At 34.2% G+C, this 60,862-nt stretch overlaps 5 protein-coding genes across 7 annotated transcripts in view; 1 reads left to right on the top strand and 4 right to left on the bottom strand.

The window, feature by feature from the left end:
• Positions 1-8,613: 8,613 nt before the first annotated feature.
• LOC111415896 (inosine-uridine preferring nucleoside hydrolase-like) lies at positions 8,614-10,662 on the bottom strand. The gene is made up of 2 exons (XM_023047781.2): positions 9,405-10,662; positions 8,614-9,355 (listed from the first exon to the last, which is right to left on the bottom strand). The coding sequence occupies exons 1-2, from the start codon at positions 9,618-9,620 to the stop codon at positions 8,633-8,635; spliced, it is 939 nt and encodes a 312-aa protein (XP_022903549.2). The 5' UTR covers positions 9,621-10,662; the 3' UTR covers positions 8,614-8,632.
• On the top strand, positions 9,789-10,720 carry LOC111415895 (uncharacterized). 3 transcript variants are annotated; one of them, XM_023047780.2, is made up of 5 exons: positions 9,789-9,888; positions 9,944-10,036; positions 10,086-10,341; positions 10,402-10,561; positions 10,642-10,720. In XM_023047780.2, the coding sequence occupies exons 1-5, from the start codon at positions 9,850-9,852 to the stop codon at positions 10,703-10,705; spliced, it is 612 nt and encodes a 203-aa protein (XP_022903548.1). In that variant the 5' UTR covers positions 9,789-9,849; the 3' UTR covers positions 10,706-10,720. The 3 variants fall into 3 exon arrangements, with proteins under 3 accessions (XP_022903548.1, XP_071051428.1, XP_071051429.1); XM_071195328.1 differs by having other exon boundaries at positions 9,790-9,893; XM_071195327.1 differs by lacking the exon at positions 10,642-10,720 and having other exon boundaries at positions 10,402-10,607.
• A 10,397-nt stretch (positions 10,721-21,117) lies between these two features.
• Positions 21,118-34,603, bottom strand: LOC111415898 (splicing factor 1). Its single transcript, XM_023047783.2, has 9 exons — positions 34,482-34,603; positions 33,870-34,374; positions 33,678-33,818; positions 33,351-33,426; positions 26,692-26,844; positions 26,531-26,637; positions 26,310-26,476; positions 22,052-22,210; positions 21,118-21,997 (listed from the first exon to the last, which is right to left on the bottom strand). Exons 2-9 carry the CDS (start codon positions 34,351-34,353, stop codon positions 21,350-21,352), a joined length of 1,935 nt encoding a protein of 644 aa, XP_022903551.1. The 5' UTR covers positions 34,354-34,374; positions 34,482-34,603; the 3' UTR covers positions 21,118-21,349.
• Positions 34,604-39,723: 5,120 nt separating this feature from the next.
• Positions 39,724-41,282, bottom strand: LOC111415893 (uncharacterized). The gene is made up of 5 exons (XM_023047777.2): positions 40,514-41,282; positions 40,365-40,460; positions 40,186-40,308; positions 39,998-40,130; positions 39,724-39,943 (listed from the first exon to the last, which is right to left on the bottom strand). The coding sequence occupies exons 1-5, from the start codon at positions 40,544-40,546 to the stop codon at positions 39,759-39,761; spliced, it is 570 nt and encodes a 189-aa protein (XP_022903545.1). The 5' UTR covers positions 40,547-41,282; the 3' UTR covers positions 39,724-39,758.
• Positions 41,283-60,373: 19,091 nt separating this feature from the next.
• Positions 60,374-60,862, bottom strand: part of LOC111415897 (trypsin-like) — a 5,058-nt gene continuing 4,569 nt past the window's right edge. The window contains exon 2 of the mRNA XM_023047782.2: positions 60,374-60,862. This exon is cut by the window's right edge and continues 237 nt beyond it. Within this exon, the coding sequence (XP_022903550.2) occupies positions 60,402-60,862 (461 nt within the window). The 3' untranslated portion in view covers positions 60,374-60,401.

Below are 60,862 nucleotides of genomic sequence, written 5' to 3'. Positions count from 1 at the left end.
TCATCATGTCTTAGAAACTCTTCACTAAAACATTGAAAATTAACAAAATAAAAGTCAATTTCCTACTTTTTTTTTATATTTCATTCTGTTTCTGTTTTATCTCATGGTGTTCCTTCGACTTAAAACAACAATAGTCATCACTGTATAACATTTATTCATTAATGCAAGATATGCCTAAAACAACAAGTCACTAACCGTTGGGGCAACATCCCTCAGCCTGAGTACGTTCTTTGAGACTCATCATAGATGCGAATAGCGCATTTCAGAATTGTTGTTCCAACACAGATTGTTGTATACCACTTTCTCAAATAATTATGGTAAACTTGGTCACGGGTCACTTTCAATCTTGATTAACAAGCGTTCACTATCTAATTACACTTTCTCGTAATTAAAGCATAATTTGGAAATATATATAAAGGGACCCCGTGACAAAGGAAAACTCAGAGAGAAGCAGATACAAGAGTTTCAAGAGTCTTATTGCATATTACTTTGTAGACATAAACTAGTTAAATAGCATATTTGTATGTGTTTGAAAAGTATTCTATACAAAACCGCTAAACCAGGCCGCAAGTCAAGATAGGATACAACAAGATATTATATAAAGAGTATTCTGCAATTTCGTCATATCTAATCCTTCATTATCCGAGGTAAATGTGGCAGTTCTGGCCTAACTTTGCAACCCTCCTCCTTTATTACCCAAACATGGAACCGACATCGGTATTACCTGGGCTAAACAATGAGGTGTGACGCAGTAGATATAGTTTCGAGCTCAACTCAGCATACATAGAGCTTAGTGGTGGAATAGATATCCGGCAACTATCCGGTCATTTTTTAAAATCCAGCCGGATACCAGATAGTTATCCGGATATTAAAAACCTATTACTTAGTACTCCATTCATTGGAATTAGCATCTCTTATAGGTGTTGGACAACTTGGACACTGTAGATAATACCAACCCCAATAGCAATGCCCAACCCACCCAACCCCAATAGGACCTTTTTCATTGAATACAACTTTATTTATATCAGGTTTGTCTTTAACAACCTCATTGTAACAATCCCAATACAATATATAAAATCTCTTGTTAAGTTTTAAAAGTTCGTATAAAATAAACTTCTTGGAATATCAGTATGAAAATTTTTACAAATTTTGCAATTTTCGCCGATTAAGTTTTAAAAATTCGCATAAAATCCATTTCTTGGAATATGAGTATAAAAAGTGTTAATAAAAGTGTGCTCTTTTCAATGAACCAACACTTTTTGAAAAATAACTTTTAGTTTTTGAGAAAATAATATTTGAAGTTTTGATAAAATTTTCGATGTTGCAAGAAGAAGAAAACAAATTTTATTCTGAACGCAGTACATAAAAAAATAAGCATAACAATAACAATATATCATTGTTTCTGCAAATAAATAAAAAAAAAAATTAAAATTCAACACCCCGTATCTTTTAACCGTAGGCCTTGCGGACCCATGTTCATAGGAACTTTTTTTCTTATTTTAGTGTCCTCTATTGTGTGGCACTATGCAATGTACTTTTTTCTATGTCACCCTGTATAAATATAGAGGTGTCTCACGTAACTGGTTCGTTAGAACTTTTTAAGGTTCCACTATTCGTAGTGGTTTGAAATTTTGGTAGCACAGGTTGTTCGTTCTAAACTTTCGATCTAAAATATTTTCAAGATGGCCACCCTTTCCGGTCTAGCGGAAGTAGACCACAACTTCGTTATTTTAAATGGAATGCTATAGTTTTTATTACACCTTTCAATTATACGTCAAAAAATATGTTGACTTTGATAAAAGTTGTTGGTACCTAGCGTTTTTTGTTTTCGAGTTATTTTAATTTTAAGTGTTTTTTGACAAATTTCACCATGGTCTTTAAAAGCCCATATCTCAGCTAACGATCATTCAAAAAAGCTCTGCATTGGCACGACTGCTCTACAGATGCTACCAAATAGATTGTCATTTGTTGTATCAGAGAATCTTATACAGAGTGGTCAAAAATAAAAATCCAATGGTGTTAAATCTGGAGATCGTGGAGGCCATTGCCATGAATATAAAACAAATTTAAAATATCGGCGTTGGAATAATTTGCCATGATATACAATGACTTTCACTCGTGATCAAAAGTAAGTAACAACAACAATAACACAAATATGGACCAAAAACTGTCAAAATTCCATTGCCTTCTAATAAAAAAATCAAACGTTTTCCCGCATTCCGTGCATGCTTTGATTAATGTCCCAATATCAGGGAAACTACAATAAATAGGTATAGGAATGTTTATAGATAATTTGTAGAGAATTAAATTCCCTTTCTGATAGGGTAAAAAAATACGGGGTATTCCATTTAAAATTTTCGACTTTCTAGCCATTGAATATGGAGAAACGGTAATTCAATTTTTGACCACCCTGTATAAGATACTCTGATACAAGAAATGTCAATCTATTTGGCAACATCTGAAGAGTAATCGTGCCAATTTAGAGGTTTTTTTTAATGAACGTTAACTGAGATATAGACTTTTAAAGAGCATGGTGAAATTTGCCAAAAAAAGCTTAAAATTAAAATAACTTGAAAACAAAAAATGGTAGGTACCAACAACTTTTATCAAAGTCAACATATTTTTTTATGTATAATTGAAAGGTGTAATAAAAACTATAACATTTCATTTAAAATAACGAAGTTGTGGTCTACTTCCGGTAGACCGGAAGTGGTGGCCATCTTGAAAATATTTTAGATTGAAAGTTCAGAATGAACAACCCATGCTACCAAAATTTCAAAACCTCTACGAATAGTGGAACCTAAAAAAGTTCTAACGAACCAGTTACGTGAGACACCCTGTATATATATATATATATATATGCATAGGGCCACCGACCAGGGTCTTTCTGCCCGTGATTTTTGTAGGCGGCGGCTTGTTTCAGTCTTCTCTGACGGCCAGGAGTTTTTGGAAGAGAAGAGGTGGATTGTTGCGAGGGTGGAGTAATCGAGGCGATAATATAACCGTGTGTTGCAAGGCGTTGGTAGGAAAATTTAGGATGGATTTATCGGACAAAGATTGAAGGCGGGTATGGATAGGGGGGATATCGGTAAGTTGGTTTAGCAGATCATTGCTAGGGTTAAAGAGAGGATTACGGGGGTTCCTAATTCGGGTGATGGATCTCAGTGCAGATCTTTCCGCTACTTCCAGGTGGTACTTCGTTCTTCTTGGTGCCATATTCTATGATCGGCCTGCAAATGGTCTTGTAGATGCGCGAGGCACATGAGGTAGAGATTCCGCGACCTCTGAACGAGAGGGATTTAAAGTGTTTGGCGCGTGTCTTTACTTTCATCTTCACCTTGTTTGCAGGAGTGGAAAACTTAAACGTTCTGTCAAGTGTTATGCCAAGATACTTGCAGGTTGAGACGGAGATTGCCGTTGATTGGATTGTAATTGTGGGAGAGGGAGCGCGGGGTGAAACGAATGGGACAAAAAATTGTGTTTTTGTGGGATTGAGTAGGATGCGCCATTTTCGGTACCAATTTTCCGTTTCATTTATGAGCGTCTGCAGCTTACGGACCGAAGAAGTGATGTCCCTACTGTGCGAGACCAATGCTGTGTCGTCTTCATAAAGTAGTGCGTATGCAGTGAGGTTAAAGGCGTCTGGGTTGTCGTTGTAAAGATCGAGGCAGAATAGATGGTATAGAGAGAAGGCCTTGCTGAGCGGAGAAGCTGTGGGAGAAGTGATTTTTCAACTTCACAATGGAGGAGCGATTCGACAAGAATTGGGTTATCAGGATTAGAAGGTAGTATGGCGTTTTTAGCTTATTCAGTTTAAATAGCAATCCTTTGTGCCACACTGAGTCAAAGGCCTTTCGGACGTCCAGAAACACTGCTGCGGATTTTAGTTTTACAAAACGTGCCACCTGGAAGTTGGAAATCAGAATAGTTAGTCGCTGGGACGTTGATTTGCCGGATTGGAAGCTAAATTGGTAAGGCGGAATTTTCTTTGATACCGCAGCTAGGAGAATGTTCTTCAAGTGCGTCTCGAAGAGTTTTCCAATTACAGGGAGCAGGAAGATGGGGCGATAGTTTGCTGAGACTGTAGACTTCTCAGCAGTTTCCTTATGATGTTATCAGAACCGGGAGCGGTATCTTTTCCCTGTCCAAGAAGTATAATCGACAATTTTTTCGCATTTTGCAATTTTCGCCGATTAAGTTTTAAAAATTCGTATAAAATCCACTTCTTGGGATATGAGAATAAAAATTTTCCAAAGTGTTAATAAGAGTGTCCTCTTTCCAATGAACCAACCCGTTTTGAAAAATAACTTTTAGTTTTTGAGAAAACAATATTTGAAGTTTTGATAAAATTTTCGATGTTGCAATTTTCAAAATTCGCTATACAATTAATTTCTTGAAGGATCCTTGTGGAAATATCGCCAATTATTAATTAAGTATCCTCTTTTTAGAGGTGCTTCGTTAGTTAAATCAGCATCAAAAAAGTTCATTTTGTATCTTGCATTCAAATAAGTTGACATACAGTGGTACAAGAAAGTCTACATACACCCCAGAAAATCATAATAGTTCCGCTCCTGAAATGTAATTCAATGAAATTTTTAAACGAAGAATATTAGAAGTGTATATTATTATAATATTTTACATAAAAATGTATAACTTATTATTTATATTGAAAAACACAAAACATAATCATATTTGTAACTCAAAAAAGTCTACATACAGATATAACCCCACACTACTTTTTATTTGTAAACATCATAGTTGATGTAGTTTGCGTATAATTAGAGTAATTAGTAATCCTCCTAACAATGGAAGCTAAACGGAAAGGAATACCTCTTGGAGTGCGAAATATCATAATTCACAATCATAACAATGGTCGTTCATTAACTGAAGTCGCAAAAATAGTTAGTAAAAGTCGCTCTTCGGTCCAGACAGTAATTCGTAATTATAAGGAACGTCAGTCAATCGAAAACAAACCAAGAGGTGGCCGACCACGTAAACTGACACCTAGAGATAAGCGATTAATTTTAAAAACGATCAACGATCAGCCGACAACAACTGCGGTTGATATAACCAAATCACTCGCAGCATCAAGCTCTATAACCGTCAATTTAGAAACAGTTAGACAGGTGTTATGAAGTGAAGGTTATAACAGTAGAGTTCCAAGAAAAAAGGAGTTTATATCCGAAATAAATGCGAAAAAAAGAGTCGATTTTGCCAAATTACATGAGCAAAAGAATACTACTTTCTGGCGTACCGTTGTATTTTCGGACGAAAGCAAGTTCAATATTTTCGGCAACGAAGAAATGAAAAAGAAAAACTTAAAAGCCATAGTAAAGCATGGCGGAGGAAATGTAATGGTATGGGGTTGTATGTCGGGGGCTGGTGTAAGAAGTTTAGTATTTGTTGAAACAATTATGGATCGCTATATATATATCTAAACATATTGCGAACTAATTTAAAGGAATCGTCAATAAACTAAGCTTGGGAACGGAGTCGATATTATATAATGTCCCTAAACAAAACCCCATAGAGCACGTATCTATGAGCTTCTTGACCGCAAAATTCGGAAACTAGATATTAAAAATAAAAATGACTTAAAAGCTGCACTATTACGAGAATAGAAGAGTATTTCACCAGAAATTACAGCTAATTTAGTTGATTCTATGCCTCGACGATTAGCAGCAGTTCTTGCTGCCAAAGGAGGACCTACCAAACATTAATTAGTATGTAAATTTTGAGATGTTTTGATTGTGAATGTAACAGTAAACTACTTTTTTGAGTTATAAATGTGATTATGTTTTGTGTTTTTCAATATAAATACTACGTTATACATTTTTATGTAAAATATTGTAATAATATACACTTCTAATATCCTTCGTTTAAAAATTTCATCTGTTTTAATAATAACAAAAAAACAATGGCAATATTCCTCGACCTGAAAAAGGCATTTAACACCGTACCTCACAACAGATTATTTCAAAAATTACAACAGTTTGGTATCAGAGGAAGAGCTTTAATGTAATCAAAAACTATATGACAGGGCGAAAGCAGATGACAAAAATCAATAGTACCTATAGCTCACTGAAAAATTTAACAACTGGTTTGCCTCAGGGTACCGTCCTCTCTCCATTGCTATAGGCTATGCAGATGATACAGTGGTGCTGGTGGAGGAGGATGAGTGGGAAAGGGTATAGTATAAGGCGAACTTTGTTTTGCAGCGGGTGAAAGGTTGGTTGTCATGTAACTTGCTTACATTAAACATCGAAAACTCCTGCTGTATAACATTTTCGCCAAAAGCTGCAGCTAAGCCACCTGATAACTTACATCTAGAAATACATAACGATCGATGCAGTTTCTACAAAAATGGGGGCTGCTCTTGCGGTGAATCTGAAACAATTCCACATTCTGAAAAGGCTAAATACTTGGGTATAGTGATAGACCAGCATTTAAAATGGAATTATCATGCGGTATACATCTCCAAGAAGCTAAAGACTTGTGTATGTGTATGTAGTTTCACGTGGGGGTGAGTTACTCACAGCACTTAGGCCCCAGCGGACCCTTTGTACGTCCCCACAGCTTACTGTTCATTCAAGGGTCAGAAAATCAGCCCAATCTTTTCATGAACGTTAATATAGAACAGAAAGGTATGTTCCTTATATCCGAAATTTGGAGCCATGGTACTCCGAAAATAGATTCCCTTAAGTACACGAGGTTTGGACAGTCACAAACAGTATGACTTACCGTCTCGTCTTCCATTTCACACCCTCTACAGAGGGGTGTATTCGCCAGCTTCATGTAAAACATGTGCTTACGTAACCTGCAGTGTCCGGTCAGGAAGTGGGTGAGAAGCCTCAAATCACTTTTCGATTTTCCCAGAAACTGAGTAGATGTCTTCCGGTCAGGGTAGAGCAGTTTTCTTAGCAAAGGCACCTACTGCCGTCCCATCCCATCTATCGCAAAAAGCTCGGTGGGAGATGGAGTTTATCAGTTTTGATGCTGTATTAACAGCTAGTGGTACAAACGGTTCAGGGGAGATCGGTGACTTGTTAGCCGCCCGTTTCGCCAACCTGTCCGCATGATCATGTCCTTTAATTCCGATGTGTCCTTTTCGCCATTTTATCGTGACGTTGTTGTATACGTTTGCCTCTTCGAGTGATTGCCGACAGGACTTCACCAACGATGATGCAGTATGATGCCTGCCAACCCCCAGCATAGCCTGTCTGCTATCAGTACAGATTACAACGTTTCTGCCGACTGTTTTGGAGTCGATAATCGCATCGGCTGCTATATTTATAGCAATTAATTCGGCTTGAGCAGTCGTGCAATACGATCCTAACGAAGTGGAAAGGTGCAGCTGGAGATCGTGCGAGAAGATTCCCGCTCCGGAACCTCCAGCCTTCTTTGATCCATCAGTGTAGATGGTCAGCGTTTTGCCCGAGCTTGAGTTGCTCTGAGGTATCGTTTCAATGCCAAAGTGTGGCTTGCCTAAGAAAGTAGGTGTAATGTAGTCTGTGCGAGCTTTAAGGAGGGGTTGTTTACTAACAGCCTCACTCCAGAGCTTGCTCCGGACTATTCCCATTTTAACAACCCATTTTCATTTACTGGTCGCAACCGAAGCAATGCCATCACGGCCACCTCCCTGATAAAAATATCTAGGGGCAGCACGTTTAACATAGTCTCCATTGCAATCGTAGGTGTAGATCTCATAGCGCCTGTGATTAGCAGGCAGGCCAGTCGTTGCAATTGATGCAGCAATGTAGCTTTATGTGCATGTTTTAGTGCTGAGCACCAGACTATGGCTCCGTGAGCTATCATGGGTCTTATCACAGAAGTGTAGATCCACATTGTAACTTTCGGATTTTTAACTTTAGCCTTAAGCTAAAGACTTTACTGCCTAAATGTTATGCTATTCGTAACATATTCGATAACAAACTAAAAAAGTTGTTTTATGATACTATGGTACTGTCTCAGATTGATTATAGTATTGTTGTGTGGGTGGAGAAAATTTTGGAAAACACAAATAAATACGTAATAAAGGTATATACTGCACAATAAACTGCGGACCTTTTCCACAAATAGACTGTATAATGACACTGATAGTAGTAGCGTCCAAAAAAGATACATATTATTAAGCTTCATAGAATAGCGTTCATAAAACAAGGAATCTTTATACGGAAATCAATCATGAATATAATACAAGATCACATCTAACAGATTAAACAAACTGCCAAAAGTGAATACTACCGTATATAAAAATTATCATCTGTACCATGCATTGAAGCACTATAACCTCCTTTCAAGTACATTAAGAAAGATAAAACAAATTAAGACTTTTAAGACTGAAATTAAAAAAATCCGGCTTTTCGCAAAATCACTATCCGTTCCATCACTAATAGAGCTTGATTTTGTTACCTTGATAAAAATCAATCTCCTGCGCTGCATGAGACATCCTTAAGAGAATATCAAAACAAACTCTTGTTAGAATAATGCATAGGGGTGCAATAAGATACTTGAACCAAAACTCTTGGCATCATCAATTGGAGAAACACATTGGAATAACGGAAGATGCTGGAACAGGCCAAGATACAGTGCAACACTAAGATAAAAACAATATATTTAATTATAATATATTTCAAGTTAAAACTTTAGCAGATTCCTCCAAAATCGTTTTATACCGCTCCAAAAATAAACTTTCGATGAATTTAACCTTGAAGTCACCTTCAACAAGCACCGATCGAGTATTAGGATCATTTCCCAAGGTTATATTAACACTAGCTTCTTTCAAACTCGTTATTGCATCAGGATAAACGAAAGCAACCGCTAAAACGGGATCGTATTGGTACCAAATATGATCATCCGGAATTCCTTCAAGCTTAAAAGCTTCCGCTTTATTAATTAAATCGACGATTTCAGTGTTTATTTCTCCTAAAACATTTCTTCTCCACCCCAAAGTTGGTTGGACGCTTTCGCAACTTTCAAACATGAGTAAAATTAAAGGTATTTTTTCGGATTGCCTCAAAATGAAATGAACGGCTTCCGGGTCAACAAAAAAATTCCATTCTTGGTGATTAGAACCTAAATTATTTCCCCCCATAATCCAAATATCCTTAAAATTAACTTCGGGTTGTTGTAACAAAAAGGTCATTAAAAATGTTAACGACCCTAAACTTAAATAAGAAATTTCGTCGTAATTTTTATTCTTTTTTAAATAAGACGCTAAATTATAACCGGGAAGAACGCTTCGTGGTTTTGATTCAATTGGTGGTTTTATATCGCCAAAACCGTCTTCGCCAAACCATAAATCTATGGGGGTTTCATTAACAACTCCTGTTGCTACTCCAGAAAAAAGAGGGATCTAAAAAAATGATTCAGAAAAAAAATTTTAAAGATATTCAAATAATTACGTCATTTTCTGTTATGTGATTTGCATCCATAATTTTTTTCGTATTTTCGCAAGTTTGTGTTAAATTTGTGTTTCCATTCGAACAAATTATGGCTAAAATGTTTATCAAATTGAGCTTCCAAGCTGCGAAGAGCACCATTAAAGCCAAAGCATCATCGATTCCGGGATCTACTTCGATTAAAATCGAAGGAATTTCTAAATAACTTAATAAACTCATTATGAACTTAACTTAGAGTTGTTATAAATAAGTTTCAAGTTAAACTGTAATGTATCATAGATTATTTTTGTGTTATCTAGAATGTTGAGGTTTTAATTAAAAAAGATTATTGAGTAATCTTATCGTATAATTTTGACATCGTTTAAATTTAAATCCACCATCTATCAATAAATTAAAGAATTACAATTTGTCATTATTGTCACTAAAAATTTCAGCAAAAAAAAATTCAATGAGTATGCCCCATAAGAAATCGTTAAGAAGGGAATTGGTGGAGTATTTCTGCTATAAAAAAAAATAATATTTATTTTATGTTTAATTTTTAGCGTGATATCAAAGACAGTTACTTACAATATGTAATTAAAGATCGTTTTAGTACAACCTCATCTAAATCATCTAAAAACACTCAAACAGGATTGGTAAATAAAATTGTGTTGCTGAATATGTCCCAAAAACACTTTTTTTTAGGCCGAAATGATTGAAGCTTATAAAAAATTAAAGCACGAATTAACAAAGGAACGATTAAAAAATTTATCATTACCAACAAATCAGAATCAAAAATACAAGCGACCGATCACTCCAAAATATAGCGTAAATGAAGCTGCTTTAAATTACGATGCTACAAAAAGAATCATAGAAATGTCAAAACCAAAAAGGAAATACTTAATGAAAGAGGAGGAGATCGTTCCGGGTTCCGTAAAGCTGGGAGCTTTGGAGCATCAAAGTTAATTTTTTGTGTCGAAATTTTTTCTGGAAATTTTTAATATTTTTCGTTTTTGTTTAGCAACTGAAAAAGAGTACGAATTATCCGCTCCGCGTACATGGAAGTTTCCTTGGAACCATTCTACTGATAAGGATCAACCGTTTTCCACATCAAAAGCAGCAATGAGATACACTCCATCGCGTAGGATTTGCGAATTGGCGAAACCACCTGAAAGAAAGATGTACGATTGAAAAAGGGTTATGCTAAAATAAAATTTTATTCATTAATTATTCTTTTTGTGTTTCTATATTATATATACAGGCTGTACAAAAAGTATGGAATGGTTCTACTACCTAAACTTCAACTTGTAATAAAAAAGTTTTAAATAAAAGTTATTTGAAACTATTTTCCGCATATCTTGGCGTAGAAATAAAATAAAAATGATGAGTTACGACATGGTGTATTTTTTAAATAGAACACCTGTACAGGATGTCCCACGACGAACTGGGTCGATCGATATAGGAGAAACCATGAGTAGTATCTTTCTGAAAATTTGTAGGTGCACTTATGTCGATATGCCCAACTCACCTAAAATATTTTCAAGATTGTCGCACTTCCGGTTATACCGGAAGTAGACAACAACTTCGTTATTTTAAATGGAACCACCTATATATTATTACATATTTAGATTCTACGTCCGATTTTAATTAACTTTTACTTAAACATCTTATATAAAATTCTTACCCGTTTCTGAAATATTTACAAATTTATGTAAAAAAATAACCTATGCAGGCTTGTATGTTATGTGTATTTCTGCTAACACTGTTAAGTATTTGTTATATCTGATGAAAGGAATTTGAAGAAGAGACTATAGCTTAACTTTTGGTAGCTCATATGTTGTCCTACTACATACAGGGTGTTCAAAAAAAGCTGCCAAATATTTATATAAGAAAAAGCGAAAAACTCAAAAAAATTAAATGGAAACCATATATTTTTTTAATTGTATCTGAATCTACATTAAAAATAAAGGTAACTTTATGTAAGGTTCCTTATATCTAACTATCGCCGTTTCTTTGTAATTTTCGTTTTAAATAGTTTAAAATTATTCAAAACAATTTTGTGTCAAAGACGGCCATGACTACCGAGAAACAAATGAAGGTAACACAAATGTCATTATATCATTTATAAAATTCACTATGCCCGAACGAAATTCACCTTGAAACAAATAATTTATAACTTCAAGACACATGGTTCCGTAAAAGGAAAAGTTCTCAAAAAGAAGCCTATTGTAGATAATGAAAATGTGGAAATCGCTGTTTTAGGATATTTCAATGCATATCCGACAATATCTCTCAGACAAGTTTCAAAAGAATCTGGACTTTCCAAAAGCTCAATCCACAGAATTTTGAAAAAACATAAGTATCATCCGTATTCAATTTCCATAGTGCAACATTTAAGAGATACTGACTTCGCAAGAAGAGTGAATTTTTGTGAATTTATTTTAACTGAACACTATGGAAATAATCAATTTTTGGACAATATTATTTGGTCTGACGAGGCAAAATTTACCAAAAATGGTTTGTTTAATAGACATAATTCGCATTATTGGAGTGATTCTAATCCTCACAAATTTACGACGAGTAATTTTCAAGGAAGCTGGCAATTCAATGTCTACTGCGCTATAAGAAACGATAGAGTAGTAGCGTTGCATTTTTATGAGGAAAATCTAAATGGTAAATAATTAAGAAATAATTGGTATAACGAATAATTTACAATTAATTTTAATTGCTGCAATTAATTTTTTTCTAGGCGAAAGATATTTAAACATTTTACGAAATTTTGATACTAATTATTTAGAAAATTTACCTCTGGTTGAATTAACACAAATTTTTTACCAACACGATGGAGCGCCTCCGCACAACGGCTATTTAGTTAGCAATTTCCTCGAAAATATATTTAATGGCCAATGGATTGCTAATAATGGACCTTTCTTGTGGCCACCTAGATCACCTGATTTGTCGGTTTTAGATTACTTTATATGGGGTACTATCAAAAATCAAGTTTATAGCACGACATTGACCACTCAGGAAAATTGTATGGAAAGAGTGCGAAATGCGTTCAATAACTTAAATCCAGATTTTTTGAGAAAGGCTACCCATCAACAAGTCATCTTGCGATGCGAAAAATGTTTAGAAGTTCAAGGGAAAAATTTTGAACATTTATTAAAGTAGAGTTAGTTTTCTCATACTTAGTACGTTAAATACAAATTACTTAATACATAATTTGTCATACTTTCATTTGTTTCTCGGGAGATTGTTTAAAATGTTGAAGTTATGAATTATTTGTTTTAAGGTATTCGGGGATGGTTTCCGTTTTCGCGGATATCGAGCAGCAAATGTATCGCATGTTCTTGTTAAAACTTTGTTACATTCTCCATAGATAATAAATAGATTTAGATAATCTTCATTAGTATAATTTAAACGTGCGGGCATAGTGAATTTTATAAATGATATGACATTTGTGTTACCTTCATTTGTTTCTCGGTAGTCATGGCCGTCTTTGACACAAAATTGTTTTGAATAATCTTAAACTATTTAAAAGGAAAATTACAAAGAAACGGCGATAGTTAGATATAGGGAACCTTACATAAAGTTACCTTTATTTTTAATGTAGATTCAGATACAATTAAAAAAATATATGGTTTCCATTTAATTTTTTTGAGTTTTTCGCTTTTTCTTATATAAATATTTGGCAGCTTTTTTTGAACACCCTGTATGTAGTAGGACAACATATGAGCTACCAAAAGTTAAGCTATAGTCTCTTCTTCAAATTCCTTTCATCAGATATAACAAATACTTAACAGTGTTAGCAGAAATACACATAACATACAAGCCTGCATAGGTAATTTTTTTACATAAATTTGTAAATATTTCAGAAACGGGTAAGAATTTTATATAAGATGTTTAAGTAAAAGTTAATTAAAATCGGATGTAGAATCTAAATATGTAATAATATATAGGTGGTTCCATTTAAAATAACGAAGTTGTTGTCTACTTCCGGTATAACCGGAAGTGCGACAGTCTTGAAAATATTTTAGGTGAGTTGGGCATATCGACTTAAGTGCGCCTACAAATTTTCAGAAAGATACTACTCATAGTTTCTCCTATATCGATCGACGCAGTTCATCGTGGGACACCCTGTATATTTTAAGGTTTTTGGATTCCTTTTGACAAGGTGTTGCAAAATGCCATAAGGTTTTAATGCTTTAAACGAGATATTGTAACTTTTATTTAAAAAGATTTGATGTAGCGACGACCAAGTTATGGGATACACAACCTAAGCCTTGACGTCACAGGGATGGGCGGAGCTTATACCGATTCCAAACATCTTCGTTGCTAACTTTTTGTACACCTGTATAATGATTGGGTTTGAGTGTAATCCAGTAAATGAATTGATGCAAGGACCAACCTCAACTCATTGGATTTAGATGGTACTAAGTAGCAAAAGAAGACTACAAAAACAAGCAAAACGAGTGAACAGGTGACGAAAGTCGCAACCCAACACTCAACGGTGCCTAAATTATGCTAATATCCTGCTTGATCTACGCAGTAATGTTAGGCCAGAAAAGATAGAAACTATCTTCCAAATGGTATGTCAAATCAGCTTGATGGGCGCTAATCAATTAATCGTATTGAGCCGAAATGCACAAGAATGCTTTTGGAGACTATACCACCCGTGGAGTAAACATATACAGAGTGTCACAAATGTCTTTTATTCGTTTTTGTTATATGACGAGTTGAAGATTCCTCTAAAAATCCAAAGGATTATTTTTTCCTTGTTCAGGTAATAATGTCCGACGTAGTGCCACGATTATGATTCTGAGTCAGGCCGGGGTGACTCAATACTGATTCAATGCATAATACGTCATTATCGAGAGAAATACTGCCGTGACTCCCACCATTTTCAAGTGGTTTCGAGTGTTCGGGACAAGATTTGCTAGAATTGCAGGAGCCTCAGAAAAATGATTAAGAAGCTGAATATCAAGAAGCCAAACATCGTTTGGGGTTTTGTAGCATCAAGATGCAAAAGACTCACACTTTGAGATGCCTTCAGGGATGTCGTAAATTTATAAAACGCTTCTCATGGGTGGACCTCAAAGACATCCTCTTCACTGACGAGGTTATTCATGATTGAGCAAATATTCAACCGCCAAATCAAGAGAATTTTTGCACGAATAGTTTAGGAAGCGAATGATTCAGGTCATGGTCAAAGTCAACTATATCATTTATCTTCTAACCAGATCAAGACGAGGTATCAGGATACTGAAATTGCTAATGTTGGAGAGATTTCGTTTCTGGATTGGAAAATGGATCCTAGACTGTCTTGGACCAATCATATCGATTTCCTTGCTGGCAAGATCAGTCATTTCTCATATGCTATTCGGATTATTTCAGAATCAGCTGGCATTGAAGCAGGATTAAATGCCTATTCATTCCTTGCTAAGATATGGAGTTATCTTTTGGGGCCGTGGTGTTGGTATAGATAGAATCTTCATACTACAGAAGAGGTGTGTAAGAGCAATCTTTGGTCTAAAAAATACTGATAGCTGTAGAAGTTACATTAAACATTATAAAATACCTACCTTGTATGGAATTTATATTCTGGAATGTGCCGTATTGATTAGGAAGAATTACTTTTAATTTTTCAAAAAATATGAAATATCACATCCTCTAGACACACGCGGGAAGGTGAACTGCTATCTGGTGCCACCAAAAACGCACCTTACTAAGATTCAGAAGACGGCTCTGTACCAGAGTATCAAGATTACAATTCGGAGGGTACAAGCATCCTGCCAGTTCCAAGATTCCGGAGAAGACTGAGAGCTATTGTCACGGAAAATCCGATGTATATCATTGACATGTTTTTCCAATTTAATATTTATATTTTATTACAATGTAATTATTGTTAAATTGACGCAATCTACGCTTTTTTTTGTAAAATGGAGTAATAAAGTATTTACACAGGCGCAGAAAAATCAGATTTGGCGGGATACTCCCAGTATCCTTTCTGGTTATTCTGTGGCGCTACTCTAATATAGGACGGCGATCGGGCAACATCGATTTCAGTTATTCTGTTTAATATTAAAGATGTTTATTGTTGTTGAATTGAAATGTTTAATAAAATCGAAATCTTAACATACATGTCATCTCTGAGTAAGAGTCCTGCACTAGATCGGAGATCCACCCTCCATGGCCAGCCAACACGCTAAGAAGCACTAACATTAAGACCATATAGCTCCATATAATACCACTGTCGCATCGATCATTGAGCTCCCATAAAGAATTCCATTTGTTTCCGCCCCTTGCACAAACTCCCCATCATAATCAAAGACAACTCCTGCTGCCAACCGGTTAAAATTAACCATAATTCCATTCAACTCTCCTTTATCTTCCTCCTGATTCACTCATTGATACACTCCTGCACGATATGCTGTATGGTGTCCTCACTCACACATATCCCGTTCGTTTCCTTCAGCCGAAATCTTCTCAAGTATACATATAATGGACCATGTCCTGTCATCAGCTGAATGCCCTTACTGGACATGGTCACCCGACCTATCCATCCACGCCCCTCCTATACACACAGTCTCCACCTGACTTTATGTTTCGGATTGCGCAACTATAAAAATTTTAGGATTGCGCAGGAAGTGGCTAAATCACATCAAACCAGGAATTTGCAGTATTCCACTACATACTATTTGAACTTCTTTCTACTCGTTCTCTCATTACTGAAAATTGTGATCATTAGCAATTTGTGTCGTTGACTTTAGTTCCGAACCTTATTTACAGAATAGTAAAACTTAGTTTCGGAATCTGGTCTGTCCATCGGGTTGGTGAGCGTTCTCTAGCTAGACCTTCGTCGCTGTACGTTTCCCGATACTATCAACCTCTCCATATTGTTATCATCTCTTAGTGTAATGTGTCCAATAAACCTCAGGATATTCGTAACACAAATAGAAGATAGTGTATTCTGGATGTTCAATTCTCTAAGGGTCAATTCCTTTAATCTGCGAAACGCATCAATTCTTTTTCTGTCTGCTGCTTTAATTGTCCACGTTTCAGCCCCATATCAGAAGATGGAGAAGATCAGTGATTGAACTAGCCCCACTTTAGTACAATTAGGGATAGCGGTCTTTCCACATCATTGTAATTTTAGCCAGACCTATTCTTTCACATATATTGAACCTGTGTCAATATATGAGGTTAGGTACATGATCTGGTCTACGATTTGAAATCTGTGTAGTTACAGAACATCAGAATGATCGACGATCATAATTTTGATTTTTTCTGCATTAATATTAAGGCCACATTTATTACTCTCAGTCTCAACTCGGTTTAGACAATCCACCATTTCCTCTTCTAATGCAGCTATCAAAGTTGTATTATCTGCGTGTTTGGGATTCCTCCATTCCATGCGTCCAATGCCTTTCTAATTATTTATTTTCCTTAAATGTTGAAGAGATCTCGAGAAAGTGGTGAACACCTCTAATAGTTTTAAATGGCAGAGTGTCGGTTTTGTATCCTGTTGTTGTCGTAGAGGTTTTTTATGGGCATCATGAGGTGTTCAGGCATTCTCATTTTGCAAAGAACCTTCCACAGCATTTTCCAGTTGACGTAGTCAAAAGCCTTTTGGTATTCCAAACAACAGATGCCGTAATCTATTTGAACACATGTAATAAAAAGAGATATTCATTTTATTCATATTCAGCAGTTGGCAAATTCTACGTGCAGCAATCTCAGCTTCAACCTTTCTTGGCATGCTTTTTGCAAGTCCTTGTGATGGTTGCTAGCATTTTCTTCCAGGCTTGAAAAGCGGCTTGTCACCGTACCAATCAATGGTGAACCTCGCAACATTGCGTTGTCGTCCTGAAAATAACATGGGTCCACTCTATAAAACTGACATAACATAGAAACCAAATTATGACCACTGACTATCATCCAAACTTACAGTTGCCATAATGGATTCGAGCAGAAGGTTAGACTTAGTATCTAAGAGAGCTGATTTTATTTCTTTAGTCATTTTTTTATTTGAAGTTTAGCATTGAGTGTTCTTGATGCCCAACTGGTCAATGAGAGTCTTGAAGTGTTCCGCTGGTGGTGCTGAGATTGTTTAGGAAGCATTGTGGTTTCTACTGGAATGCTGCGTTATTGATAAAGTTGGTAATATTGCGGTGTTTCTATTATTTTTTGGTACTGCGAAATATATAATAATAATAATAATAATAAATGACTTTATTCGTTCACTTACACCTATATACATTATACAAATTATATTTTATGCATATAAAAAGATGAACGAAAAGGCGAAGTTCAGTATAATACTGATTTTCAACTTAACCTTAAGAGAGCTAGAAAAAAAAACAGATACGTAATATAATAACGAAAATAATACCAAAAAATAATAATAATACAACCAAAACATAATAATATAAAACAATAATTCAAAAGAAAAAGAAACAGCAAATAATACTGCCATCTGTAGTGAGAACCTTGCACACCCTCTAATGTTTAATCTCAGCGATGTCACGGCGACGGCTGCTATATTATCGTAAATCAAATTATGTACTAAATAAATGAACAAATAATTTATTTTTGAATGACCTTATTGTATTACAACTTCTGATATCTATCGGGAGACTGTTAATAACTGTTGTAATCTGATACGTAAACGAACTTTTAAAAAATTCAAGCGAGTGTAGAGGAGGAGTTAGTGTACCTTTAAAACGGACATTTATTGTGTGTACGTCTGATCGAAATACTATTTTTCTATATAGATACGGTGGCTTTTCAGTTTTTAGTATTGTAAAATATAAACACGCCGAATGCAGAGCTCGTCGCTGCGTCATATTTAACCAATTTACCTCCCGCAACTTATGACTTATATGTTGGCGACGCCGAACACCAAAAATCAGCCTCAAACAAGAATTTTGCACTCGTTGTATTCTTTGAGCTGTAAGCGCTGTAATAAAGGGAGAATACACGACATCGCAGAAGTTGAAATGGGAAAGAACCAAGGCATTACAAAGCATAGTTTTAATTTTTTTGTTTAAAAACTTTCTGTTGCTATATATTGACCGCAAATTAGCGTAAGCTCTCTGAGTACATTTATTTATATGATCAATAAATCTCAGCTTTTCGTCAATAATCAGGCCCAAAGTCTTTGCCGACGCTGCAAAGGGTACCCTCACGTCACCAACACAAACATCAAGGCTAGACTTAATTGAATCACGATATTTCTGAGTTGAGAATAAAACCAGTTCAGTTTTCATGGAGTTAATTTTAAGGCCATGCCTGCGAGAGATCTCAACAACATTCTGCAAGTCATCATTAATGTGTTGATTAGCTAACGCGCACTCTGTTGGCAAGAAACTATGATACAACTGAGTGTCGTCTGCATAAAAATGTATTTTGCAATATTTTAAGTGAGAATAAAATCTACTAGTGTAGATAGTGTATAGAAGCGGACCCAGGACAGAACCCTGCGGCACACCGGACCTTAAATCCATAGGACACGATAATACCTCATCTATAATAACGTGTTGTTGCCGATGCGTTATATAATTATATAGCAAAGTTACTGCAATATCATCCAGCCCAATAAACTGTAACACAGATCGCAACAGTTCATGATCAATTGTATCGAATGCCTTCGAAAAATCTAACAGACACAATACAGTAGCTCTGCCCCTATCCAACTCCCTCACAATATCGTCAACAATTGTCAACAAAGCAGTTGCACAACTGTACCCCGAGCGAAATCCAGACTGTACATCTGGTAAGATTTTATTTTTATCAATATAGCGTTGCAGCTGGCCAGCAATAACCTTTTCGGCAATCTTTGATAACACCGGAAGTACACTTATAGGTCTGAGATCAGCAAACACTAAGGGCCGACTAACTTTAGGCAACGGCTTTACCAGTGCTATCTTCCACGCTATTGGAAAAAGACCCTCCGTCAAACAATGATTTATTATATGTGTGATATAATCTGTAATGTAAGGACAACAAAGTTTAATTAGGTTTATATTCAATGTATCTATTCCTGCTGCACTTGTTTTTATAGAATTTATAATTTCGTATATGTCAGAGTTACTTATCCTTTGAAATGTAAAAGTGTTACTATTAATTCGATTACTACTATAATATCTGTACAAATCATCATCGAAAGGTAATAGAGATGAAACAGAATTGACATAATAAAAATTTAAATCATCAGGTCGTTGAAGATGCCCTGGTATTGAATTGCCCGCAATACCGCCCATACCTACCGACCGCAACGCCCTCCAAGGATTACCTTTTTCACACCGAACCCGATACTCCAAAAATGCCTTACGTTCACTGTCAATGGCTGCATTAACCGTATTTCTACATGATTTATAATACTCCCACGCATGCACTGATTTTTTTAATTTAAACTTTTTATATGCATCATCACGGATGCGCTGCATTAATCTAATAGTGTCCGTTAACCAAGGAACGGGTGATTTTGTAAACCTATAACGTTTTGAGGAAAGATGGAAATCTATTACAGATAGTAAACTGTTAGTAAGGTAGTTAATTTTATCATCTACGCTTACCATATCAAATATCGAGTAAAGGGGGAGCCTATACAAATCATTCAAAAACTCTTCACGATCAAAATATTTAAACGACCTCAATGTTCTATACTGAGGATAACGTGATGGCAAAACAGGCGCAATCTCACAAAACACCAGCTCATGATCTGATATACCACGTGCAACACCCTTTGCCCTTATCATCCCTAAATCAGATGTGCAGATCACATCTAATAATTTTTCAGTGGTATTTGTAATTCTTGTTGGCGAATCAATTATTTGAATCAAGCCCACTGAATCAAGCATTTCTAAGAAGCTCACACTGTCATTGCCACCATGAAGCACATCAATATTGACATCACCCACCAAAATAAACGTATCGTGCGTTGCAGCTACAGCAGCCAACGCATTTTCAAGTTCTGTAATAAAAGCTGAAGAATTAAAATTCGGCGGTTTATAGACAACGCCCAAGGCAATACGCATTTTATCAACAAGAAAAGAAATCCATAGCTGTTCAATAGTATTCGGAATACTAATTATTTTATACCTTAATTTGTTGTTTATATAAAAAGCAACACCTCCTCCCCTACCATCTCGATCCGCGCGCTCCAACGTAAAACCAGGAACAGCAACCGTCGCCGAGTCAACATCAGTTGTAAGCCAAGTTTCAGATAAACCGATAATATCATACTTAGTTTCATTAATGACGTCTAATAATCTAATGAACTTTGCTCTCAGTGACTGAGCATTCAAGTGTGCAATTTTCATACTCTACAAATGGGAATACGAGAAAAAAAAAAATATATATATATATTAATAATAGCAAAAATAATAGGAACGTATTATACCCACTATAACTTTTTAAAATAGTAGAATAAATATTATTTACTTTCAAAAAAAAAAGGTTTACTAATTTATAAGTTATATAAAAAAAAAAAAAAAAAAAAAAAACAAGTAAACAAAATAAAAGAAAAGTATAATGCAAGGTATAAAACTTTAATCCACTATAAGCAAAATTGAATTAATTCAAAATTGGTATATCTTGGTCCCAAGCTACCACTTATACCACTTGTACCATTTATTTTATTCAATGTCTTTGGCGTCTTTGACTTCTACTGATACCTAACTTCTGATATCAATTAAGTTCATTATTTTCTATTGGTGGTATCCAAAGGTATATAAAGAGGTTATATCTTTTATTTAATCATCAAATTCTACAAAAGTTTTTCAACATATCTTTGTTTATATCATTATTACAATAAAATAATTCACTTCTACTAAATCCCTACACAGAAATATTAATTAATTCACATTAACAAAGAAGAAATTTTAATTCATCTTATCCTTTTATTAATTTTTTAACATTTTCTTTGAATTCCCTCCAAATTAATATCTATTTTTAGTTTATGTAATTTATGTAGAAGTTGGAGGTGGCGGCGGGGGAGCCGTCAACAAACTGGTCATATCAATTCCGGGTGGTGGTGGCGGAGTACAATTATTAGGGGGCCATTGGAACGGTGTTTGCCACGGTGGTTGCATACTTCCCATACCAGGTGGTGGTGGTAAAGTGTTTGCACCAGCTCCTGGAGGAGGTGGTTGATTATTTGCCATCCAAGGCATCATTTGCGGGGGACTTGAAGCTCCCGGAGGTGGAGGTGGTGGCATTATCCCCGGTGGACCAGGTTGCCAAGGCATTCCACCTGCCCATGGCGGTGGGGGCATCCCCCCCATGCCTCCATTAGGCATATTCGGCATCATCGCATTCGCCATTGGTGGTGGCATCAAAGGACGAGGCGCGACTTGCGGATCAAACATGTTTATACCAGGTTTGCGTTGATTAGTATTATTGGGAGCCCCATTTCCTTTTAAAAATTCCGGTGGGGGACCTTCACCCAACTCCGCCATTAAAGACATGTATTCTTCATCGATTTTAGCTTTGTCACCCATCATTGCAGGACCGCCCAAACCAGGACGTTTTTGGCGACAATCTCGGGCGATGTGCCCTGCAGCCCCACAACTCGAACAGACTATGTTGTTGGTTACATTCGGTTTATCAGGGCACTACATTTCATAGGATTAATTTTAAATCAATTAATTTAACGGAATAATACATACCAGCCATGATTTATGATCGGTTGCGCCACAATTGTTACATCTCAAACCATCGTTTTCACGCAAAGTCCCGTTTAATTGAGCTAATTCGCGTAGTTGCATGCGACGCAAATCATTTTGATTCTCTGGGACTTCAACTCCTTGTCTTATAACTTCTTTGATCTAATAAAAATAAATAGAAAAAAAGTTATTCAAGAAATAATATAATGTTGTATTGCTAGTGTTTAACGATATGCTTAGTGTGTCCGTTGTGGCTGAAGATGCCAATTTGGAGTCAAAATAAATAATATTAAATATGCAGATGATACTATGGTGATGGCAGATACATTGTTATACGGCAGAGAATAGGGTACTTTGACAGAAGCCACAACTAAAAAACTGGAAGCCATGGAGATGTGGCTGTATGGGTGGATGCTCAAAACACCATGGATAGCTCATATGTCGTGAGAAGTCAATACCAATATTCTCTGATCCAATCCATAAAGCAAGGGAAAGTCAAAGGAAAAAGAGGAATCGGCAGAAAAAGAATCTCGTGACTGAGGACTCTTAGAACTTGGTTTAGGAAAACTTCAACAGAATTATTTCGAGCTGCTGTCACATTTGCCAATGTTCGGATCAGATAGGCACCTTCATGTTTTAAACATACAATTCTCATATGTATGTAGATGACACTCAGCTGTTTATTTCTTTTCCAATACTTGCTAATGCATCATATCATAACCATACCTGCTCAAATACATTTTATTATAAAAGATCCTTTTAGTAGAACGCTGCATTCCTGTATAATTCTTGCCCTGATGAGAGGAATGCCTCATTGCATTAGAACAAGTTGCAAAGATAGTCGGGCTGACTGTTAACCAAGAGAAGACAGAGCACATGGTTCCAATCATGATTCAATTGAGCAATGAAAGATTAATTGATCTTAATTGAACACCACCTGAGAAGCCCAGTGGGTGGATAGAATAACTCACTGGGTATAACATCTGTTCGTTCAACATTTTTGGTAGCTCTGGAAAATGTTCTGAAGATATATAAATTAAAGCAATGTTTTAAAAAAGTTAATTTTTTCGAACAGCTTGATCTAACAGTTTCTCTCACCTCAGACTAGACATTTTTGACAAGTTGGGTTCGAGTTTTTTGCTTTTTGTACATTTACAAAACATTATCACATTTCTTCCTATAACCATGGGTCCGAAGAAGAAAATGATGTCTATTGAATTAAAGCTTGAATCAAAACGCTTTCCGAACTGATAGAAACCAAAGGATACATCCCCCAGCAAGTCTTCAACTGTGACGAAACAGGGATTTTCTGGAAAAGGATGCCGAATAGGACTTACATAACGGCAGAGGAGAAGACGATGCCAGGTCACAAACCCATGAAGGATAGATTAACTCTAGCACTTTGCGACTGCAAAATTAAGCCTTTGCTACTATACCATTCGGAAAATCCCAGAGCCTTTAAGTCACATAAGCATATCCGAAGGCGTGGATCACCAGGAAATTCTTTGTGCAGTGGATAAACCTGGTGTTTGGCCCTTCTGTTAAAAAATATTTACAGGAAAACAACCTACCCATGCAAGCCCTTCTCGTCCTCGACAATGTCCCTGCTCACCCACCAAATCTCGAAGATGATTTACTCGAAGAGTTCAAGTTTATAAAGGTTCTCTACCTACCACCCAACACCACTGGTATCCTGTAGCCCATGGATCAGCAGGTGATTTCTAATTTTAAGAAGTTGTACAAGCACATTTTTCAGCGCTGCTTTGAGGTGACGGAGAACACAAACCTTACCCTTCGAGAGTTCTGGAAGGACCACTTTAACATTATGATATGCCGAAGAATTATTGATCAGGCCTAGCTAGGTGTTACAACGAGGACCTTAACCTCTGCATGGAAGAAGCTGTGGCCTAAGGCTGTAGCTAAAAGGGCCTTCGAAGGATTGGAACTCGAAGTGTCAGTGGTAGAGGAGATTGTTTCTCTGGGAAAATCCATGGGTCTGGAGGTGGATGACAGAGATGTGAACGAACTCGTCGAGGAACAGTCTCAGGTGCTGACAATCGAGGAGTTACACGATGGTTGAACGAAAAATTAGTTTTGAAGAGGAGCCAGAGATGGAGGAGGTTATCTCTACAAGAGATATAAAGGAGATCTTGGGAATGTGGGAGAAAGTTCGTGGATAAAAATCACCCCGAAAAAGTTGCAACTGGTCGTGCATCGGAGTTGTTCAACGAAACTTGCCTAACTCATTTCCGCAATATCCTGAAAGGGAGGAAGAAACAAACCTCCTTGGACAGTTTTTTTAAACGATCTGCAGGTGAAAATGAGTAAAGCGTGACAAAAAAAGCGAAGACAAGTGTCGAAAATTAAACTCTTCTTATAAATACATTTCTTATTCAAAAACACTTAACAAAAACAACTGAGGTGGTGTTTTGGGAGCTGGAACGAATTAATGGCATTTCAATTACATATGTAATTTCAATGGGGAAAATTGCTTTGAGATACGAGCAAGGTTACGGAACGAATTATACTCGTATGTCGAGGTACCACTGTATATCGCCTCGGCTTACTTAGAAGATATATTCTTGAAAATGGGGTAGTTTCGTATCAAAATGTCATTGATGTAACGCTTCGCCCGCAAGCGACCTCTTCTTAATAAGAAAATATATCTCTGAAAAATGGGTAGTTTTGTATCAATATGGCATCGATGTAGCGCCTCGCCCGCAAGAGACCTCGGCGTAATTAGTGTATGTATCATTGAAAATGTGGTAGTTTTATATCAAAATTGCAGTGATGTTTCGTCTTGCCCGCAAGCGACCTCAGCTTAATAAACAAATATATCTTTTAAAAGTGTGTACTTTTGTATTGAAACGGCAATGATGTAGCGGCTCCGCTTAATTAGAAGATATATCCTTCAAAACAGGGTAGTTTTGTATCAACATGGCATTTATGTACCGCCTCGCCCGCAAGCGACCTCAGCTTACTTAGAAAATATATCCCAGAAAATGGGGTAGTTTTGTATCAAAATGGCATTGATGTAGCACCTCGGCTTAATTAGAAGATATATATGCTTGAAAATGGGGTAGTTTTGTATCAACATGATATGGATGTAGCGCCTCGCCCGTAAGCGACCTCGGCTTAATTAGGAAATATGTTTTTGAAAGTTGTGTAGCTTCTTATCAATATGACCTGGATATAGAGCTTCGCCTGCAAGCGACCTCGGCTTAATCAGGAAATATGTCCTTGAAAGTGATGTAGCTTCTTATCAATATGACCTTGATATAGGGCCTCGCCCGCATGTGAACTAGGCTTAATAAGAAAATATATCTTTTAAAAGTGTGTACTTTCGTATTGAAACGGCAATGATGTAGTGGCTCCGCTTAATTAGAGGATATATCCTTGAAAATGGGGTAGTTTTGTATCAACATGGCATTTATGTACCGCCTCGCCCGCAAGCGATCTCGGCTTACTTAGAAAATATATCCCAGAAAATGGGGTAGTTTTGTATCAATATGGCATCGATGTAGCGCCTCGCCTGCAAGCGAGCTCGGCGTAATTAGTGTATATATTTTTGAAAATGGGGTAGTTTTGTATCCACATGATATCGATGTAGCGCCTCGTCCGCAAGCGACCTCGGCTTAATTAGGAAATATGTTCTTGAAAGTTGTGTAGTTTCTTATCAATATGACCTGGATATAGAGCCTCGCCCGGAAGCGACCTCGACTTAATCAGGAAATATGTCCTTGAAAGTGGTGTAGCTTCTTATCAATATGACCTTGATATAGAGCCTCGCCCGCAAGCGAACTCGGCTTAATAAGAAAATATATCTTTTAAAAGTGTGTACTTTCGTATTGAAACGGCAATGATGTAGTGGCTCCGCTTAATTACAAGATATATCCTTGAAAATGGGGTAGTTTTGTATCAATATGGCATCGATGTATCGCCTCGCCCGCAAGCGACCTCGGCGTAATTAGTGTATATATTTTTGAAAATGGGTTAGTTTTGTATCAAAATGGCATTGATGTAGCGCCTCGCCCGCAAGCGACCTCGGATTAATAAGAAAATATATCTTTTAAAACTGTGTACTTTTGTATTGAACCGGCATTGATGTAGCGCCTCGGTTTAATTAGAAGATATATCCTTGAAAATGGGGTAGTTTTGTGTTAATATGGCATCGATGTAGCGGCTCGCCCGCAAGCGACCTCGGCTTAATTAAGAAATATTTTTGTTAGTTTTTGCAATGAATTTATTATTATTAACTTACTCTCTCAACGGCTTTTTTAACACACTCAGGATTCGTTGCTGTTATATAAGCATGTAGAGGTTCATCTTCACCAGGAAGAGGTTGCCCATCTTTCCTCCCAACCTTTCCTTCTTTAACGCTCCCTTTTCCGCGGATAATTATTTTAGCTCCCGTTTCTTTTTCCATTGCTACATACACATAATTAATACCTGAAATAAAGTAAAATTTCATTTGCTACATACTTTTTAAAGTGTTTCCTCTTGGCCCAATTAATAACCCTACAAAATTAATCTCGGGATGTTCTTCTTGTGGAATCATAACCTTATCGCTCACGCGGATAACAGGAGGTCTAAATTAATAAAATTGTTAAAAAGTAAAATTTTAAAATGTGATTTAAATTTACTTGTAATCAACGGGGGGTTTAAATTCGGGATTAATATTTTGCATTTTCAAAACTAAAGCGTGCCGATCTTCCTCTAATTTTCTCCGGGTGCGAAATTCGCGCGTATTTAAACGTTTACCATCGCTGCTGTAGATGGGCTCCGGAGATGGTGATCTGTAGGAAAAGAACGAATTTAGTTAACGCATTCTGAAAAGTCCCCGTCCCCATTTTTTTAAATGATATCTTTTTACCAAGAAAAGTCAATATTTAGGGACGCGAGACAAACTGTAACCTTAAATTTTAAACTTAAATAAACGATTAAATGGTGTATTAAAAAGAAATAATAAAAGTAATGTAATTTTTTTTTAAAGATTGAGTCTAAATATTTTTGGACGAACCCTAAGGAGAAAGAAATTCGATTAATTAAAAAAAAGAAAATTTGATTAATTAGAACGTATTTTGTAGAGATCTAAAAGATAAGATGTTTTTGTTAACGCTGTAACAAAAATTTTAATTATTAATGTAGCTGAAAGTAAACGTTCTATATTATTAAAAAGTGTATTATTATTATTTTTTTTTTGTTATGATCCTGCGTTTTCTTTTATATTTAATTTGTATAATTCTTTGTGTATTTTTCGTTCAAATCCTAAGCTATTTCAAAATAATTTTTTAATATTAAGCGACCACAAATGAATTTTTTCAATTACTATTATTATTATATCTTACAAGGGAAGTATCAAAATTGTTCCTTATTGATTTTGTTGCAATTTGGTACAACAATATGGGACAAAATAAGATTTACGTATGTTTTATATGTGCTAAAAAATAAAAGTTGTCTAGAAAGATTATTTAGCAGAGAATTGAAAAAGTATTTCAAGACATAGAGTACTATGAAGAAACAAGGTATCTATATAGATGCAGTTAAAAGGCTGTATCAAAATATAACAGCTGTTATAAAAGTGCAAACAATATCTGAAGACATATATATTATCAAAGGTCTTAAACAAAAATGCAAGTTCAAGTTAAATGTGTAAAATCAAGTTGTAACAAAATGACGGAAAAAATGTCAAAATATGGGGATCCAAATAGACTATGAAACTGTTTATCCTTCACTTTGCGGAAGACAAAAAGTTATATTGGCAGAAGACGAAATGGGCGCAGAATATATGCTTCGGAAATGGTGTTCTATGGAATCAACAAATAAATCGAACTAAAATCCGAATATATAAGACGGTAGTGGAAAGTTTAGGCACGTATGGAGCCGAACTATGGACCATGAAAAATAGATCCATAAAAAGCGAATCAAGAAAAAACGCCGTTGTTGGACTACTGGAGGAGATGATGCCAGAAAACAAGGATGGATCGAGTATGGAATATCGATATCGTAAAGGAAATGGGAATACAGATTAGCACACTGGAAGCTATATAAGTAAGGAGGCTACGATGGTTCGGACGTGTTCAATGGATGAAGAATGTCCAACCGCCAAATGGAAGAAGTCCAAGGCGGTCACGAGGACGAAAACTATGAAGAGAAGTTGCGAGATACGGCTATAGGCTACATATATATATTTTAATTTTTGTGTTATTCAAATACAGGGTCTTCCAACTAGAGATTTCATTTTAAATTAAGAGAAAAACAGTATTTGTGTGAAAAGCAGATATTTTTATTTTTGTCCAAAGTACGGCCTTGGTATTCTTTTAATAAAATTTTTCATCACGCTTTCACATAATTGTTGCCCAATTTCACGTTGCTGGAACGTTGGCATGTATCAATTATTGATGTCTCCAATTCGAGAAATTACACGTACAGAAAAATTTGTACGCAATATAGTAATCGTTCAGGAGCAGTGTGGCATGTTCCACCAACTTGTTGATAATACACGTCATCCACATCCATAGCATCAATTTCGGGATAAAAAAATCATTTATAGTAGTAACCTGTCTTAGGTTTTCAGAGCTTCAAGTCAGACAATTTAGCTTGTTGACATCATAACCAGGCAAATGAAAGTGAACCTCATCAGTTAGAATAATTTTGTTCAAAAATGATCCATTCTACTTGCGTTCAAGACACACTAATGGCTGCGGTATGATTCAACTCTTCACGTCCTTTTCATGAAGAGTGTGGTAATTGCCTGCACCTTTGAAGGTATAATAATTTCACCAAGATGCTGACATTGATTTAGAAGGATTAATCTAGTATGTCAACTCACCTCCATATCTTAAGTTTTTAATTCATTTAAGGTATCTGGGATATAAGTATATATTACAATAAATAATATTACAAATCTGGAGTCAGAGTTAAAAACTTTTCAAAAATCAAGATGGCGGATACAATATAGAGATATAGGTTACGCAAAGCTTGATATGGGGGGTTTTTGAGGTCATTGATGGTTGATACAGGAAGCCTTCCAGCACACACTGTAAAAGTGGACAAAGTGGTTCAAGGAAGTGGGATGTCCAACACTGGGAACGTGTCCTGCCGATTTTTTAAGCATGCAGATGAAGCCGCTGCAGCTACAGGAGTTGATAAAACAACTTCCTCAAATTGTTCACAAAGACAATGACAAGAAAAAAAAAACACATTTACCTATAATACTACTAAACTGTTTGTGGAGCTATATGGCTGGTACAGGATGCCTCCCAGTCTACATAAAAGCTCTTTAGGACAGCGTTCAGAGGAGGCAAGGAATAAGTACATGAGGCGATTCAGAGCCCAACACATTAGAAAGTCCTCATATATAAAAGACTTAGTTCACATGCTTTTAATATCATCGGATCCTGTTATTACAGGCCTTAGATCGTTCCAGAAAGTCCCATTGAAGGAGCTGAGTTCTGAAGCAAGGGAGCTGATCACGGATTCAGTGGAAGAGGATATAGTTGATGAGCAGCATAGCGAAACGGAGAAGGATTCTCCAAGCGAATCAGAAGACGATTCGTATTTTGAATTTTTATAAAAATAGTTCTTCTTTTAACTAGAAACTAAATTAGTATTTATTTTATCTTTGCATATTATTTTATACTAATTTTTCCCTAAAAAATATGTGAAAACTCAGTTAATCTTCTGAAAACTAAAACACCTACTTTTTCTACCCTTCTAGCCCTTGTTAAGTCCATAAAATAATTTTGTCCAGCTAGAATCGGAATTCAGCCCAGTGTAAGGTGTAATGAAAGTGGCCCCTAATGTCGACTTTATATTGTCAGTTTAAAAATGTTGCAAAATATAAAATGAAACCTCTAGGAAAACTCTTAAGAATAATGATAATACCCAACCACATTGAACATGGATGATATAATGAAATCATTGCGTTAAATTGTACCAAAATCCACCGCTAAAAGTCGTATAGGGCTTATTTTACTGCATAAATCTTAATTTTCAACTAATTTACTAATTTCTTCAAAATATTATATGGCGTGAGTTATTAGTATCTAGTAGATTTTTTTAAATTGAACTCCCTGTATATTTTATCATATTATGAATAGAATTAAATTTGTTTATACAACCATATATGTTACTAACTCATAGCATTCATAGTTCCTGAGATATTCAATTTTTTTTCCAAAATATGTCCATTGCAGGATCTTTTTAAAAACTTTGGAAAAACGGCATTTTTTCTAATTTTACCTTGAAACTATGTCAAATAATAGTCAAAACCAGTAACTAAATGATAGTATCCAAAGATATTAGGTACGCTATACAGCGTGTTCATAAAGCTTAGTTACTTTTGATGTTTTTCAAATGGCTTTTTCATAGGTTTTTTTAAATGGAACATCCTGTATATTGTGTACTGGTTGAATTACCCGTCAAGTTAGCTTTAATTAATGATAAGTATGTCATATATCTTACTTTAGTACTTTTCCTGATATTTAGAATTTAAAGAGTAATGTGTAATAAAATATGCGTTATTGTACTTAATATTATATTCTGTCTATTTTTATCATTTTTTTGTTTTTCTTTTTATTATTTGGTTAATATTTTATAATGTAAAATAATTTTGCTGCCATATACCAAATTTTAATGCGACTTGGTTAAAATATAGAATTATTCTATATTCCATGTAATTTGCGACTTTAGAGAAAATAAGACGCACATGTTAAGAGATACCTCAAGGTCCTTTATATAGCGCATTAATGCTTGTAGAAGAGAAAATGGGCGGCATATTGAACAACTTCTAAATATTAATTAAATTAATACCTACTTGTTGAGCAACGTTCAGTAATTGTTTAATAATAATAATGTAATAGTTTGTTGCTGCAATTCCTCCAAATATAATTTAGTAATTAAAAAAGGGATTTATTGTTCTGCCATTTAATTGTATTTTAATATAATATTACTGATTTACAAATGACAGACAAATGAAAATGAAAAAACAAAAGAAAAGTGACAAAAAAAGGCATTCAGTCACTTTTTTAGGTACAATAATGACATATTACATATTTTTCTTTAAGTTTGAAATATCAGGAAAACTATTAAAGTTAGACATATAACATACTTATCATGAATTAAAGGGAACTTGATGACCAATTCAACTAGCACACAATATACAGGCTGTTCCATTTAAAAAACTTAAGAAAAAGCCATTTGAAAAACATCAAAAGTAACTAAGCTTTATAAACAGCCTGTATAGTGTATCTAATATCTTTGAATACTATCATCTACCTACAGGCTTTAACTATTATCTGACGTAGTTTCAAGACAAAATTGGAAAAAATGTCGTTTTTACATCGTTTTTAAAAAAATCCTGTAATGGGCATATTTTGGAAGAACAATTGTATATCTCAGGAACTATGAACGTTGTGAATTAGTAACAGATAGGTTTGTATAAACAAATTTAGTTGTATTCATAATATGATAAAATAAACAGGGTGTTCCATTAAAACAAATTGACGTATTCTTCGTTACGCTTAAATGGAACCTGTATAAGTGAAAATAATTTTACGTAATAGAAAGTGATGAGTCAAACAACTTTTGTATAAAATATTTTTTTGTTTTTCAAACGGTTTAGTAACTATCGACCGCCAGGATACTAATTAATAACTCACACTGTATACAGGGTGGTTCAGTTTATAATCGGGAAACTTTACTAGGATGTAGTACTTGCCAAAATAACACAAGTTTTTTATATAAACATAGGGTCACAACTCTTTTTTTTGAGCTATGAGCAATCAAAGTTGAGAAAAAAATTTACATTTTATCTTTTATTTCGGGTATGAGTAACCCATAGAATTTGAAATTTTGTATGTATGTACTACTGGTTAATATTTTATTTTCAACCATACCTTAAAGTTCCCCAGCGCCCTCTAAGGGGATGAAATTTACCACCCCCTTGATTTTTTTATAACAACTTTTTAACGCTATGGAATATTAACATAAAAAAATATGGGTTGTAAAGCTCATTCTTTACTGGTACTTTTTTGTCTCTTTAGTATTTTTCTTAAAGTTAATAGTTTGCGTGTAAAAAAATAAAATATCGTGCCATGTACTGCTAAATGCTGCTATGTTTTGCCAAAATTATTCCAAAAGTTGGCTCTGAGAACTTGTAAGTTTCATTTACAGCATTTAATCATCATAATTATTGCTGATTATTAATAATTTTTGACGCTTATTAAGCAAGAGTATCAATTTTTTAATATTGTTTAAAACAACGCAATTTGTTCAGACAGGCATTAATCTTATTTATGGTTTTTCTTATGAAAATCACAATTAATTGGTGTTATTTAGTTAGTACTAGATCCTAGTAAGTGCACAACTTCCATAGCCACCTATAAAGAAAAAATTATTTTAATAATAGCAGCGCTTTACAGTACAATGTAGCATATTTTATTTTTTTATGCTAAAACTATTACCTTTAAGGAAAAAACTAAAGAGACAAAAAAGTACCAATAATGAATAAGCTTTACAACCCATATTTTTTTATGTTAATATTCCATGGCGTTAAGAAGTTGTTATAAAAAAATCAAAGGGGTTGTCAATTTCATCCCCTTAGAGGGCGCTAGGGAAGTTTAAGGTATGGTTGAAAATAAGATATTAAAAAGTAGTACATACATACAAAATCTCAAATTCTATGGGTTACTCATACCCGAAATAAACGATGAAATGTAAATTTTTGGCTCAACTTTGACAGTTCATAGCTCGAAAACAAAAAAAGAATTGCGACCCTATGTTTATACAAAAAAACTTGTGTTATTTTAGCAAGTACTATGTCCAGATTAAAAACTGAACCACCCTGTATAGATTATTATTACATACAGAAAGAGGTTATATATTTCACCCCATATCTTTGCAGGTGATGATTAAATGGCTTTATTTTGGCCCAAACTATCACTGTACCAAATTGCAATGAAATCGAATTCCCTTGTTAGATTAATTCATTTCTAATCACCCATAAAAATAAATTAAAAAATAATAAAGATTAAAAAAAGTGATTAATTAGATTAAAAAAATTATTGATCACAAAATCAACGGAGTTTTCTAATTCACATAATAAAAAGTAAATCTTAAAGAATTCCTCCGTCAATTTGGGTCAATTCTACTTGTGAAATAAGCAAAAGAAGTCGTCGTGTGGCGGCGTTTAACATCGGATTTTTGTCGTTTTCGAAAAACTCGGGGAGGAGCTGGTATTATTATAATTTTTTTTTGGTCGGTTACAAACGAAGTTGTAGATTGTTGGGGTGTGTCGAACCTTTCTTCAGGATTGGGCGGAATTCCAAGGTCCCCAGATCGCAGTTTGCGGCTCACCTCTTCAATTTGGAGTTGAACTGTAATAAAGCGGGTTAGAATAGGGCCAAAGCCCAACAGTTAGAAATCATTGTACAACAAAAAATATAACAAAAACACAATTATTACTCAAATATTAAGTTAAATTCAATTTGCTAAAAGAAAATAATATAAATCTTTTTTTTTCCATTGCAGCTAAACTTACCTCATTAATTTTTTGTTATTATTTAATTAATTTTATTTAATTTACATTTTATTTAAAAAATCAATACCATATGATAAATTAACTTACGTAAATATGCTTGTTCCTGATCTTTATTAAGATTTTGAGGCAAAATTGTTGGCATCCCAGGAATAAATATTTTATCGTGTTCACTTCCACCCCAACGAGATCTCCTTTTTTTAGATCGCAAATCATCACTTCCCATACCGGCTAAAACATAACCTAATTAAATCAATTACAACAAAAATCTTAATAACCCACAATTATCATGAGCATCCTCATGCTCAATTTTATGTATTGTAGTGTTAAAAGTTGTATATTGCCTAGTTGCAGCAAAATTCGCCAAAGTAGCCAACGTTTCAGCCAATAACTTTTCTCCATCTTGCTCAGGAGTCTTTTCTTTAAGTGGAAGATGCTTTTCAAGCGCGACACTTACAGGAATTCCAATACCAGCAAGACCAATGTTGTTAATAACACTCCCCCCTGGAATAACAACCCCACTTCCTCCTTCACCGCCTCCACCACCTCGGCTTCGACTACGACTCCTTCTTTCGCGTTCTCTTTCACGTCTATCACGGTCCCTTTCACGATCTCTATCCCTATCACGATGTGAACGATCACGGTCTCGATCACGACTCCTTTTTCTATCCCTTCGATCACGGTCTCTATCACGATCTTTATCGCGGTCTTTATCACGGTCTTTATCGCGACCGCGACTTCTATCACGATGCCTAGATGAACCCATTTATTCTTGCTTCTTTACACCCTAAAATATTCATAAAATAAAAAATTTTATAATTTATGTTATAAAATGAGATCGATAAATTTGAGTTGGGTGCGGTTTAAACGCAAAAATAAATAATGAGTACTTACCTGAAAAGAATTCTAAGTCGATTTAAGTTTCAAGTAATCGATTTTAAACCGTTTTAAAGGGATAAAAACGATTTTTTATGAAAAGCGTATGTTGACACTTGACAAGCCGATCACAAATCAAAATGGCGGATTGACAGCTAATTTTTAGATAAATTAAATGAATGAGTGACATCTATGAATCATGTACGGAACTATATATTAAAAGTGATTAAATTTTATTTGGTTTAATTCGATTTATAATGAAATAGTACAATTTAATGAGGAAATTGAAAAAAATTTTAAATTATCTTACTTACAATTTAATTTTTATATTCTGTACTATTCTTGTTGTTATGAACGTATCCCCCGCAAAGACCTTGCTGTGACGTCATTGGAAGAATTGACATTTCTATATTTTTATTTATACAGTGTATTTCACTTAAGAAGTAATATACAAAAATATAAAAAAAAAGAAAATAAAATTAAAAAAAATATATTAAAATATAAAGCGAAATATTAACGGTTATAATTTTATTGTTGTTAGGTTATCCAACTTGACTCAGTTACCATGGTGATTAAGATCCAAATATGGCAGGTGCTTGTCAAAATTGAAATTGAATTTACGTTTTTTTTTAAGGGAAAAGTCTTATTTAATTGGTTTAGAAATCTGTATTTAACTCAAAATTGGTTTATCTAGGGTGTTATAAACAAGGTAAGTAGATTAAATCAAAAAGAGATATTTTTAGTTATTAGATTATTAGATATTATTATTGAATTAAGAGATATACTCTTAATTCAATAATAAATTAATTACAATTAACGAATTAGTTATGAATGCGAGATAATCGTAAAAAATTCGAATTGTTTTAAAATTAATAAAAATTAAGTTAAAATTGATAAAAAAATCGGAATAAAATTTTATTATTTTAAGGTTATCCAATTTGACTCGGTTACCATGGTGATTAAGATCCAAATATTGCAGTTGCTTGTCAAAATTGACGTTGAATTTAAGTTTTTTTAGTGAAAAACACATAATTAATTGGATTTAAAGGTTGTATTTAATTCAAAATGGGTAAATGGATGAAATTATAAGCAAGGTAAGTGGATTAAATCAAAAAAAAAAAGTTTAGATTAATTAAAATGTACAAGAATTCAGGGGTTAAATAACAATTAAAACTAGAACTAGAAAATTTTAGGTTTAGCCGGGCGTCTTAGACAAGAACTTAGAAAAGTCTGAAGAGTGTTAGTGTTAGTTCTAGTTTTACACTACCACTAGAACTAACACAAGACCTAGAACTAGAAACAGTCGGGTTTAGTCGTGAAAAAAGCTTTCAGTTGTCAATGTTAACTTTAATTTTATTATTATATTCGTAATCTTCATAAAATAACCTTTAAAGTGAGTCCAAACTTGACGCATTTATCTCAAAAAACCAAAAAGTTCGAACTTTCAACTTTTAATTTTGACATATTTGTCAACTTCATAAAAAATCCTTTAAAATGATTCCAAACTCGACATATTTAACTTTAATATTAAAATTGACGTTGACATTTTTAACCGGAAGTTGATCATAACTTCATTAATATTGAAGATAAATATGTCGTGTTTGTACTCATTTTAAAGGATATTTAATGAAGATTACAAATATGTTAAAATTGAGGTTGACATTTTAAATCTGAAGTTAGTTATCATATAATAGACAAATGGACAACTTCATGGTGTTCTTTTATGATGTATTCTTTATTAAAAAAAAACATTAAAATGAGTCCAAACATGATGTTGCACGCTATGTTGTATATTTTTATTGCACTAAAACTAGAACTAACACTAGACCTAGAACTAGAAACACCGTCATGACAAAAAAAGTAAATATAGTTCTAATTGCTACACTTTTTGACTTGACTGACTGACCTTTTTGAATTGCTGACCTTTCGTAGCTTTTTTCTTATTCAGTTTTGAAGACGTTTGTGTTTAGTTTTAATTCGTTTTTTTTTCTTTGTATGGAAGGTACGTATTTTTATTGTTTTATTGTAGTATACAAAATTATTTGGCTAATAAGTTCTACTAATCATTGTTTTCTATTTAGATACTGATACTGATTATCGTTGAGAAAGTGTTTGTTAAAATAGCAATTTTGCCGCTAAATTCTCAAGTTTTCTCTGAAAATGATTACCTTCCAGCAATGGTCACTCACAGGCCTTTCAGCACACCCGTGGCAATTCATGACTTAGATATTTCCATAACAAAACAAGATGCAATGAGTGACTTGCCAGGTCTTTCTGGAATCCAAGCTACTACTGACATTATCAAGATGGTGACAAGTATTGTTGAAGAGTTGCTTGTAAACGTATTCAAAGAGAGAAAAAAGGATTACATGGTTGCTGATATTCGCCCTTTTCCAAGAGCACCACCACGAAAGATTGTAGGTAAATCCAGGCAAGGAAGCTCCAAAATTTACACCGACACACCGGAAATGGAACGAATTGAAGAGATTGAAAGGGACAAGATCATGAAACAAGCTATGAAAAATACTACAAGACAAATCTTTCCAACGAAAAGAAGGTGCCAAAATTAAACACTGAAAAGAAGGTAAGTAAAGAAAAGAAATGGCAAAAGAAAATTCAAGATGAGACATCTACATCTGATTCAGATATCGAAGTTCCAAACACAAAAATAGGCAAATATTCTTCTGATTCATCACATCTAGACAACATGGACCTAGAATATGAAGAAACTGTACCAGGTTTACTAAAAGATAATTACATTTTGGTTAAGTTTCCTACAAAAAAAAGCATCAAATATTACATTGGCAAAGTCCTAGCTGTTGATGATCGATCTGATGAATACGAGGTCAGCTTTTTGAGAAAAAAAGGCAATACAGGTTTTGTTTTCCCGAATATCTTGGACGACTCAGTGGTTCCTAGGTCTGATGTCATTTTGCACTGCCACAACCTATCAAGTCAAGCACTACAAGAGTAAATGCAATAACTGAGTTTCCAATTAACTTAGATATTTATTTCGTCATTGAATAAAGAGTTTGAATTCATTGTAGCTCGTTTCTCCTTTGTATTACACTGTCCGAATGTGCCTCGTGCATGTCCGTATCGGACAAAGTGCACTTTTTTTTTATAAATATTACTGAGTGGAAAAATATGGCCTATTTTTAAACTCTTAACGTTTTGTAACATGTGTAATAGAGCATACTTTGATGTATTACTAAAAGGTAGTAGCTACCTTTCATGTTTGATGAAATAGAAGCAGCTGATCAAAAGTGTTCGAATGTGCTCCGGTATCCACCTAATTGGAGGAATGGGAAAAAACATACAATTGGAAACCGGCATAATAAAACATGTAGACCAGTACGAATGGGACGGAAAGGAGATCGAGGAGGTTAGGGAGTATACTTACCTGGGGTATGTGTTTAGAGAGGATAACAGGGAGGGGTCGCATGTGAAAGCTATGGCAAAAAAGGCGAATAAGGTGATGGGATAAGTATGGGGTTGGGGGGAGAGAGTCTTTGGAAGGAATGTGGCAACGAGGAAGATTATATTTGAAGGTCTGGTTAGCAGTGTGATGATGTATGGCGCAGAAGTATGGGGATGGAGGAAGCAGGGAATGCTGGAGGACGTGCAAGCTAGATATTGGAGATGGGTGCTTGGGGTGGCGAGAGAAACACCAAAGTGGAGGCTGGCAGTGAAATATGAAGAAAGAATAGAAGGGAGGCTAAACTGCGGGATCTTGGGGGAGTGTTGGAGGGAAATTAGAGAGGGAAAGGTCAGATATGGGAAAGGAGACAGAGGCGACTATTATAGAAGAGCGGGCTATTCGGTAACTGAGATAAATAGTAGACGAAGGGTGGGTAGGGAGATGTGGTGGGAGTTGATAGATAGGGACCGAGATGTGCAGAGACAGGAAAGAAGGGCACAAATAAAAGAGGGAAGGTATAATGAAAGGTATAGGGACATAATTACGGAGGGGCTGCCTAGATACTTGTTGTTGGAAGGAGATGAGGAAGGGAAGAAGTTGGTGGCGAGGTTCCGTTGTGGAAACGAGGAGAGAGCTAACAGTTACTGGATGGCCGATGAGGAGAGGTGGTGTAGGCTGTACAGAGAGGAATGGGAAACGTTGGAGCATATGTTGAAGGGGTGCAGTGAGTAGAGGGAGGAGGAGATGGACCGAGTGCAGATCTAGGGAGGAGAGGGGAAGCGATGGATAAGAGGGGTTGTGGGGGTGAGGAGACAAAGGGATGGTGGTGGCGCGGAAGAATAGGGGTTTTGTGTGGATAGTGGGGGGTTTAGACAGGAAGCAGATTGTGGGAGATGGAGATGAGGGCAAAAGATGGATGATTGGGTAATTGGGCCGAGGAGCCGAAGGAGTGGAAATGGAGGAGGAGTGTAGAGGGGGCAAATAGTATTGTAAATGATGTAAAAATTGTAAAATTGTATACAATAAAACTCTTAATAGACCAGTACGAATACCTTGGGGTAGTTATAAACGAACACGGAAAGGATAATAAAGATGTAATGAGGAAAGTTGGCAGAGAAAAAAAGCGATAAAGGCAATGGATGCTATGGAATGATACAAACAAAGAAAAATATTTTTAGGGCCATTATAGAACCATTAATGACGTATGGGTCAAAAGTATGGGAGACAGACACAATTCGAAGACTGCTAGCAGCAGAGATGATGTTTTGGAGAAGATGCTGCGGCATAACTAAGCTGGACGCAGTTGAAAATAAAAATTGACAGAGGATACGAAGAAGAATGATGGCACAAAATTCAATAATAGACGTTATAAATGAAAAGCAACTAAAATGGTATGGACATCTACACCGAATGAGTAAAGAGAGAATCCCACTTAAGCTTTGTGGAACTTTTAGAACTGGGTGCTAGCAGAAAGAAACAAAAGAGGTAGGCCTATGAAAAAATGGATCCAGGATATCAGTGTGGAGATGAAGAAGAGAGGACTGGGTGAAGATGATTGGAGTGATAAGGTTGGGATACGAAAAGCGGCAATAAAAAAAGCTGCAAATACTCGTCAAATAGAATCGAATCCAGGAATGAAAGGACTCAGAAAGAAAGTAACTGAGTTGAAGTCTGATTCAATATTCTGCACCTCTTCTTTCCTTTATTTGATGCTTTTTCGAGGACAACCTGAACGCAATTCATTTCTGGGAATTCTTTTTGATTCGAGAGCTAGGTCTTCGCTGCTAATTGTGTAAGAACATTTGATAATAATTTACAAGCGAAAAATAAATAAGTGGAAAAATTTTAATTATTTTCTATTTTTTTCCTATTTGTTACTGATCATTTCTGTATTCGAACATCTTTCTTTTAAGTGGTTTGGCCAAATTGACAATTCTCCGTGTTGGTACATATCTCAATGCCGCTTTGGACGTGGCAAAAGGTTCCTTTTTAATATTAGGATCGCGCAAGGGATACTTCCATGATCGCGGATTTGATAATTCATACTCTTTTTCGGTTGCTAAACAAAAACCAGAAATCATAACGAGAAAAATAATTTAACCAAAAAGTTAACTCATATGCTCTAAAGCTTCCGGTTTTACTGCTCCCAGAACGATCGTTTCTTTTTGAATTAAGTTTCTGGTTTTCGGTTTTGACATTTCTTCAATTCGCCTTGATGCGCGGTATGATAAAGCAGCTTTGTTTACCTGGAAATATCTAAGTAAAAGAATTGAATGAATCGATTAAAGTACATAAATTTACGGTGTGTTTTGGAGTTGTTGGTCTTTTATATTTTTTCTTAGGACTTGTTGGTCTTGATAACGTTTTTATTCGTTCATTTGTTAATTCACGTCTTAGCTTTAAGTAATTTTCTACAAGTTCTTCCTAAATAATTTTAAATATTAAACTAATTTAAATTAAATTTATTTAATTTTATTCACCGAGGCTGTTCTAGTCAACTTATTCTTTTTGGATAATATGTATTCATCAAATTGTGTTTTTGTTACATACTGTAGATAACTCTCCTTGATATCTCGCTGCAATAAAAAAAAACATTGTTTATAAAACATTATTTCTTTGTTGTACTTACAAAATCTGTTCCAAATGATTTCTTATCGGACATTATTATTTTTTTTTACTGAAAATTTTGTTAATGATGAAGTTTTTTTTTGTGGTTTGTGACAACTATGACAAGTGATTGATTTATTTAAACTTACGATTTCTTGTTAAATTTATACGATTAATAAATCATTGTCTGGAACAGAGAATTATTGACTGAACAGAGGCTGGAAAGGAAAAAAGCAAGTTGGGCAAAGAAAAAAGTAGCTGGAAAAAGATTGTGTAAGTAGTAAAGAAAAGCTGGAACAAGACTGGCAATAGAAGTACCAGATTGTAGAGGAACTGGAATGAGAAAAGAAAGCTTAAGCAGAGAGGAGGACGAATAGAAAGAATCTAGAAATACCGGAAACTGTCTGAATTGACACTGGAAAGATCAAAAGGAGACCGGTCATAGAAGAAAGAAGTTGAACAGAGACTGAAAATACAACAAAACAACTTAATATTGACTGGTATTAGTAATAGAACGCAAGAACTGGGCAGAGACTGGAAAGATAAGAACAAGAATGGCAACCGAAAAAAGATACTAAAAAGAGAAACTTGATAGTATGAAGCAAGGAGGAAAGAGAAGAATTGATTTGAACAAAAAGCAAGGAGAAAGGTATAAGAGTAGGAATAGAACAAAAAGACTGAATAGAGTCCAGAATGAAACAGAAGGAATTGTGCAAAATGCGGGAAGGGAAAAAAGATGCTGGACTGAGCCTGGACTGAAAAAAGAGACTAGTAACACAAAAAAGAAACTACATAAAGTCTGGGTATCAGAAAAAAAGATAGAAGATAGAACAACAACTGATCATGGAAGAAAGAGATTGTCAAAAGAAGATTGGAAATACAAAGACACTGACTACATAAAAAGATCAAAGAACACAAGGAGATAAAAAACACCGGTAGTAGAAGAATGAAACTTAGTAGAGACTGATATCAGAGAAAACAGACTCGTAAGAGAGAACAATTTGGCAGGACAAAAACCAAGGAAAAGGGAATGAGAACTTTAGTATTTATATAGCATCATTCACAAAATGCTATAAGAAAACAGACAGAACACCAGTTTCTTTTTAAGTTACTCGATTATAATGCGATGAAACATTGATATTGTACCAAAACGTAAGTATCAAGTTATTACTGGGTGTTAAGCTCATACTATTATAGTTAAAGTTTGCTAATCCGGATTTTGAGCAAATTTGCAATCAAAGCTAGACAACATCAGAATTATTTGCAACGTTCTACATTATTGCTTCTCGATGGACATGTAAATACACATATAAATATAAAAAATATTAAAGTTATCAAGTTGGTCAGGAAGACTGAGGTTGTCATCCCCTTCGTCTACATATGGAACACACTATACTGCGAGACGACTGCAAATACTTTTAATTCCAGTGATACAACGAAGTCAAAAGTTGATTAGCATCTTGCTACAAACAATAAGAACACATTAAAAAACTAGATTAAAAAGATGTAGGACAAGTAAAATAGAGTGGGAGATCTACAGACTAAAAAGCAAAAGAGGTAATTGTTACACTGTTCTTAATTCGAACCTTATTCGATGATTTTTAAAGATTTTCAAAAACGTCTAGTCGTTTCTAAGGATTTCCATAAGTATAAAGGTATATCCAAAGATCTCCTCGAATTTCCAAGAATTCAGGGTGTTCCTGTACTTCTTTTCTAGTTTACTTGGAGCATTGTCAAAAGATTTTCATGATCGCGCAGCTCCGCAACCATCAAAACCAACGTCAAGTATTCAAGAAGGGTTAGCAGAAGAACACTACTACAAAAATCTATGGTTGTAGCCATTTTGCTGCTTCTATGATGGTTTGGGTTGGGTTTAATTTAATCCGGAGCGTTTACTTGGAGATTACAACAAGTTGAAGAAACAAGTTGTCGATGTGATAGCGTCACCTCTATCCAAGGTTTTAAACAAATGCGTGAATGAAGGATGTTTTCCAAATGAACTAAAAATTGCAAAAATTCTACCAGTACACAAAAAAGGTGATAGCAATCAATGTGACAATTTCAGACCGATATCTATATTACCAGCTTTCTCAAAAATATTTGAGCAAATTATAGCAAATCGTTTGATTGACTACCTAGAAAAATTTAACCAATTAACAACTTGCCAACATGGATACAGACGGAAAAAATCGGTAACACTTGATAACAAAGAACTAGTGGAAATCAACTTATTAAATTTTACCAAGGCGTTTGATACTGTAAGCCACAACATACTTTTAGACAAGCTGGTATATTATGGCATAAGAGGAGTACAACTAGAACTCCTAAACTCCTACCTCTTCGAACGCCAACAATACGTTCAATGGAAAGATAAAAATTCCAAGTTATTAAACATAAAACAAGGTGTGCCCCAAGGATAAATTTTAGGGCCCTTACTATTCATTATATATGTTAATGATTTGCCTGCCACGGTCAATGAAGCAATTGGCTTATATGCGGACGATACATCAATCATCGTAAAAAGTAAAGACAAGCGTGAACTAAAACAGAAGTCTATCAATGCAATGTACGAAGCGTAGTTATGGTTTGAAAATAATAATCTGCAACTAAAAAAGCAGAAAATCGTGTCGGTAAGGTTACATCTCGATGGACGGCTGGATTGGTACCATCATATTGAGGCCCTATCAAAGAAGTTATCAACAGAGGTTTTCACCATAAGACGTTTGAAAAGCATAGCTACACACCAAGCCGCTAAAATGTCGTATGTCAACCTGTTCCAGTCCGTGGCATCATACGGAATTCTATTCTGGGGATAGTCAACTGAGTTCCATAGAATATTTAAAATACAAAAGTCAGCAATTAGGGCTCTCTGTAATCTGCGACGGCGTGATAGCTGTAAGGAGTATTTCATTAGAGAATAAGTACTTACCCTACCAAGTATATACATACATACGGTGTTAATGTACGTGTACGATAATAGGAATACTTTCCAAACACCCGGCGAATCACATAGTTATGCAACTAGATCTTGCTATCAACTTGCTACACCATATCACCGACTCTCAAGAACACAACAATCGATGGACTATTGCGGTCCAAAATTTTTCAACATAGTTCCACCCTCCATTGCGGCAATGTCAAGAAGTAAATTCAATATAATTATAAAAAAACACCTAATTGAAAGTGCATATTACACTTTTGAGGAATTTATTAGGGAGGCAGTGAATGAAATTGATAAGAATTAACATTGATAATATATTTTTTTGTTTTTCTTGTTTGTGGACATTTTATTGTAAATCTGTTGTTACAGTAAATAAAGATATTTGTATTTGTATTTGATTGTCAAAAAATTTTCACGATCGCGCAACTCCGCAACCATCAGAACCAACGTCAAGTACTCAAGAAGGGTTAGCAGAAGAACACTACTACTAAAATCTATGGTTGTAGCCATTTTCCTGCTTCTGTGATGGTTTGGGTTGGATTAGGTTGGATTCAATCTAATCCGGAGCGTTTACTTGGAGCAATGTCAAAAGATTTTCATGATCGCGCAGCTCCGCAACCATCAGAACCAACGTCAAGTATTCAAGAAGGGTTAGCAGAAGAACACTACTACAAAAATCTATGGTTGTAGCCATTTTCCTGCTTTTGTGATGGTTTGGGTTGGGGTTAATTTAATCCGAAGTGTTTACTTGGAGCAATGTCAAAAGATTTTCACGATCGCGCAGCTCCGCAACCATCAGAACCAACGTTAAGTACTCAAGATGGGTTAGCAGAAGAACACTGTTACAAAAATCTATGGTGGTGACCATTTCCCTGCTTCTGTGATGGTTTGGGTTGGGTTTAATTTAGTCCGGAGCGTTTACTTGGAGCATTGTCAAAAGATTTTCACGATCGCTCAGCTCCGCAGCCATCAGAACCAACGTTAAGTATTCAAGAAGGGTTAGCAGAAGAACACTACTACAAAAATCTATGGTTGTAGCCATTTTCCTGCTTCTGTGATGGTTTGGGTTGGGTTCAATCTAATCCAGAGCGTTTACTATTACATTATCAAAAGATTTTCCCGATCGCGCAGCTCTGCAACCATCAGAACCAAGGTCAAGTCCTCAAGAACGGTTAGTAGAAGAACACTATTACAAAAATCTATGGTTGTAGCCATTTTCCTGCTTTTGTGATGGTTTGGGTTGGGGTTAATTTAATCCGAAGTGTTTACTTGGAGCATTGTCAAAAGATTTTCACGATCGCGCAGCTCCGCAAGCATCAGAACCAAGGTCAAGTACTCAAGAAGGGTTAGCAGAAGAACGCTACTACAAAAGTCTATGGCTGTAGCCATTTTCCTGCTTCTGTGATGGTTTGGGTTGGGTTAGGTTGGGTTCAATCTAATCTGGAGCGTTTACTTGGAGCATTGTCAAAAGATTTTCACGATCGCGCAGCTCCGCAACCATCAGAACCAAGGTCAAGTATTCAAGAAGGGTTAGCAGAAGAACGCTACTACAAAAGTCTATGGTCGTAGCCATTTTCCTGCTTCTGTGATGGTTTGGGTTGGGTTAGGTTGGGTTCAATCTAATCCGGAGCGTTTACTTGGAGATTGTCAAAAGATTTTCCCGATCGCACAGCACCGCAACCATCAGAACTAACGACAAGTACTCAAGAAGGATTATCAGAAGAACATTACTACATAAATCTATGGTGGCGGCCATTTCACTGCTTCTGTGATGGTTTGGGTTGGGTTTAATTTAATCCGGAACGTTTACTTGGAGCATTGTCAAAAGATTTTCACGATCGCGCAGCTCCGCAACCATCAGAACCAACGTCAAGTACTCAAGAAGGATTAGCAGAAGACCACTACTACAAAAATCTATGGTCGCATCTATTTTCCTAATTCTGTGATTGTTTGGGCTGGGTTTTCCGAGACGTTTTGAAACGTAGGTGGCGAAATACTCCGAATTCTTCTTCTTCATCACATTCGGCCAATTCGACAATCGTCATTTGCAAAAAGCTGTTTCCTTGCATTTTGGACAAAGACGCTTGGCCGAGAATTCACCGGATCTTAATCCAACGAACTATTTCGTTTGGTCTATAGAGCAAAAAAATCTCAAGAACATGATACGCCACTGTAGAAGCGTTCAAAACTACTCTGGTATGCGCTTGGGAAAACGAGTTTTTCCAAAATCTTTGCCGTGTTTCCAGTGATTGTCAAATCTTTTTAATCTAATATCAGCGCCAACAAAAGAAAAAAGCTGGATCTAGACTGAAGAGGCACGCAGAAGCTGGTAACAGAAAGTTGTCAATCAATAGTAACTGGAACAAAACTGATATTAAATTAAATGGATTGGACAATCACTGGGAATAGGGAAGAGAGTTTTTGTTGTTTTTTTCGAAATGTTTACCAATAACAATTTTTGCTAATCCATTTTTGGTTTTGTATATCATGGTCATATAGGTAGAAAGTTTATTTGATAATAAATTCGCATTCGCTGCTATTATTAGCCGGATTATTGAATCTGGATAGTTGATATCTACCTAAAATCGGAGGAAAATCCATTTATTAATAAATAAACAACATCAACAACCCCATCGCGGCCACTGCGATATTGGATTCAGTATAATTCGGACGGAAACCATTGGGATTTCCCTCCAAAATAATCCAATAATAACCGGTCTTCCTTCGACCTCTCGCCATTGATATTTAACCGGGGCAATTAGCGTCCGACTGTTTGACATCCGCACGCACAGCCCTCCCCTTTAACCCTTATGATCCCTTTTGGGGCGCAAATCCCTAAATCCCCACCAAATCAATCTTTCAAAAAAATACTATTTTTATTTTAACTCCACCAAATAAATTTTGTTACTGTTATATACATAATGTGTTATATTATTGCAAGTATGCAACCAATATCACAGTAGGGGTATTGCAATACGCAAATCGCGTACAAATCGCGTATATTGTAATATTGGTTGCATACTTGCAATTGTGTTAAAAAATAAGATTATTCGAATTACGGATGTTCTTCGTTAGTCCAAAACACGCGTTTATATAAGAGCATTAGAGATAATTGGGTCCAAACTAAACTCCCCCTGAACCAGAACTGGGTGCTTTTCCATCATTAAACCGAGATATACCGGAGGCTGAACGGTCAGTAATTATTTGGGAAGTTGTTACTGAAGGATTACGACTCGACTATTCGCTTCTAGATTGGTCGTTTTTTCCAAATTTGTTTTATTAGACTTCCACAAAATAAAATCCTTAAATGTTTTTAAATTTATTCTAAATCCCTTACTTTTCCCTGCGAATAAATCGGTGTTTTATCGAGTTAGAACAACAACACCACCGGCGATATTTCACAAATCGTATTTCCATAATTTTTGCGCTCGAATCGGAGACATAGGGTTTTGTCGGTACATTTAGCAATTTTGAAACCCTTTGAATCCGCGCGCGAGTTCGGCCTCCGCCCCTTCGGGGTGCCTATGCATAATTCATGAAAATGGAGTGGGTCCGCCGCGTTTTGGTCGCCGAACGAACGAACCGAAAAATAAACGTTTTGATAGTTTTAGAGATGAGCTTTTAGAATCGGGGGATGTCCCCTAGGACATTTTGAACGTGTAAACAAACGGTTTTAATGTAAATTTTTTTCACTAAAAAAATAGTCCCCCAAGAAATATAGAAAAAAATTTGGATATATTCAACGAAAATAGATGATTTATGAAAGGTTATTTGATAAGTAATTTGTTTAATGGGGTAATTTGTAAGTTGGAATGTTAATAAATTAAATACACATGGGAGCTTTGAAAAACGTTAACGTTTCGGAGCAGATGTTTTGGGGACATTTAAAAATATCATTTCGTTAAGAGAACGATAGATTTATTACGCTATTTTTGAAATGGGTCTCGAAATCTCCATAAAACTAAAAGTAATTTCAATAAAACTCGAAAACTAGCTCTGTTTTAAACGAACCTAAAACAATTTTCAACTTTAAATCGACCATAACAAATATATTTATCTCGAGAAAGATCCCGAATAGATTTCCTTGTAAAGATTTGTGTTTGACAAAAATCTGTACGCTAAAAATAAAAATTAATACAAAATTTTATTATACAACGAAGTATGTTTTATACACCATATTCATTTCATAATAAAACTTCCTCAAAAAAAAATTTTTTGAAGCTAATGACACAAAACTGATTGATTTTAGGTTAAGTCGAAATTAAAACTTTGTATCTTCGGAATGAAAAGTGGTGGAGAGTTGAAATTTTCACCGAAAGGGAGAATAATTCTTTCTTTATAACCTCAAAAAGTTTCATTCCTTAAATACCAAAACTTTCTTCTAAAACAATTTTTGATGCTAATGATACAAAACTGATTGATTTTAGGTTAAGGCGAGATTAAAATTTTGTATCTTCGGATTGAAAAGAGGTGGAGAGTTCTAATTTTTACCAAAAGGAAGAGTAATTCTTGCTTTATAACCTCAAAAAGTTTCATTCCTTAAATACCAAAACTTTCTTCTAAAACAATTTTTAAAGCTAATGACACAAAGCTGATTGATTTTAGGTTAAGTCGAGATTAAAACTTTGTATCTTCGGAATGAAAAGTGGTGGAGAGTTGAAATTTTCACCAAAAGGGAGAGTAATTCTTTCTTTATAACCTCAAAAAGTTTCATTCCTTAAATACCAAAACTTTCTTCTAAAAAAAATTTTTTTTGAAGTTAGTGACACTAAACTGATTGATTTTAGGTTAAGTCGAGATTAAAACTTTGTATCTTCGGAATGAAAAGTGGTGGAGAGTTCTAATTTTTACCAAAAGGAAGAGTCATTCTTGATTTATAACCTCAAAAAGTTTCATTCCTTAAATACCAAAACTTTCTTCTAAAACAATTTTTAAAGCTAATGACACAAAACTGATTGATTTTAGGTTAAGTCGAGATTAAAACTTTGTATCTTCGGATTGAAAAGTGGTGGAGAGTACAAATTTTCACAAAAAGAAAGAGTAATTCTTGCTTTATAACCTCAAAAAGTTTCATTCCTTAAATATCAAAACTTTCTTCTAAAGAAAAGAATTTTTGATGCTAATGACACAAAACTGATTGATTTTAGGTTAAGTCGAGATTAAAACTTTGTATCTTCAGATTGAAAAGTGGTGGAGAGTTCTAATTTTCACCGAAGGGAAGAGCAATTCTTGCTTTATAACCTCAAAAAGTTTCATTCCTTAAATACCAAAACTTTCTTCTAAAAAAAAATTTTTTTTAAGTTAATGACACAAAACTGATTGATTTTAGGTTAAGTCGACATTAAAACTTTGTATTTTCGGATTAAAAAGTGGTGGATAGTTCAAATTTTCACCAAAAGGAAGAGTCATTCTTGCTTTATACCCTCAAAAAGTTTCATTCCTTAAATACCAAAACTTTCTTCTAAAACAATTTTTGAAGCTAATGACACAAAAGTGATTGATTTTAGGTTAAGTCGAGATTAAACCTTTGTATCTACGGATTAAAAAGTGGTGGAGAATTCAAATTTTCACCAAAAGAAAGAGTAATTCTTGCTTTATAACCTCAACAAGTTTCATTCCTTAAATACCACAACTTTCTTCTAAAACAATTTTTGAAGCTAATGACACAAAACTGATTGATTTCAGGTTAAGTCGAGATTAAACCTTTGTATCTTCAGATTGAAAAGTGGTGGAGAGTTCTAATTTTCACTAAAGGGAAAAGTAATTCTTGCTTTATAACCTCAAAACGTTTTATTCCTTAAATACCAAAACTTTCTTCTAAAACAATTTTTGAAGCTAATGACACAAAACTGATTGATTTTAGGTTAAGTCGAGATTAAAACTTTATATCATCGGAATGAAAAGTGGTGGAGAGTTCAAATTTTCACCAAAAGGAAGAGTAATTCTTGCTTTATAACCTCAAAAAGTTTCATTCCTTAAATACCAAAACTTTCTTCTAAAACAATTTTTGAAGCTAATGACACAAAATTGATTGATTTTAGGTTAAGTCGAGATTAAAACTTTGTATCTTCGGATTGAAAAGAGGTGGAGAGTTCAAATTTTCACCAAAAGGAAGAGTAATTCTTGATTTATTACCTCAAAAAGTTTCATTCCTTAAATACCAAAACTTTCTTCTAAAACAATTTTTGAAGCTAATGACACAAAACTGATTGATTTTAGGTTAAGTCGAGATTAAAACTTTGTATCTTCGGAATGAAAAGAGGTGGAGAGTTCTAATTTTTACCAAAAGGAAGAGTCATTCTTGCTTTATAACCTCAAAAAGTTTCATTCCTTAAATACCAAAACTTTCTTCTAAAACAATTTTTGAAGCTAATGACACAAAACTGATTGATTTTAGGTTAAGTCGAGATTAAAACTTTGTATCTTTGGATTGAAAAGTGGTGACGAGATGAAATTTTCACCAAAAGGAAGAGTAATTCTTGCTTTATAACCTCAAAAAGTTTCATTCCTTAAATACCAAAACTTTCTTCTAAAACAATTTTTGATGCTAATGACACAAAACTGATTGATTTTAGGTTAAGGCGAGATTAAAATTTTGTATCTTCGGATTGAAAAGTGGTGGAGAGTTCAAATTTTCACCAAAAGAAAGAGTAATTCTTGCTTTATAACCTCAAAAAGTTTCATTCCTTAAATACCAAAACTTTCTTCTAAAACAATTTTTGAAGCTAATGACACAAAACTGATTGATTTTAGGTTAAGTCGAGATTAAAACTTTGTATCTTCAGATTGAAGAGTGGTGGAGAGTTCTAATTTTCACCAAAGGGAAGAGTAATTCTTGCTTTATAACCTCAAAAAGTATCATTCCTTAAATACCAAAACTTTCTTCTAAAAAAAAACATTTTTTTATGCTAATGACACAAAACTAATTGATTTTAGGTTAAGTCGAATTTAAAATTTTGTATCTTCGGAATGAAAAGTGGTGGAGAGTTCAAATTTTCACCAAAAGAAAGAGTAATTCTTCCTTTATAACCTCGAAAAGTTTCATTCCGTAAATACCAAAACTTTCTTCTAAAAAAAAATTTTGACGCTAATGACACAAAACTTTAATTGTTTGTAAGTTAAGTCAAGTTTAAAAATTAGTATCATCGAAACGAAAGCTGTTAGAAAGCTGAAATTTTCACCAAAATAAAGATTAATTCTAGCTTTATAACCTCAAAAAGTTCGATTACTTAATTCCTTAAAATTCTTGAATACCAGAATTTCAGCGTTATTAACACAAAAATTTTTGTACCAAGTTGTATTCATAAATTTTCCTTTTGAATACTATTCTTAGTAATTTGAAGTAATTTTCTTATTTTTCGTTTACGTCTGGATGAAACTGGGGTGTTTGGAGTTTTTCGAGATTTTCGTGAAGGGTGGTTTTGTTCTGTGGGAGAGAAGGAAGGTTGTGAATTTATAATGGAGATGCAAATGCCGGGGCGTTAAGTAGTCTTTTATGTCTAGTCTTTTAGCGTGATGGTCTAAAAATAAAAGGGAGAAAAAAATGGGGGCCGGGGAAATGAGGAAAATTCAAAAGCCGCCCCTAATTGCCACCGCTTTGTTATGTTAACTAACCGTATCGCTTTTATCGTCTTTAAAAAAAAAACAAGGGGTTTATTATTAACATTTTTTTATCGATACAAAAACTAATTATTTAAGTGCATGGATATTTTCTGATTGCGAATTTCCATACTATTAATTAAACCAATCCAAACAAATTCCATTTCGAACTTGATCGAACTAATAATTACACATCAAACGATCAATTACTACCGGGTAATTAGCTCGGTGGGCAATTATGACCGATTGAACCTTGAAGCGCGGTTCAGATATTCAACTCAAACTGTCGATCTATGAGGATTTCCACAAATTTAACTTACAAAAAAAATCATGACGTTTAACAAGTTAATTTTAGATATTACAATATTTATTTTGTTGAGTTGTTTCGGTCGTCGACGAGTTTTTGTTTTATTTTATTTGATTTTATTGTTTGTTCCCTTTTTTCTGATATATCTGGCCATCATCAGGGTCCATCACATGCAGGTAGCCGGCGCGCTCCAAGTTTTGTAAATAAGCCTCCCATGTGGGAGGTTGATTTCAGATAACTGGACCAATTATAAACGTAATTACCTCCAAGAATTAATCTTTTTTGAGTTCTTTTTTATTTCCCATTTTAAATTCTTGACCTTGTTTCAAATCATTCTGTGAGTTTAAGAATTAATAAGACATCTGTATTACTATTATTAATTTTTTTTAGATAATAAGCTTTTTTAACCCGTGTAATAAGAAATTTTTTAAGAAAAAGGTTTAGGGTGAGTGTGTTAAAATTGAGGATGATGTGTCTTAAATTATATAAGTGTTAGGTTGTTTGAAATGGATTTTTGATTATTTACGCATCTGCCAGCTTTTTATTATCTAGGTCATGATGTAATAAATTTATGTTAAGCAACACATGTTAGTGTTAATAAACGCCCCTGATGATGGATTTGATGACCGAAACTAAGTCAATTTCCTTTTAAAACAACGTATATTAATAATCAATACTTTTATTCGAAAATTTTCTCGTCACGAAACTTGGTAATGATCCCCAACTAAATAATTCGAAATTTAATTTCGTTGGAGGTAATTAAGCTTTCGTTAGAAAGGGGGTTGGTTGGAAAAGGAGTTCCTTTGTAAAGACGTAGTGTGTCGGGGCTTGGATCCAAACGACGTCGATATTTCACCGAAATTATCGTCGGAATTTGTTAGAAACTCGCGGCGAGACGTCGGCGTCGTCTCGATTTCGTTGTAATAAATTTCCGGCCTGGGGAATGTAATGAAAACACTACTGGCCCAGTAATGAACAAAGCGATCGTGTAACAGTTTGGACTAAATCCAATATCGTACTGCGGACGTATCGTAAATATCATTGGACCTCAACCCCTTCCTACTAGCTGCTATCGTATATGTGCAATGGCAGAAAACGTTTTTCTAGGGCAAAAGCCAAAAAAAATTTGGAAAAATTTGATAAAGCTAGATAAAACGCTATTTCGTTGAGTTTATCTTGAATTTTTTGTGGGGGTTTTTGAGTAATGCAGTTGGCGAGTTTTGGCAAGTTTTGGTGGGTTATTGCCAAATAACTGCGGGATGCTTTTATCAGCATTGAGAATTGAATTTTAATACCTAATTAATTTTAAAATAGGGTTAAAATAAGGTTAAAAAAGATCTTGTGGAACGATTATTTATGAAAATTAAGAAGTGTATTTGACATCAAATTAAAGCTAAAACATTGGTCTTTAATATGATATATGAAACCTAGTGGGTTGTGTTATAAAAATATTAAGATAATAAAACTTGAAGTTTGGTTACTTTTTCGACTTAATCAAAAAATGTCGTAATGTAGGTTGAAACTTAAAAAATCGTGGAAGGGTTGTTTATGAAAATTAAGAAGTGAATTTTACATCAAATTAAAGCTGAAACATTGCTGTTTAATACGATATATGAAACGTATTTGGTTGTGTTATAAATTTTTTTAGATAATAACACTTGAATTTGTGTTACATTTTGGACTTAATCACAAAATGTCATAATGCAGGTGGAAAGTTAAAAAATCGTGGAAAGGTTGTTTATGAAAATTGAGAAGAGAATTTGAGATCAAATTAAAGCTAAAACATTGCTCTTTAATATGGTACATGAAACGTATTTGGTTGTGTTATAAAAATTTTAAGATAATAAAATTTGAAGTTTGGTTACTTTTTCGACTTAATCAAAAAATGTTGTAATGTAGGTTGAAACTTAAAAAATCGTAGAAAGGTTGTTCATGAAAATTAAGAAGTGAATTTGACATCAAATTAAAGCTAAAACATTGCTCTTTAATATGATACATGAAACGTATTTGGTTATGTTATACAAATTTTAAGATAATAAAACTTGAAGTTTGGTTACTTTTTCGACTTATCAAAAAATGTCGTAATTGAGGTTGAAACTTAAAAAGTCGTGGAAAGGTTGTTTATGAAAATTAAGAAGTGAATTTGACATCAAATTAAAGCTGAAACATTGCTCTTTAATATGATAGATGAAACGTATTTGGTTGTGTTATAAATATTTTTAGATAATAACACTTGAATTTGTGTTATATTTTGGACTTAATCACAAAATGTCATGATGCAGGTGGAAACTTAAAAAATCGTGGAAGGGTTGTTTATGAAAATTAAGAAGTGAATTTGACGTCAAATTAAAGCTAAAACATTGCTCTTTAATATGATATATGAAACGTATTTGGTTGTACTATAAAAATTTTTAGATAATAACATTTGAATTTGTGTTACATTTTGGACTTAATCACAAAATGTCATGATGCAGGTGGAAACTTAAAAAATCGTGGAAAGGTTGTTTATGAAAATTAAGAAGTGAATTTTACATCAAATTAAAGCTGAAACATTGCTCTTTAATATAATATATGAAACGTAATTGATTGTGTTATAAATTTTTTTAGATAATAAAGCATAAAGTTGTGTTACATTTTCGACTTAATCATAAAATGTCATAATGCAGGTTGTAACTTAAAAAATTGTGGAAAGGTTGTTTATGAAAATTAAGAAGTGAATTTTACATCAAATTAAAGCTGAAACATTGCTCTTTAATATGGTATATGAAATGTATTTGGTTGTTTTATAAAAATTTTAAGGTAATAACTCTTGAATTTTGGTTACATTTTCGACTTAATCACAAAATGTCACAATGCAGGTTGAAACTTAATAAATCGTGGAAGGATTGTTTATGAAAATTAAGGAATAAATTTGATATCAAATTAAAGCTAAAATATTGCTCTTTAAGAAATGAAACTATTTGAGGTTATTACCAAGAATTACTCTTTCTTTTGGTGAAAATTTGACATTCCATACACTTGTCATTCCGAAGATACTAAGCTTTAATCTCGACTTAACCTAAAGTTTTGTGTAAATAGCTTCAAAAATTTTTTCTTGGAGAAAGGTTTGCTATTTCAGGAATGAACTTTTTGAGGTTATAAAGCAAGAATGACTCTTCCTTTTGGTAAAAATTAGAACTCTCCACCTCTTTTCATTCCGATTTTTTTTAAATAAAGATTTAAACAATCGTATCTCAAGAACGAATTGAGATATCATGATGAAATAACAACCATTCTAAAGCAAATATGGTTACAAATCTCTCTGTTACAAATTTACAATTACAATTTGTCTCAAATTATGGTATACACAACTTTGGAAACTGTTTTATTGTGTTTGTAAACATATATTAATGAAAATTTTACACATTTAAACACAATTCAGCTGGTTCAATGTAAACGCCCTTCATGGCGAAGCTTTTCTTTATTCATGAATTTTCATATTCTTCTCGATATCTATGCGTCTGAGAGCAATTTTGTTAAGAATACAATTTGCTACAACTTTCGTTCGAAAAGTTTTTCTGTAGCATGCTCAGATTCAAATTTATTCAATTTTATAGTTGTTGTCTAACTTTTCTTTAGTTAATGTTCTAGCTCATAGTTTTTGGCGATGTTTGCTGGCGATTTTGATATTTTTAGAATTCCTGGCTTGAATCTAAGAAATGATGATATCTATGATGGCATTGACTATGGATTATGTTATCTTAATTCATTATCATTAATTTTTATGGGAAACGTTTTTCTATATCACCTTTACTTTTCTACTTATAACAGAATTTAATGCAGATGATTGTCAATTTTGATATTTTGAGAATTCCTGGCTTGAACCTAAGAAATGGTGATATCTATGATGGCATTGACTATGGATTATGTTATCTTGACTCATTATCATTAATTTTTATGGGAAACGTTTTTCTCTATCACCTTTAATTTTCTACTTATAACAGAATTTAACGCAGATGATTGTCAATTTTGATATTTTGAGAATTTTTGGCTTGAACCTAAGAAATGATGATATCTATGATGGTATTGACTATGGATTATGTTATCTTAATTCATTATCATTAATTTTTATGTGAAACGTTTTTCTCTATCACCTTTAATTTTCTACTTATAACAGAATTTAACGCAGATGATTGTCAATTTTGAGAATTCCTGGCTTGAACCTAAGAAATGGTGATATCTATGGTGGTATTGACTATGGATTATGTTATCTTGATTCATTATCATTAATTTTTATGGGAAATGTTTTTCTCTATCACCTTTACTTTTCTACTTATAACAGAATTTAACACAGATGATTGTCAATTTTGATATTTTGATAATTCCTGGCTTGAACCTAAGAAATGGTGATATCTATGGTGGCATTGACTATGGATTATATTATCTTGATTCATTATCATTAATTTTTATGGGAAACGTTTTTCTCTATCACCTTTAATTTTCTACTTATAACAGTATTTAACGCAGATGATTGTCAATTTTAATATTTTGAGAATTCCTGCCTTGAACGTAAGAAATGGTGATATCTATGGTGATATTGACTATGGATTATGTTGTCTTTATTCATTATCATTAATTTTTATGGGAAACGTTTTTTTCTATCACATTTAATTTTCAACTTATAACGGAATTTAACGCAGATGATTGTCAATTTTGATATTTTGAGAATTCCTGCTTGAACGTAAGAAATGGTGATATCTATGGTGATATTGACTATGGATTATGTTATCTTGATTCATTATCATTAATTTTTATGTGAAACGTTTTTCTCTATCACCTTTAATTTTCTACTTATAACAGAATTTAACGCAGATGATTGTCAATTTTGAGAATTCCTGGCTTGAACCTAAGAAATGGTGATATCTATGGTGGTATTGACTATGGATTATGTTATCTTGATTCATTATCATTAATTTTTATGGGAAATGTTTTTCTCTATCACCTTTACTTTTCTACTTATAACAGAATTTAACACAGATGATTGTCAATTTTGATATTTTGATAATTCCTGGCTTGAACCTAAGAAATGGTGATATCTATGGTGGCATTGACTATGGATTATATTATCTTGATTCATTATCATTAATTTTTATGGGAAACGTTTTTCTCTATCACCTTTAATTTTCTACTTATAACAGTATTTAACGCAGATGATTGTCAATTTTAATATTTTGAGAATTCCTGCCTTGAACGTAAGAAATGGTGATATCTATGGTGATATTGACTATGGATTATGTTGTCTTTATTCATTATCATTAATTTTTATGGGAAACGTTTTTTTCTATCACATTTAATTTTCAACTTATAACGGAATTTAACGCAGATGATTGTCAATTTTGATATTTTGAGAATTCCTGCTTGAACGTAAGAAATGGTGATATCTATGGTGATATTGACTATGGATTATGTTATCTTGATTCATTATCATTAATTTTTATGGGAAACGTTTTTCTCTACCACCTTTAATTTTCTACTTATAACAGTATTTAACGCAGATGATTGTCAATTTTAATATTTTGAGAATTCCTGCCTTGAACGTAAGAAATGGTGATATCTATGGTGATATTGACTGTGGATTATGTTGTCTTTATTCATTATCATTAATTTTTATGGGAAACGTTTTTTTCTATCACATTTAATTTTCAACTTATAACGGAATTTAACGCAGATGATTGTCAATTTTGATATTTTGAGAATTCCTGCTTGAACGTAAGAAATGGTGATATCTATGGTGATATTGACTATGGATTATGTTATCTTGATTCATTATCATTAATTTTTATGGGAAACGTTTTTCTCTACCACCTTTAATTTTCTACTTATAACAGTATTTAACGCAGATGATTGTCAATTTTAATATTTTGAGAATTCCTGCCTTGAACGTAAGAAATGGTGATATCTATGGTGATATTGACTGTGGATTATGTTGTCTTTATTCATTATCATTAATTTTTATGGGAAACGTTTTTTTCTATCACATTTAATTTTCAACTTATAACGGAATTTAACGCAGATGATTGTCAATTTTGATATTTTGAGAATTCCTGCCTTGAACGTAAGAAATGGTGATATCTATGGTGATATTGACTATGGATTATGTTGTCTTTATTCATTATCATTAATTTTTATGGGAAACGTTTTTTTCTATCACATTTAATTTTCAACTTATAACGGAATTTAACGCAGATGATTGTCAATTTTGATATTTTGAGAATTCCTGCTTGAACGTAAGAAATGGTGATATCTATGGTGATATTGACTATGGATTATGTTATCTTGATTCATTATCATTAATTTTTATGGAAAACGTTTTTCTCTATCATCTTTAATTTTTTACTTATAACAGAATTTAACGCAGATGATTGCCAATTTTGATATTTTGAGAAATCCTGGTTTGAACCTAAGAAATAATGATATCTATGGTGGTATTGACTATGGATTATGTTATCTTGATTCATTATCATTAATTTTTATGGGAAACGTTTTTCTCTATCACCTTTAATTTTCTACTTATAACAGAATTTAACGCAGATGATTGTCAATTTTGATATTTTGAGAATTCCTGGCTTGAACCTAAGAAATGGTGGTGTCTGTGGTGGCATTGACTATGAATTATGTTATCTTGATTCATTATCATTAATTTTTATGGGAAACGTTTTTCTCTATCATCTTTAATTTTCTACTTATAACAGAATTTAACGCAGATGATTGTCAATTTTGATATTTTGAGAATTCCTGGCTTGAACCTAAGAAATTGTGATATCTATGATGGCATTGACTATGGATTATGTTATCTTGATTCATTATCATTAATTTTTATGGGAAACGTTTTTCTCTATCGCCTTTAATTTTCTACTTATAACAGAATTTAACGCAGATGATTGTCAATTTTGATATTTTGAGAATTCCTGGCTTGAACCTAAGAAATGGTGATATCTATGATGGCATTGACTATGGATTATGTTATCTTGACTCATTATCACTAATTTTTATGGAAAACGTTTTTCTCTATCACATTTAATTTTCTACTTATAACAGAATTTAACGCAGAATTTTGATATTTTGGGATTTCTTGGCTTGTGCATAAGAATTTGAGATAACTATGGTGGCATTGCTTATGAATTATGTTATCTTGATCCATTATCATCAATTTGGAACCAATCAACTTGGATCTAATGGCTGGTACAACGTTATCCATAGTTATCATAATAATCTTTTTGCATTCTGCTGCGTTAATAGACTCGATGTTTTTGGTCACCATTGTTCCTCTTACCCGGTTCTTGCTGTTTCTTTTTGCAGGTTCTTTATAAACAAAAGGCTAGAGTCGCAGAGCTGCAGTCTGGCCACTGCAGCCATAAACATAACTTTAGTTATGAACCGTTTGCTTTTGCAGCGTCTTTCTGGTTCTGCCTCGACCAGCGTCATGTAGTATGGACCTTTTGACTTGCGTTGAGTAGTACATATCCTCAAAACATTGATTTGATTTAACCTTCGACAAACAGCATTCTAGTTTCTTTCATTAATTAAATTAAGATTACATTATATTATATTAAATAGATAGAAACTCGTTAATTCTCCAAGCTTTCCTTAATCCATAAATTTTAGAGAAATGTATACCATAGTTTGAGACAGGAAGTAGTATTAATTAATGTATAGGGTCTCGATTTATTTATAACATCTGTTTCTTCGGGTTTTTCTGCTTCGCAGCACTTTATTAAGCTCGATTTTATTGTTTTGGCTTCTTTGCAAGCCGCAATTACCACACACGACAGTTTTCAACACTTTACTTTTACTGCACTTATAGGTAAGTGGCTTCAACTTCGTCGGCCATTTTTATATCATAATATACCATCAGGGTACAGAACTTTTGTAACAAAACGTGGAACAAGTGAAGGGGGGAAATCGTATCTTGCCCTATATATCATAATAGAACCATCTGATAGGAAAAGCGATGAACTCTTAAACAGGAATCTGCATGGTACTTTAAGCAGAAGAAGTATTTAAGAAATGAAACTTTTTTTAATTATAAAGCAAGAATTAATCTTTCTTGTGGTGAAAATTTAAACTCTCCACCTCTTTTCATTACAATGATACAAACATTAAATCTGGACTAAAATAATTTGAACCACTAAATATCTCCCATTTGATTTTGTGTATAAGGAGTTATAATTACGGCTGAGTGACGGTTCGGACAAGCTTGGCGACCGTTAATTAACAAAGTTGCGGTCGGAAATTTAATTAAATCGAATTTTGTTGATACTAATTTCGAGTTGACGGACCGCGCCCGCGTGTGTTGACCCACTTGTGCAATATTAATTCGTACTTGTGCACACATGCCTTCGAACGAGCCGGATGCTCTACAAACCAAACCCTATCCACTAAAATTCAATCATAATTTCCAAATTATCCCTATTGATCATAAAAAGATTTTTTATTTCATCTTGAATCCTTTGTACCAATCATTCCTTCCTATATTGACAGGTCGCGTTAACTTATCACGTCGTGTATAGTCAGAAGGAAAGCTGAAACCTTTCACCGGACTTTAGCATCGCGAAGGAGAAAAGGGGAGCAGTAATCCATCTCCAACACCATCCCCGAAAGGACCAAAGGACGATGTATCGTTTCTTTACCTTTGAAGGGATCGACTTTGGGTCTTCGGGGTCTAGTTTTATCGTTTCAGGGCGATCTTGTAAGACCTTTACCACCTCTTGGTCTTTCAACCTCTCTTCACGCAAAGGGTGACGGAGATCATTATCAAGGTTTAATTAATTGAATTTCCAACCCTCAGGTTTCCATCTTTTAGTTTAGGGTGCAAAAAAAAATTGGACGTGATGAGTAAGAAGTGAATGTGATTTCATCTCTAAGGGATTTAAATCGTCGCCTGATTACCGAACGACTGATTGTGAGTCAGAAGTTGGTAATTTTTCACGAAGGGGAAAAATTCAAGTCGTGTGTGTGTCATACACGCAATATACGACTGGAGTATAATAAAATAATTTCGTTTAGATTAATTTATTTATAAATTTACTTAATATAACTTTCAATCCAATAATAAACTTTATCTATTGAAGCTTGATAACTATCTCCGGAACAATCAGCATTTTGAACCAAACTTTGAACCCCAACCAATTGATTATCATAAACAACCGGTCCACCAAAATCGCCATAACAAGATGTAATTCCTTTAAATGTAGCATTAGTCACCATCGTATCATTTCCTGTATATCCTTTAATATTCATATAAGCCACTCTTAAATAATCAGATGGAGTAGTCGAAGAACATTTACCCGAAGCATCTTTTTGATTACAATTAGTTAATCCAAATCCAATAATTGTTACAACCTCATTTACGTTATAATGAGTTGGGGAAGGTGCGATATTACCCACTTTATTGCTATATACAATATTGGAACTTAAAAAGAGAATTGATACGTCATAATCGGAAAATCCTGATTTGTATTGTGGATGGGATGTGATTTTGTTAA

This window comes from Onthophagus taurus, chromosome 3, assembly GCF_036711975.1.
Source record: "Onthophagus taurus isolate NC chromosome 3, IU_Otau_3.0, whole genome shotgun sequence".
NCBI lineage: Eukaryota > Metazoa > Arthropoda > Insecta > Coleoptera > Scarabaeidae > Onthophagus > Onthophagus taurus.
This window is presented reverse-complemented; position numbering and strand designations above follow the sequence as displayed.

Bases quoted from the DNA above. Each gene is read 5' to 3' on its own strand.
- LOC111415896 (XM_023047781.2), bottom strand. From the start codon at position 9,620: ATGAGTTTATTAAGTTATTTAGAAATTCCTTCGATTTTAATCGAAGTA. The intron at 9,356-9,404 runs GTAATTATTTGA...TCATTTTTTTAG, and splicing joins ATCACATAACAGAAAATGAC to ATCCCTCTTTTTTCTGGAGT.
- LOC111415895 (XM_023047780.2), top strand. From the start codon at position 9,850: ATGAGTATGCCCCATAAGAAATCGTTAAGAAGGGAATTG. The intron at 9,889-9,943 runs GTGGAGTATTTC...TTTAATTTTTAG, and splicing joins AATCGTTAAGAAGGGAATTG to CGTGATATCAAAGACAGTTA. The intron at 10,342-10,401 runs GTTAATTTTTTG...GTTTTTGTTTAG, and splicing joins GGGAGCTTTGGAGCATCAAA to CAACTGAAAAAGAGTACGAA.
- LOC111415898 (XM_023047783.2), bottom strand. From the start codon at position 34,353: ATGGGTTCATCTAGGCATCGTGATAGAAGTCGCGGTCGCGATAAAGAC. The intron at 33,819-33,869 runs GTGGGTTATTAA...GTTATGTTTTAG, and splicing joins TGAGGATGCTCATGATAATT to CCGGTATGGGAAGTGATGAT. The intron at 26,477-26,530 runs GTATGTAGCAAA...ATGTGTATGTAG, and splicing joins AAGAGGAAACACTTTAAAAA to CAATGGAAAAAGAAACGGGA.
- LOC111415893 (XM_023047777.2), bottom strand. From the start codon at position 40,546: ATGTCCGATAAGAAATCATTTGGAACAGATTTT. The intron at 40,461-40,513 runs GTAAGTACAACA...TTTTTATTGCAG, and splicing joins AATCATTTGGAACAGATTTT to CGAGATATCAAGGAGAGTTA. The intron at 39,944-39,997 runs GTTAACTTTTTG...GTTTTTGTTTAG, and splicing joins GGAAGCTTTAGAGCATATGA to CAACCGAAAAAGAGTATGAA.